Source organism: Athene noctua, chromosome 11, assembly GCF_965140245.1.
Source record: "Athene noctua chromosome 11, bAthNoc1.hap1.1, whole genome shotgun sequence".
Lineage (NCBI taxonomy): Eukaryota > Metazoa > Chordata > Aves > Strigiformes > Strigidae > Athene > Athene noctua.
Genome location: NC_134047.1, coordinates 968,120 through 1,037,326, shown reverse-complemented (window position 1 = coordinate 1,037,326; position 69,207 = coordinate 968,120). Strand labels below are relative to the sequence as shown.

The 69,207-nt window shown below is 51.5% G+C and overlaps 3 protein-coding genes and 1 pseudogene across 3 annotated transcripts; 2 read left to right on the top strand and 2 right to left on the bottom strand.

Moving 5' to 3' along the window:
- Window positions 1-15,201: 15,201 nt before the first annotated feature.
- LOC141964748 (E3 ubiquitin-protein ligase RBBP6-like) lies at window positions 15,202-24,444 on the top strand. Its single transcript, XM_074915452.1, has 7 exons — window positions 15,202-15,367; window positions 18,272-18,371; window positions 18,969-19,005; window positions 20,089-20,133; window positions 21,839-21,927; window positions 22,046-22,142; window positions 24,397-24,444. The coding sequence occupies exons 1-7, from the start codon at window positions 15,202-15,204 to the stop codon at window positions 24,442-24,444; spliced, it is 582 nt and encodes a 193-aa protein (XP_074771553.1).
- Window positions 24,445-32,597: 8,153 nt separating this feature from the next.
- LOC141964747 (T-cell activation Rho GTPase-activating protein-like) lies at window positions 32,598-34,678 on the bottom strand. The gene is made up of 7 exons (XM_074915451.1): window positions 34,616-34,678; window positions 34,013-34,099; window positions 33,654-33,815; window positions 33,460-33,569; window positions 33,109-33,304; window positions 32,768-32,885; window positions 32,598-32,602 (listed from the first exon to the last, which is right to left on the bottom strand). The coding sequence occupies exons 1-7, from the start codon at window positions 34,676-34,678 to the stop codon at window positions 32,598-32,600; spliced, it is 741 nt and encodes a 246-aa protein (XP_074771552.1).
- A 1,418-nt stretch (window positions 34,679-36,096) lies between these two features.
- LOC141964746 (RNA polymerase-associated protein CTR9 homolog) lies at window positions 36,097-48,637 on the bottom strand (annotated as a pseudogene).
- Window positions 48,638-58,418: 9,781 nt separating this feature from the next.
- LOC141964744 (T-cell activation Rho GTPase-activating protein-like) lies at window positions 58,419-62,169 on the top strand. The gene is made up of 7 exons (XM_074915447.1): window positions 58,419-58,660; window positions 60,640-60,754; window positions 60,952-61,113; window positions 61,198-61,307; window positions 61,463-61,658; window positions 61,882-61,999; window positions 62,165-62,169. Exons 1-7 carry the CDS (start codon window positions 58,419-58,421, stop codon window positions 62,167-62,169), a joined length of 948 nt encoding a protein of 315 aa, XP_074771548.1.
- The last annotated feature ends 7,038 nt before the right edge of the window (window positions 62,170-69,207 follow it).

Sequence of the window (69,207 nt, the reverse complement as noted above, 5' to 3'; positions counted from 1 at the left end):
CTGCGGGATCTCGCACTGTGTCTGCTGGGGACACAAACAAGAAAGGCTCATCCGGCTTTCAGGCAGGACAAGTCTAACCACAGGCAGTCAACCACAAACGGCAAGTTCAACACTGTCCCGATCTGATATCGGGGAGGGTTCTTAAACAATCCTGAGAGCGAGATTAAGACACAAACGAGGTCAGACACTGCATAACCTTATAAACTTTATTTTCTATGACAACTAATAAGAGCGATAGGACAGAGAGGAAAAGAAAGGAAAAGGTCGGAATCCCTAAGCAAGAACACGGTAGAAGCGCAACTAATTACCACCACCACGACCAGGGATCCGGCGATGTTCTTTCGGCCTGATGACGCTCCACATTCCTGGTTCTGAGTTGGTTCCCCTCTCCAAAGGAGTACACAGTCTGTCCTTTTTATAGTCCCCGTCCCTACAGTTTGTCTGCCCATTTCCACAGGGCTCGTTGTTGTAGGTGCCACCCTGTGGTCCTCTGTGCGCGCATGCCCGGGTGTCCATGGTGGTTGTGCTGGCGAGGGGCCAATCTGTCTCGCTGTGGTTTCCCCTCCACCCGGCTCACGTGTAGGCGCAGCTCGATGGGGGACTGCTGAGACTGCTGATGTTCTCATCTAGGGCGGATGTGGTTTTCGTCAGGGACTATGTGTCTCCTTCAAGATGTACTTCTTCATGCTGAGTCAGGAAGTGGTCGTCGTGGAGACAGCGATGTTGAGACATACTAAAAGTCCAAAAAGTTCCTTACAAAAACCCCTAAGGCAGGGGCGCCAGCCCAGCGCGTTCTGCTGGGGAGCAAAGACTCCTCTGAGGAGATGTCCCAGGCACCAGGCACCTGCCTGCCATTCCCTTCCTAAGAAACCCTTCAGCCACCATCACGTATGTCCCACTTCCACAAAGAGATGCTGTCAGGGTCTCCAGAGAGGGAAGCAGATGCTGGCAAAGCGTTTTTCTGCAAAACGGGAATTTGGCATTAAATCCTGACGGTAAGGACTTTTTGAGTCCCAGCTGGGAATGGCCTAACAGGCCCATGTGGGTCTAGGACTCAAAAGATGGTGCAAGTCCACCACAGAGAATGGGATTTTGCCATCTACATGCCAGTACAGGCTTCCAGAAGGTAACTGCTGCCTTCATGACACTTTTCAGCAAAAACATTCATTTTGTTTGGTGTCTCCAAGCTTAGACCAAGCGAATATGGCCAGTGGGTTCCTCTCTCTGCAAGAGACATCTGTTCAGAAGATGAAAAGCCAGGAAAACAATCCCCCGTCTCCGCAGAAGGAGGCTGGTGCTGTGTGAGGAGCCAGGGCATTGACCCTCCTGCTCCGAGGGGGAGCCGCTGCCCGCAGCTGGGCCACCCGCCACCCCGAGCTGCACTGCAGGGACTTCACCTCGAGGAACTGCTCTGGCTTCCACAGTTATTAACCTCAACTACTGCTGCCGTGCTTGTCAGAAACCATGACACAGCTACTGAACAAACTGACCTGAGTCAGCAGGTGACATTTTGATGGGGCTTTGGAGCACAACAATAATTAATTGGTCTCTTCCAAGGCCACCAAACCCTTAAGCACATGTACCGTTTTCCTTGGGTGATAGCCACAGGAGGGAGAGGCCACAGTCTCTCCAAATCACCTCGTACCTTTGCTGAAAAATCCGCAGGACACCTTCAGCCCTGGCCATCTGGCCTCAGTGAGACCTCTGCTCACCTTGCCCCACGGACGCACCGCTCACATTCACCTGGCTTTTGTCTCAAAAGCTTCACACTAGTTCCCTTACTCTTTGTCTCACCTGACAGTTGCACCTTTGTCTAACCTCACTGTTTGGCTGCTCTGACACTCACAACCTGCAGCTCTGAAGCCAGACAACAACAAGGGGAAGGCCTGAGGCCACAGCCCCACTCCCAGCACAATGCTGTCAGCGCAGGGGCCTGAGATGCACAGAGGATTCGGGTTCAAGGCACTGACCTGCACCCAACGGCTCCCCCCGGCCAAACCCTGCACCCAGAATTACCACTCTGCCCACGCCGAGTGCCAGGAAACACTTTCAGGGCTTCCAGCTGTTTGCGGTGCTCAATTCCACATCGTTATTCTTATAAAATCAAAAGGCCGGGGCTGGGAAACGAGTGCAGCCACCTAGTTTATCCTGTTCACACACAAGGGGTGACCCCAACTGCACCGCAGCCCCTGTGTCCCCCCTGCCACCAACCGCCCGCACCACGTGGGAGGGACAGGCCCCTGCCCCCCTCCTGCTCCCCAGAGCCCACCTGGACCTGCCCTGGGCCCTCCGGACCCCCTCGAGCCCATCCTCAAGCCCCCCAGAGTTCCCCCCGGCCTCCCCCGCCCCACTCACTGTGGCAGCGGGCAGCTCAGGTAGAAGGGCCGGCGGTCCGGGCGCGGCGAGGGGCAGCTGTGCCGAGGAGCCTGTCTGGTCTGGGGCTGGCTTCGGTCGCGCCTGGGAGCTGCTGGTGGTACTGGTCGCCATGTCCCGATGCTGCTCACCGTGTCCCGATGCTGCTCGCTGCTGCCTCCTCCTCCTCACAGTCTCCTCCTCGCTACTCGCCAACTGCCCGCTGCTCACTGCCTCCTCACTAGTCACCGCCTTCTCCTCAAATGACCGTTGCTGCCCTGCTGCAACCCCTGCTGGTCGCATCCCGGCCGTTACTAGGACACAGCGAGGGTGGGGCGTTGCTCGGCCAATGGCGGCAGTGCTGCCTGCCCTTCTTCCTGTCGGTGCTGACTGAAGAATCGCGGTGATGAAGGAGGCAGCCTGCTGAGGGCCTGACCAGACCAGCCCTAACAAAGTCCGGCTCTCTAATACTGAGAGAGCTGTAAACTTCACTCACAGTAAAAGCTGTGGAGAAAGTCACAAATCATCTCCCATTCTGCAAGTCAAATTCTGTTTCAGATTCAAATTCAAAAGACTGTTTTCTCACTACTGCTGATTTAACTGGACACTGCTTCAAAATAACACCTAAAATTCTTAACTTTTCACCCCAGTAAGCTCTTGGGGCCACAAGAGAAGCACTGTGCTGAGAAGGCACTATGAGCATACGGCAATATTTACATACTGACATTTTGTCTTCCCTTAGATAAAGTCACTTTGTAATTTGAAACCTTAGTGGAAGGATTTTTGCTTTCATCCTGATCAGACATTTAAGTGCCAGCCCCTGCTACAGCTGCAGCAGAAGTAGTCAAGCTGTTTCAGCACCAAATTAAACTTTCACTTTCCACTTGGCTGTTATTTTTTCCCCTTCCTCTTAATTTTTATATTTAAACAAACAGTCGAAGTTTTTGCTTACTTGGGGAAAAACAGTGCTATCCTTCCCCTGTTTTGATAAGCTACTGATCTGAAGGGCAGAAGGCCGAGACCCCCAGCAAAGATATTTAGAAGAGTGGGAAGAATTTGAGAGTCATAAATTGGGTGTTCTCTGGCTGGTCAAAACTGAGGAGGGGGAAGACGAACTACAGGGAGCTCAAGGGAAGCACAAGAGGTCATCTGGGAGCCAACAGCGTGATGGGGGCATGAGACAGCGCTGCACTGCCGTGTGTCAGGCACAGCGTTTTCAGGAGCTGCAGAGGGGAGTTAATGCCACTGATAAGAGCACAGCTCGTCTGACGTGGTGGCCCTGCTGGTCCTTCACGTCCCAGAAAGATGAACTGTCCCTGGGAGAACTGGCGAGGAGAGCTGCGGGGATTGCTGGGACGTGGCAGATGGACATGCGGGCTGACGTCAGGAGTGCGGGATTGGCTCGGGCCAGGAAAGCAAGTGGGAGAAGAGTGGGGTGAGTCCTGTAAATGCAGAAGAGGGAAATAACACTGAGGGAGAACAGTTAGTAAGGCTAGAAGGAGTGGGCACCTGAAAAAATGTGTGCTGCCTGGCCCCGAGTAACTTTAACTGCATACTGGAAGAAAACTCTTTAATGCTTAGAAGATTTGGGTTCTGCAGCAACCTTCCAAGGGAAATAAAGCAAGGTGATACAAGGAAATGATCGCCTGCTTTGCAACTTATTTACTTAGAGCAATTTATCATGATTTCTGAATATTGCTTAATAATCCTGCTTGCCCTGACTGCTCTGTGAAAGCTTACCAAGGGCTACGGTGTTCAGCCCTGGGGGACACCACTCGTGACTGGCTGCCAACTGGATTTAACTCCCTTCACCACCACTCTTTGGGCCCGGCCAGCCAGCCAGTTTTTGACTCAGCAAAGCGTGTGCCCATCCAAGCCTCGAGCAGCCAGTTTCGCCAGGAGAATGCTGTGGGAAACGGTGTCAAAGGCCTTTCTAAAGCCAAGGTAAACTACATCCACAGCCTTTCTCTCATCCAGTAAACAGGTCGCCCTGTCGCAGAAGGAGATCAGGTTTGTCAAGCAGGACCTGCCTTTCATAAACCCATGCTGACTGGGCCTGAGCATCTGGGTGTCCCGCATGTGTTGTGTGATGGCACTCAGGATGAGCTGCTCCATCAGCTTCCTGGGCATCGACGTTGATTTCCCGGATCACCCTTCCGACCCTTCTTATAGATGGGCATCCTCTTCAAGTGGCCCAAATGCTTTCCTATACTTTCCACTTCCTTTTCATGAGGTTAATATTGTGCAACAAATTCTAGATTGCACTAATTGAGAGACACAACTTCTGCTTTTATCACATAAAGCAAGATAATAGATTAAAGAAAAAGTCCACCTACCAACCCAAAATGGCTCACAGTCTTAATAACTCAAATTTTCTGGTAGTCAACTCCCAAGATCAAGAAGTTTACAGACTCCTACAAAGGTTTCATTCAGGGGGAACAGGAGAACTTGAATTTCATCATATCCTATCACACTGCTTCAAATGAGGTATGGACAGAGAAGACTGCAAAGATAATTGGCAGGAAATCCTATTTCAGAGGGAATTGTTCCTTCCACAATGGAGTGAGAGACATATAGCATTCTTATTACATTAAAAATAAATGTGGAAATAAATGCAAAATATGAAAATCATCTTTGGCAGATCTAGAATGAGGTCTAGGACACGGCATTTCCAGCACTTTTGTTGTCTGCATTCTTCAGCAAAGACACTCTCTGCATGAAGACATTGCACTGAACCAAGAACTACATATTTTACGACAATAAAACTAAGTATGCATGTAAAAAACCCTTCTAAAAATGTGGGTTGCAAAAGTACAAAACCTCCGGAACAGGAACAGCACTTGGCTGCCATGAACACCATGAGGCTAGACCCAAATTCTAAACAGACTACCTATTTCTCTCCCTTCCTACCCAAAATGTAACATGAGTTGGCCTTAGTTGAACAAACTTGCTTTTCACACCAACACAAGTAATTTAGAAAAACAAAAAGAAAACTTTCAGGAAACACATCCCGACCAATCTCACCATATCCACCTACACATCCTTGCACTCAGATTCCTCAGTATTGCAACTGCTTTTTCAAAGGGTGCAGCTGCCCACAAATCATGTCAGTTCTTCCCAACTGGCTTTGTCCACAACCTCAGCTCTAACGTCTGTAAGAAGATCCTTTACTTTATTGTCTTGAACATGTTATCACCAACTGAAACCATTTCTGGGCTGGAGTTCCAGCTGCAAGGATGATTCAGAAACTTGGATGTGTGCCTCAGAGACAATTATATGCTCTAACTGAAAGTTAGTTTTGGAGCTAACTGGGATATCTGTGCTGATTAAAATAAAGAAATACCAAATTTCATGCAGGATCATGATCAATATGAGATGTGCAGGGATAATGTGAAGGAAGCCACTGCAGAAAGCAGGCAGGGGAAGCTCAGGGACTGGTGTTTAAGAGATGGGGGATGTAAAAGGAATAATCTTTAGAAAACTCTTTTCTCTTAGGATATTATTAATAGCAGGAAGAATTAATAAATAGATATTGTTTTATACAGCACAGGTGCTCTAAGAACAGTACTGAAGATAAATCATTGTGATGACCGAAGACTGCATCAGGGAGCAGCGATGTCAGAAGAGGAACCGGAGCGGAACAAGAACTAGTCGGAACTCTGGAATATAACAGACTTTTGAAATTGAGGATAAATTGGTATTGTATTGCATGTTATGAAGAATCATATAAATTATAAGATGCTTTTTGTCAGCTGTTGCCACTCACTGTGATGATGGCCCAACTCTGAATTGTTAATAAAGCAGCCTAGAGATACCCACAGTCTGGTGAAATCCTTTAACAGGAGACACGCAGCGACCCCACGCCAACCCCAACCATGACCATCTCCCTTCCCACTCACACGAGACCTTTCTGTGACATCTTTCAGACTTCCCACATGTGCTTTCTCAAAAATTCTTGCCCATCTCCTATTTTCTCCAGCAAGACTCAAAGCTTAGCACACTGGAAAAGCTTGACAGCTTGGGACTTGGCTCTGTCAATTGACACACACTCTGTAACATCAAAACAATTATTATTTACATAGTCTTTAAGATTTTTGAATAATTTTTTCTAGTAGACAAAACAGCAAACAAAATATCCTGGCCCACAGTCCCAGGGCAGCAGCGCTACCACATTAGACAGCAACACTTCCCAGCCAGAGGTGCAAAACAAAAAATAGCAAACAGGAGATTCTACACCAAGTTCTATAAAACAAACTGGGGGTACAAATAACCTGTGTTAAAAATAACAACACACAAAACTAAACCTCCCCCAAGAAAATTATACTGAAATTGCTACATTTTATTCCAGCATTGGTTAAAAGCCAAAGAGCAAACATAAGAGGAGAATACACTTATAACTAGAGAGACGGGAAACTTCAGCACAGAATTCTCTGCTGAAGATTCCCAGATAAGCTGCAAAAATGCAGACGGAAAGCTTTCATGACATTCATACCCTCGGTTCTGGGAACCACCGTGAGGCTCTTCAGGCTGAGGAAAGCCAAAGTACAATTCACAGAGGCACTTAATAATCTTGAGAAAACAATTACACATGCTAAGGATACGTTATGGCTGGCACAAGAGCAGAGAACAGAGCAAACGGAGATGAACAGGTTCACTAAATAAATGTCAATCTCTACTACAGTTACTAGTGTGCATGTGTGTTGAAAGCCTGAAGCCTACTCAAAAGACTACTCAAAAAGTCTAAGTTGTCTAAAAGACTACTCAAGCTGTTAAAATAACCTGAGAGGCATACAGGCAGGTGTCACGAGGCACAATACAGATAGCAACTTGCTGAGAACCAGATACCAATAAATAAAAGTACAAATCTTAACATGCAAAACAAATATAAGCGTGGCTTGTTAACTGTTTTGAAACTGCATACCAACTACAGCCAAAACATGTAGGAGCATTGCTTCTCTGAATCTTCCACAAGGAACACAGAAAACCAGATGGGAGTATCTGTATATAAGTACTCTAGAAATTCTTTTCAAATTCAAATTTCAATTTCAAATTCAGGTCAAACGGACTTACGAGCTTGGCTTCCTTAGGTAACTAAGCTAAGAGAGCGTGGGATACTGCACAGGTATCCTCCAGTACATTTAGCTGAATTTGTATGAGGCACTCAGGAGCTGAAGTTTCTGCCTCAGTGGTAACAATATTACATTCCTACAGGTTTCATAGAAATAGGCAGTCATATGAGGGAGAGAAACCAGGCATTCCAGCCTGCTGGAGCACAGCCCCAGAAAGTTCACAGGAACGAGCCACATTATGAAGGCTCTACCACAGGAAAAAGTTTCAGTTAGATCTTTAATGTTATGACAGAGTGGAAAACATAAAACTCAAATGTATAAGGAGACAGGTTTCAGTGCTGCTGAACTACAAACCAAAATAGTTTATGAACTTATTTTTCATTTAAAAAAAAGAACACACATACACGTTTGCATCTTCTTGCTCATACCCTGTTATTCTGGCGACAAAAACAACCACCTTCTTTAAAAGGAAGAGTGCTGATTTGGGGGTGAGGAGTATTAGAGGAGAAACCACATTAATTTCATTACTTTATGCATACTGGTAGGGATTCCTTCTCAAATTTGGCACTTAGCACTCCAAGTTGCCCTTTAAAGCTTGGCCAGAAATTCTCTCCAGCCTGCAAGTTTCCTAATTTCATTGTAGGACACACTGCTGCATTTGGATGCACCACCTCCAGAAAGACAGACAATGCCAAGTGTGTCAGTTTTACCTCAATTCACTTTGCTCCCTGTCAGTCAGATTTCACCTAAATCAAAGTAAATATATAATTAAAACTAAACTGCAGGTCAGTTCCAAGTTTGGAAAAAACAAAGCTGTATGAAATTAAAAGCAATGTTAATACAGTTGAAGAACTGGAGTTCAGGGGTTGCAGCAGCAGCAGCTAAATTTCTGACCATACCTTCTCCCCTGAACAAAACCCCAGGTCAAAGCCCAGGTATTTCACCCTCCCCGGGACTCCTGCTGCAGGCAATCCCCACCCAGGCCCTCTCTCCTCCTTCTCCTTTTCCCTTCAGGTCTGACTTGGCTTCCCGCTTCTTGCTCTGTGCAAGCGTTGCTCACTCACCCACAGGCCTTACACCTTCCTACAGCAGTAATGCTTCAGTCAAAATGGAATTGCACCTGTACAGAGTTGGGCTTCTTCCATCAGACTTTTCTCTCCTGTTCTGTTGCTGCCTGCAGCAGCCTTTCAGTCAGTCTGGACTTTTAATCCCCTCCCCAAACCTCAGCAGAGATACTAATACCACCTTAAATGTGACACAAGGTACCAGATACACCCAGAGTCAGTTACACTTGTGAGCTTTAGGCAGTCCCTAACGTGGCAAAGAAACCAAAGACGACATTCTTGCATACTTTATTCACACAGGTGAAAACTGATAAAACAGCCCCAACCCATAGGCCCTCTCTTCACCCGAATAATGTTAATTTTGAGCCTTGCTTTTAGGAAGTTGTGCTTAAAGGTAGCAGGTTAATAGGCACCTATTAGCCCTCCAATAGGTCTGACAGGTTAAAAACTGACAGCAAAACCACAGCTGACATACACCACGCCCCAGACTCACCTCTCTGACAGCCATCGTGGGTCCAGCAGCGTTCACTGAAAATGCCATTTATCACAGTAGGTGCACGGTTGCTCTTCCCTCTCACGGCTCCTGGACACACATCTCCACACTCTTCTTTGTCATCCTTGTTGGCCACGATGTAATTATCTTCTACAGAATCTAAAATCCTTGACCAGCCCATCGTGGACAAGTCACATAATTCATTGTTCTTCTCAATCCGCACAGAGCCTCGAGTAACGTCCATCAGGTTACAGAGGCCGATCTCCTGCAGGTGAACCATCTCAAGAATGACCAGCGCCGAGTTAAAAAACAGAGGAGTTCCTCGACTCACAGTGAGGTTGGGAAAAGTCCCTTTAAACTCGTCAGGCCACGCACACAAAAAAGAAGACTGAAGGGGTATTTCCTAATTTTTTTCTGCCATCTTGGGTTGCTGGATGTTACCTCTATCACAACAGCCGTTGTAACACCAGATCTTAGACATCGTTTGCTGTTTACAGAAGTAAGAGATGTCTGCAACAGAGTCTGTTTTCTTTAGATATTGCCAGCGGCACATCTACTCATCTCAGATTGTGCCATTAATGCCAGTGGATTAGAGGCAGTAGTTTAGAATGGCTGCAGGGAGGGGAAGATAGGACAAGAACAATGGCTAGGAAATGGTACTGCTGCGGCAGAGAGCGGAAAAACCTGGACGTACACACCTGCACGAGTACAGCCCACACTCTCGCCCAGACTTTGCTGACAGCAGTCATTTACTACACTGGTAGTAAAAGAATGCCCTAAGCATTCTTTTCAGAATAGGTGTTTAGGCTTTTTTGATATTATTTTCTCAAGGTTGCGAATCTCCCTGCCTTGACTATCCAGACAGCTTATTTAGTAGAACCAGAAACACAAAGACCGGCAAAGTGAACAATTACATGAAACATAAATTAGAAGGTAAACTGAACAACATGAATCCAGGCCCCAGCAAAAGGAAAAGATGGAAAGCAAAAGCTTTGAATAGGGAAATATATTTCTAATCTCTCAGCACAGGTAAGAAATCAAGAAAGAAATTCAGGGGGCCATGCCTGTACAGCACAACCAAAGCCCCGGGGATAACCCTTTTCAACCCAAACTTCACAGAAATATACGGCTGGACCTTGAAGTTCAAGGGAGAAGCCTGTGGAAAGGCAAACCTGCTTGGCAACACAACACTGCAAAACAGCCTGTCCTGTTCAGGGGTATGTTTTATTAATTATTTTTTTAAGACTGCGTCCACTTTAGGGATTCTCTTTTGGCTACAGCTGAGACAGCCCAGCCCTGCCCCTCTCCCCGCTAAGAATTTAAAGCACAGGATCGTTGCTCTGTTTGTCACTCTATGTAAAGCTCACCAACTATAAAAATATCATGCCACAGCTCCAAGAAATCACCCAGCAATAATCAGGCCATACAAAATTGATGTGGACACAGATGTTTAATAGTGACAATTGTCTGGCTCCTCATGGTTTTACACAGACCACTGCTGTCTGGGATAAAAATAAGTTTTATGCAAATGCCTTCATGATTATTCAAAACTCTGCTCCACTGCAATTAAAAAAAATAAATCTGGCAACACTAATACAGGATCTGAAGCAATGTTATTGCCCAGTGGGATTTTCTGTCACTAGATCCAAGCCGTTTCATAAATTGCTTTCTGGAAGAAGAAGCTAATGCACACAGTGCCTCGAAGAGCAACTTTTTCAAAGTGGGAAAGGAAATCTGATGACCAATTACCAGCAACCTCTTTGCCCCATGAAAAGCTGCAGCCAGACTGGAAGTAAGCCAGAAAGCTGTCTTGATGCACATCCCAACCATGGGCTAAAAGAACTGGGAAGCAACAGATTCAGTTTAAGTACTCTAAATAGCTAATTGTCAATAATTAAGACAGGTATTTCCAAGGAACCAAGTGTGTGACAGGGCAGGCCAGTGGTTTCTTCATGAAAGCAGAAACAACAGAAGGGCAAATAAAACTCAATCACTGAAATTTGATGTACAGGACACCGGTACAGCTAAAGCTACCTGATAAATGCAAAATCCAACATCTTGCTTCTTATTTACTGCTTGCTGAGCACACAGGCCACATACAGCAAGCTAAGGTGGTCCCACGGCCCAACGGCCGTGTCCCAGGATAAACTACTACCTGGAGTAATCGGACTGTGCACAGCTGACCTGAAGGAAAAGTCAAAAAATACAGCTCAGCTCTACAGACTAAGAATTACTTCCGAGAGTAAAAGCTCTAGGCTGTTATTGTGGCTTAAGGCCACAAAATGCATCTATACACTAAGCATAATTACCCGAGTCTTTCATCATTTTCACTAGAATTAGGTAAATCACTAGAAACTGGCCACAAGCTGGCCGCCAGACAACCCCTTAATCCACAGAGCTCCCCTGCTCCAAGAGCGCAGCTAAAAGGAGGCAAGTGAAGCTTGGGAGTAAACAGCAAAGCATCTTGAAGGGTTAAATCATCATATAAATCTACCAGAGCTGGAAGCACACAGCCACAATCCATCAGCTGTCTGCATCTTAGAAATATTTCTGTATTTTTCACCAGCTCTCAAACAGAATGCATTATTTGTCATTAGTGCTGCCAGCGCAGACCAAACAGGAGGTTCTATGCGTCCTGGCAAATCGGGATGTGACCCGAGTTGTTCAAACTCTGCTGCTTTCAAAGCTGAGCAACAGCAACGTAATAAACTGGCACCTTGTCTGCTGGGCTTCAGGGGTTCCAGTACTGGGGGCTCCTGCACAAGGCCTCTTCATGGAAGGCAATGGCAGAGGCCAGCCTCAGCCTGGAATAGAAACTGAGGAGAAATTTAAAGCAAATTAGGGTGGGGTTTGTGTTTGTGGTGTTGGTTTTTTTTTGTTTTTTTTTTTTTTCCTGAAATAAACAATAGAACAAAAGGCTAATAGAATTCTAAATGTACAAAGATTAAAAGGGTTTATACAGATTTTTCCACAGTGAGAGAAAATTGCACTTGAGAATTATTTTTCATGTTTGACTTTAGTTTGGCTTTTAAGTGATGAATACCACCATGGTATCGGAGCTTTTTTTAACCACCTCAGGGATCAAGGAGAAGAGTAAAGAGTTAAGAACATTTGAAAGAAAATCTGCTTTTGTTGCAGTGTCCTCATGCGTTCTCATGCTGAGTTCCACTCGGCAGTTTGTAACTTCTGTTCATGCAGAAGCTGCTTAAGCCACCCCATAAGTTATTGTTACCAAGACAGCAAGAAGCAGTTCCAAGCAAAGCAATAAGTGGTTTTCTGTTGGAGAACGGCTTGCAGAGAGCAAGGCCATGGGTCTCTGCAGGAGCTGGTCACAGCCACCTGAGGTAAACAGAGGAAAAAACCCAGGGTACAGTTATGCTAACAACAGCCTGTTATGTTAATAAAGAGAGAAACTGAGGTACACAATGGCCTTGATGGTAAAAACAACCTTGGGAAAGGAGGCAGGCCAGAAGAGGGAAGATGTTGTGACGTATCTGAAATGCCACAGGGGGCTGGGATATTATAATGTAGCCTTTTACATGTATCCAATAGATTTGTGAGTAGTATGCATGATTATTGTAGAGTGCTTATATAAGGGGTGATTTCTTTCAATAAAGTTGAAGCTTGCTCTGTCATTCACATTGAATCGGCTGCCTGCTTCCTCCGCCCGCAGCAGTTTTCCACAACTTCTCTTGATAGTATTGCTTCTGCAGGGGCAGGGGAATTAATCAACAATTCAGTATGAAGGCTATGCAGGTGTGATCCCAGAAGAGGGAGACCAAAGTTGAGCAGTCAATTAGAATGCAGACAACCTGGTCACAAAAAATACATAAATCAGCTTTCAGGAAAACCCAGATCTCAAATCGATTCTCCAGTAGGAGGCCCAAACCTATTGCTGGTCAAACTACTGGCAAAATCGTTACTAAACATAAATGCCGCAATTTCAGCAGAAACAGGCCCCATGTCCAGCAGCACAGCATCATTCTGCCAGAGAGGAAACACTCCTCCATCCCTAGTTACCAAGTGACTCAAAGTAACTTAAAAAAAACCACCATTACAGACATGTTTCATCAGAGCCCCAAGAAAAAAAGTTGCAAGGCTTGCTTTTTATAAACAAACCAACAAAAAAATCCCAAGATGCCAAAGCCTCTTGAACAAACTCGTTTGGTAACAACCTTAAAGTACTGAATGAAGAAACTGGATCCGATGTCAAAGGTTGGTTTTCAAGACAGAGTCTAACCAGGGGAACTTAAGCCCTGTTTCTAGTAAAGCATGTGGATACCAAACCTTAACGACTCCCTGCTTCAGAGCTCTGGCCATCACGGAAGACCAGAATAAGGCAGCACTGCACAGAAAGATCACAAACCATTTAAGCTGTTAGTCAACCCCGCATTTTTATAGTGTTCACTGCCTACTTGAATAGCAAATTATTTAAGACAAATTACACTCACTTCGGTCAAGTCAAAAGCTTTGCAATTCTGTGTAAGGCTCACTTTCAGAAGTGGTGTTGGGGAACTGGAAACAGGGCTTTGGGGTGTGTCTGGGGATAAGTGCTGAGAGAGGAAAACATCCTGTCAAGTGGCAGGTTAGTAGAAGCTGTAGGACAGCTTCTAGCCACTGGAGCGAGAGTTTAATGAGCACTCAACAATCCAATGGTGACATATCAACTTTTAAACTCCGGTTTTCCCCCTCAGCCCTTTAGGTCTGAGCAGTGAGGCACAGGGAGACATGGACCCCCAAGTGAGCCTGTCGATAAACCTCCACCCCTGCGGTCACACCTCACTCCGCTGCCTCCCCTCTCTCAGCGCTCCAGGCCGCGCTGCCGCGCTGCGGGCAAACCTCTCCCGGGGCCGCTGCCTTTCGTGCCGAAGGCCCCTGGAACCCCCCAGCCCGGCCTCGGCAGCCGGGTTCGCTGTTCCCTCCCGCTCTCCTCCTTACTCCAAGGCAGAAGCCGAGTCCCGGCGGGTCAGGAGGCGCCGGCGGGTCCCTCCTCAGGCGACCCGGGGGGAGCTGCCGCCCGTGCCGGTACCGCGCCAGCTCCCACCGCGGCCGCCCCCCCCCCGGCCACAAAGGCCCGAAGCGCGGCGGGGCCGCCCCGCGCCGCCCGCCCCGGCCCCTCCCGCCGCGGGGCCGCCGCCGCCCGGGCCCCGCCGCCCGCCTCGGCCGCGCCCCCGGCCCCGACTCACCGGCCCCGCGCCTCCGGCCGCCCCGGGCCGCCGGCGCCACGGCCACGGGCAGCGCCGCCGCCGCTCCCGGGCCCGGCCCGCGCCGCTGGACCGGCCCCGGCTTCGCATCGGCGGTGACAGACCCGGAGAAAGGCGCCGCGGCGGCCCCTTTAGAGCGACCGGCCCCGACCGGCCCCGGCCCCGGCGGGAAACAAGGGGCTGCCCCGTCAGCGGGGAGCGGGGCGGCGGCAGAGGGGACGTGGGGCCTGGCTCGGCACCCTGAGACGTCCCCTCCCGTCCCCGCCCGGCAGCTCCGGCAGCCGAGGCCACAGGGCAAAGCCCGCTGCCTCTGCCCCAGGCTGCCTTGCCCTGGGGGCTGCTGGCAGGAGGGGACAGCGGGTGGTGACAGCCTGGGGGGGACAGGAGGTCGGGCCGTGACGGGCGCGGGGCTGTTGGGAGGGACCCCACAGGCCCAGGGGCTGGCGGGAGGGAGCTGATGCTGCGTGGTGAAGGCCTGGACAGTGACAGGGGGGACACCACGGGCCATGGCGGTGGCAGAACTCCAGGCAGAGGAGAGCGCCGGGGGTGGCAGGAGGGACACCGGGCAGGCACAGCCCCGGGCAGTGACAGAACACCGGCCTTGTGTCACCATGGGCCGGGTCATAATGCTGCGGGGTGGGCGTGGCAGTGCCGTGGCCGTCTGTGGCGACTCGTTGCCGTGGCAGTGGTGGTGGCAGGTCGCAGTCTGTGCTGCTGGTGGCCAGGAAGCCCCTCGGTGGAGCGCTGGGGCAGCAGCACCCGAGTTGCCACAGCGAGCCTGGGAGCGCTGCCCGCGAGAGAGGGAGCGGAGGCTGAGCCGGGGCCGCGGGGCCTCTCCCATCGCCCATCTGCTGGCCCGGGCTGCCAGGAGGAGCAGGGTGGGCGCTGCCGCTGCAGACCAGCTCCATCGCTGAGGGTCCCGGGCCGGAGGCGTTGCAGGGCCGGGGGCCAGGGGCTGGCAAATACCACCTGCCGCGCACGGCAGACGCTGTCAGGAGCAGGCGTCGCCGGGCCCAGCCATGCCGTGCGTCCATTACCAGTTCTCCTCCCAGCTGCGCCGCGACACGGTCACCTTCAGCGGCCTCCACATCTCCCTCGGCAACCTCAAACGCGAGATCATGGGCCGCCAGAAGCTGAAGGCGGCCAACTGTGATCTGCGGGTCACCAACGCCGAGACTGGAGAAGGTGCGTGGGGGCGGCGGGCGCGGGGCCTCGGGCACTGCCCGGCTGGCGGCGGCCGCGGCCTGCGGGACCACACGCTGCTCTCTGGGGCTTGTCCCCACGTGCCGTGAGTCAGCCCGGGGCCTGTCCCTCCAGCGTACGGGGAACCGGCGCCAGCAGTTTGGTGGGGTGGGAAGGGACAGTGCCATTTGGCCACCGTTGGTGGCTGTGGCGTGTGTGGGGACCTCACGGAGCCGTTCCGATCTGTTTGTGAGACAGGGAGCTGGGCGTAGAAGACTTCCTGCTCGATGTGCAATGGGTAGTGCTTGCCAAAGCCCCCCCTGTAGCCACTTACTGGCCATCACTGGCAGTAAAACAAGCTTTGTGCTAGAAGGGAGTAGGAATCAACGATGGGGTTGGCTCCAGCTTTGTTGAACATTTCTGTTGGAGCTCTGCTTGGACAACTGTCAAAAGTAGCCCTGTTGAGCGTCATGTCACTGCTCAGCCTGCAGATGTGGAGTCGTGGCCAGGCGGAGTGACACTGCTTCGCAGCTCCTGGTACCTGCCAAGGCTCTGCTAGGGGATGCTGCTGCCTGCGGGGAACAGGTTCCTGCTGGCAGATGCCAGTTTTGTCTGAGAGCTGTTAGGCTAAGCTGGCAGCTGTTAAAGAGAGCAAACAGAAATTTCCAAGGACTTCAGGAATAATGCTCCGGTTTTAGTCCTTTCCTATTTAGTCCTTTCCTATTTAAAAACAAAAAAGTTAACTTTTAAGTTGACATTGTTTGACTTCACCAGATTTCACCATTGACACCAATTTCATCACCAAAATGAACTCAATGAGTTGAGGTGAAGGAAAATCAAATGTATGAAAGCCAACAGGTGCCAGGTCCCTGCACAGAACTACCTCGGCAGCGTACTCCACTGTTTGTAAACCCTCTTCCACAAATTCTCTGCCTCGGTGACCAAGCTAGTGGGAGGATACTTCAAGTCCCCCACACAGATACGTGCCATGATACGTGCCCTGTGCAAATAAAGCCTTTCCCTCACCAGGTTATTGTCACTCTTCAGTTTTCAGCTGATCCATTTAAATGTGTACTGATTGACTCGTAAGGGGAATTCATTTTTCTATCAGTCTGCTGTTAGATGGCTGGAGGTCTCCTCCCTGTGCACTTCACCAGTGGATGGAAAACAAGCATGCATCTCTCTCTATATATATCTCTGCATGCAAGGACAGTGTGTTCAGAAGGCAGATGTCAATCTGTCAATGAATGGTCAAAGAATTGCCACAAAATACAAAAAGAGGACCCCCTCCCCTTTTTGCCTCATACACCTGTTGTGCATGTTCCAGCTGACCTCTGCAGGCTTGCAGAACTGGCGAATAAGCGCACTGGTTGCTGTCCTCATACACACAGCCTCCCTCGCAGAGAGGTGCTGCCACCTGCAATCTTCTGCAGACCCAGCACAACCCTCAGCGGGGCACAGGCCTAGCAAACTCCAGCCTTTTTGTGAGGCCACTGTTGCTTATCCTGTGCCTCTGAAATCTCAGTCCAGTGGTCTGTGATCTGGACCAGAAAGAACACTCTGTATGACTCCGCTCAGCAGGTGGAAACAGCTGCTTTGGGCTTCCAGAGCTGCCGCTGGCATCACGTCCCCGTTGCTTGTCAGCCTCAGTGGTGTTTGAGCTCCTCCGACATCAGAAAGTCCCGGCGCAGGCCTGTCTTGACAGGTGGCTGCGTGATGGTGAGATTCCCCATTTGAGCAGAGCTCTAGGCGTTGGTTTCTGGGTATGAAAAAGCTGTAAAAGCTTCGGGTTCTGTCATTAGTAGTACTTTCACAGCAACTTTGGCTTTCGGGCCATCGTTCTGATTTGGCCTCCAGAGGTGAGGGCTTTTAGTAGTTAGGACTGGAAGCAGATGACAGGGAATGGCTGCTGATGGCGCTTTAAAACATTGAGTCCTATCTAGCTTGTGTAAGTACAATATATAAACCCTTCTCATGGAGACGTCTTTACGTTTGAAGCTTACTCATGGAGAGATCTTTACATTTGAGGCCTACTCAGTCCGAGTGTCTCAGGTAGCTCCTCCTCTTCAAAAGAGGAACACGGTGTAAGCCATGGCAAAGCATGGAGACCCTCAGGCACACAGTGGTTTCAAAAGGCTTTTCAGAAGACTTGTCTTTGTAATTGATTTCATCTGAGTCTCTCTGCTCTGCAAAAAGTGAATTGAAAGAATTCACGTCCCTTTGGCTTATTCAAACTAGATGACTAGCTTAAGAGAGGAGAGACCCCTTTAGTTGGAGCCCGTTCTGCCCTGCCTGTGAAAGCAAGCTCAAAACCCCCTCCGGTTTCTGTGATCCAAACTCTAGCCCTGCCAGTCCCATTTCCATGTGAGGGTACAGCGCTGAGCAGCTGTCAGTGTGGCTGTCGATGGATGAAGCTCCGAGGAGCAGAGAGATGGCGGCTCCTTCTGTGTTCTGTCAGTCCCCAGCACTCGCGGCACGGGGGAATTGTTTTTAGTGAACAGCTCGGAAAGCAACGGGGCAGAGTTTTCGTGCTTTAGCCAAGTGCCTGCTTTGTTGCAGGGCAAGCTGGTCAGACTTTAGAATCTGGTTTATGCGGGTGAGACTTTGCTGTGGTTTGTTTCTCTCCACAGATCTCTTGGGTTTGTAGCCCAGCAGAAGCAAAAGCAACTTAGGGCAGGTCAGGAAAGAACCTCATGCACGAGCACACTCTCCTTCAGGGACCTCTGAGACCATTTTGCTGCTGGCATCCAAACTGTTTGAAAAGAGTGGAAAAGGTTTTGCTGCTGGTGTTTGATATAAACTTTTGCTTTCCTGTCTGTGAAGGGATTCTCTCAAGTGCTATGTAATTACATCTTAATATTCTTACAAACTGACTCATGTTTTCTTCTGTATTGGTGTTGTTTTCAGAATACACAGATGCCAATGCTCTGATTCCTAAGAACTCCTCGGTAGTTGTTAGAAGAGTCCCTGTTAGAGGAGTTAAAACTACCAGCAAATCACCAGTTATGTAAGTACCCGTAAAGCACTGCAGTCTCTGTCAGGGGTTGCAGTCTCTTAGCCTTTTCTATGGAGATTAGTTTAGAGAGGCACTCGGCTTGCATCGATCTTCTTTCTCTTGCTTTTATAGGAAAGACAGATACGCATGTTCCCATCTCAGAAGAGTCTGTTTGTCAGTGTTTGACTGTGTCTTGCATTTGGGGGAGGCGGGGTGGGGTATGGCAGGTATTCTTATGCCTCCAATCTGGCTTTTTTGCATACTGGCTCTAGAGGAAAGGGCAACAGTCGCTAATGTGATGGTTGATTGTTTAAGAGCACAAAGCTGTAGCACAGACTTCATCGTTTTGATACTTACACAGCAGAGACAAAATGTCTGAGGACTTCCTCTGGCACTGTTGTGTTCTAGAGCTGTAAGTCTTACAGTAATTGTTGACAAACTAGAAATGGGATTTGGGATTAGATTTATGCGTACAAATACATTTCCACATTGACCAGACTATCAGAACATAATGTCTTGAAGTTTAGGTTTTAGAATCTGCTTTCACTGCTTTTGGCTGGGTGCAAGTGCTTTGTTCTAAGTTCTCATCCCCTTTATTTCTTCTTCTAGAACTCGAACGGAGCCAGCGAGTGGAACATCCAGAGCAGTATGTACAAACACAATCTCACACTTTTTTCCTACACATTGCACTTAATTCTAAACAATGTAGCCTCCTATTAATCTCCCAAACTTGAAGTTAATCTGTTTTGCAGTGAGACATAGTGTATGTTGTAGAGACCCTGTGTTTGATTCACAGCACAGTGAACACTGAGTAATGCCATCATTTGCACAGTTCTAATGTGAATATTGGTATTTGTGCCTAGTGAGGCATTGTGTTTCATACTGAATATGCTGGAATATTTCCTGGATGACTTTGTGTTGTACAGATAATGTAGGATAGTTTCTAGATCATATAGGTTCAATTGCACAATTCAATTGATGCTGTGTTCTACACCTCTCTGTCTAGAGCTGGTGTGTTTGTATAGGCTGTCGTGTGCTCTTTGTTTCTTGCAATTAAAATTGTTTGGAGGGTATTTTTTGCCATTTTCGCATTGTATCACTTAGCTTTTGTTTTTAAGTACTTTCTTTGCCTAACAGTTTTGGAAGATGTTGTCAAAACGCACTGAGAAACCGTTGTTGTGCCACTTGGTACTTTTTCTTACTTTTGACTTGGTGGTTCCAAGAAGTCCCAAAATCAACCTATCCCCTAGGTTTTGAGGACAGTTCTGTGCAGCTAAGATTCCTTCCCGTGTCCTGAAATACTTGAGTATTTGTTCCTAAAGCTGTATGACTGAAGTGATGTTGTTTGGCCCCCTCTGAGTACATGAAGGTCTCTATCAGATTGCTGTGAGTTTAAATGTTGTTGGTACCCAAAGTGGTATTCCAAAGTTCTGCATTTGATCTTTCCACTTTATCCGATGAAATGGTTTAGTTTCATCGTTTGTCTGCAAATGCAAATATCTAAACCCCAGCAGACTGAGTTTAGCTGCTTCTCATGAACCACGTAGGCCCTCTGAAGCGGTCATAGCTTTGGACTTTGTTTTGAACCAGTACAATTACATTCAGTTGGAAATGACTCTTTCCATGACACACGGAGGCTATAGTGCAGACTTTCAGACTGCAGTAGAGGTTAACTTCTGCTATGTTTTGATTGTACAACTTGAATATGTGTTTAATTTTTTGTGAACAGATTGAGGACTCTTCTGCAGCCATTCCTCTGGCCCAGCTCATTAAGGTATGTGTATATTCTTGTATTCTTGTCAAAGGCTTAAACACACCACCCACCCACCCCCCCCCCCCCCAACAAAAAATCCCACTTGCTTCATATTTTTAAATCTTGTACGGTGATGTATAACTGGATAACTGTTATAATGGGAATAAAACTTAATTTTTAATCATTTACAGTATTGGTTTTAACTTTAAGATGTGTATATATTTCCATAGTGTCCCGTAAAGAGTAGTTCCCAGTTTGGGAAGATAGCAGGGGAGTCCCTCAACGTAATGTTGCACTATTGCTCATCTTCAAGACACAAAGCAGCAGCACTTCAGGAGCTGTTTACTGTTTCTCAGACCTCTTGTTAATTTTGTGTTGGAGACTGACATAATTTTCAAGAAGAGTTTAACCGACTGCAAGTTATGGACATTTCAGGGGGAGCTTGCACCAGCCAAAATAGAAACGTTTCTGTAGCACGGACAATTGCGTGGCCACTGTTGGTTTCTAGTCACTGCAGTTATAGATCCACTCTCGGAAAGCTGCACAGTTTCATAACTTGTAGTCTGTGGAGAGCAGACAACACAACCTAATTTGTTTGAACGCAGACTGTGTAAATTGTGTAAATGTGCCTCATTGTTTGCGGGAATATACCAATGTGTGAGTGCAGTGTGTTAGCAGAGGTGACCTTCTGAAGCTGTTGTAATGCCAGGGTTTGCTATGGAACTGCTTGTGTTTTCTTCTCAACAACGTGTGACTTTGTCTGGGAAAGCACTAGTGGCTGCACTTTGTGAAAAGGCGAAGTGCGAGCCAATTCAATTACTCGTCTTAAAGAATAGAGGAGGCGGGGCCTAATGCAGAGGAGCTAGTTCTTTCTTCTGAAAATAAAGGCTGGCGTTCCTTTCCAAGAGAGAGAGATCTCTTCCCACTCTCTTCTTCCCTCTCCCACTGCAGAATTAAATTGTGTACATTTGGGGAAAAAACCCCAACGGTTACTTTGGAAAGTAGTCACCAGAAGAAACTGGTCTCCATTGGTGCTGTCCCTAAACACGTCCTTGGTTCTGTAAACTCATGTGAAGTTTGACTCTACAATGTGAGAAACTGGCCAAGTGCAGGGGACATGCAGTTTGGGCTGCCTACAGCGCATGATGGACAAATTTCTACGAAAAGAATCTTTTGTCTTGCTGAGGAGTTATAAAAATCTTGATTCCTCTTAATGCTTCTGTGTCTGAAGCTGAATTTCAGCAATAAAAGCAACTTGCCCAACTCTTAAGTTGTATGTCCTTTTAACGCTGCAAAATATAAACACTGATACTTGCACACATCTCTCTCAATTGAATGTACAGTGGAGATTTTCTCCTTCAAATGCTCTGGAGCTCAAGAATCCGTTTAAAACTAGTAGATAATGTAATTCTTTCTACACATAGCTTCAGTCCACTTGGAAGACATTTGGGCTGGTTACACAAGTCTTTCTGTAAGGTACAAACAGAGCCTCAGGATTTGAGTGCCCCAAAATGCTCCTTCCAAGCAGGTTCACAGGCCCAGAGACACCGTGTGATGGCGTAAGGGCTCCCCAGAACATCTCTGGGACAGCTCTGGCTCACACAAGCAGTCGCTTTTGTGCAACCGCCGCTCCTGCCGGGCTGCCTTTTACAGGGTTGGGTGAGTCTTTGTCTGGGGAGTTAAATGTGCTTCTAATGTGCGTGTCCCATAATTACCTGTTAAACAGACCGGCAGTCTGGCTGAAGCCAACGCTTCCGAAGAAGATAAAATACGAGCCATGATGACGCAGTCTTGCTGTCAGTACGATCCAGTCAAGTAAGTGTTGGCAAAGTCCCGTCTGTTCTGTGAAGACTGTGGAGACATTGCAGAGATGGTTGTTGGAACAAGAGAGATGCATGCATACCATTTTCTTTTTCTCCCCAAACCCTTTTAGTTACGTGAAGAAACCCCTGGCTATCCCTCCACCATCCTATGTTTGCTTTCGCTGCGGAAAACCTGGCCACTATATAAAGAACTGTCCAACAAATGGGGTAAGATTGTGGGGGGCTTCTGGTGACACTTGGTTTTTAATTGTTTTACCTTGGCAGTTACACAGCAATTACATGGACCCCCTATGAGGAATTGTTTCTCTTGGGCTGAAATACAGAGGTTGTATGGCAGTGGTGCAAAGCCCTTCAAAATTCCAGGGAAAGCTGGAGATTTCAATGGGAAATTTTCTTTCTTCGAGGTCACAGACATTACATATTACACAGATCTTTCTCTGTGAATTTTAATGCATATTTTTATATATTTCAATGTTACTGCAAGGTGTTTTTTTTGTCTTAACTCTTTTTAATGACAGTTTGCATTTTTTAGTATTTTGTAGGAAAAAATGACATTTCTCTTGGCCCCAACTATTGAATATTTGCGTGTTAGAATTACACAAGTCTCTGGTTGAGTATTCATGCCATTTAAGGTTACTCACTGAACGCACGGGCATCAGCTCTGAATTCAACCTTCGTGTGTAGATGGGGAATATCAGTTTCCCCAGTGGCCGATCCAGAGCCCTGCATTCAGCTCTCCCTCTGAACTGCCCTTTGGAGGAGGAGGGGGTTTGTGCCTCTCCTCTGAGGGGACGGTGAGCTGAGGGATATTTCACCCTTCAGGACCCTGAAGTTAAGCCAAAGAATATCAACTGAGTTCAGAACACTGCTCGGGCCTTTGGAGCATGCTGGCTGTATTCATTTGGGAAAAAGAGTATTTCAGTCGAGCAGCCCTTAGGCGAGCTAAAAGGAGAGGATTAAAGCTTTTGCTGCTTAAAATAGTGGTTGAAATGCCATTTTAAGTGTGGGTCTTGAGATATGTCTGCATTTCTTTTCTTAACAGGACAGTACTTTTCAGTCTGTTCGCAGACTTCGAAAGAGCACGGGAATTCCCAGGAGTTTCATGGTGGAGGTGGAAGATCCCAATATGAAGGGTGCGATGCTGACACCGACTGGAAGATATGCCATCCCAATTATTAATGCGTGAGTATGGAATTAGCTGGTCTGACCAAAAAGTGAAGGAGAGAAGCCAAGTGTCCATGTCTGAGTGGCAGCGCCACCAAGCTGGCCAGCATCTGTAATTATGGGGGAAGAAGCACTGTTGTTGTATCTTCACCTTAAAATCTGTGATGATTTCTAATATTAAAATGGGGCAGTCCTGCTGTTCACGCCCCTGAACGCTGGGTAAGATTTTGGTGTGCTAAGAACCCCTATTTCTGCAAAACATCTCCGTCGTGTTTACGGTGGCATCATTCTTTTTGAAAGCTCCTTCTGCTCCTGTTTTACCTTTGTAAGGCTTCTTGCAGAATTTAACAAACAGCTGTTGGACTGAGATCCCCTCCCCCTCTGCCGTTTGCCCAATCCCATGTGTGAAGCAGAGGGATGTTTTCCTGTTGCTGTAAGCTAAGAAAACACTGGTGTGTGCTGACAAGAGTGGCTGTTTTAAAATGCACTTGGGAGCACCTCTGTTTTTCTGTCATGCATCTCCTTTTGCAGAAGCTGTAACATAGATTTCCTGCATTTATAAAACATGATTAGGCGGAGACTGACTTTATCCTGAGCCTGCGATTCACATTCACCCTCTGGTGAAAGGAGACGTGGGATTCATTTCACCCGGTCTCTAGCTGTCAGAAAATGATTTCTCTAGTCTGAGCTAATTTCTTAGTTGATCCAATGAAGGGAAGAGTTCTGCAGAAGGAAAATTGTTCTCCCCTCCCTTTTCTAGTGCTCTGGCTATAGAAAAGTATTTTAAACTAAATGCCTGCATTTTTGAAGGCTAATTTGGAGTGAGAATGCCACCTACTGTCTTCACTGGATAAAATGAAAAGCTTGGGAAAGTTCTCCTTTACCCATCTGTAACTTTTTGTCTTTTTCCTTCCCCACCCCCCTCCAGGGAAGCGTATGCCAGAGGAAAGAAGGAGAAGCATCCCTTTTTACCTGAGGAGCCGTCCTCTTCCTCCCTCTCCTCCTCCTTAGACAATCGTGTTCCAGAAGAGCTGTTATGTTTCATTTGTAAAGAAATCATGGTGGATGCAGTTATTATTCCCTGCTGTGGAAACAGTTTCTGTGACGAGTGTAAGTGTTACTCCCATGTTTGTCAATTCAAAACATCACACCTGATCTTCTGGAAGCAGAAAGACTGTAACATTCCTTTCTTACCAGCTCTGTTTACTACTTAAGTATACCCCAAATAGGAAAGGACTCTTCTTGTAGTCAGGAAAAATCTAAGGCAGAAGGCATTTTTCCCTTTCTATGCATCTAGTTAAACCCTCTTTACATGCGGAAGGGTGAGCACAAGAAGAGTGCGTAATGGTGCAGCTGATTGCGGTATTCGCTATCAAATGCATTTAGTTTGTGCACAGTCCTTTGTCTCATACAAAACTCTAGAGCCAGCGCTGGTGACTTGCTGTGGTCTGCAGCAAATGGCTCGTTAGGCATTTAATCCACATTCTTCTCCAGGGGAGAGCTGGTTAAAACTCTCAGAACTTGAACCTACTCATGGGTTTTGGAGATGTGTCTTATTCATTAACCTTGAGGTTGGTGACTTCTCACTCTGCTGGACAGTGGAGAACAGACTAGTCAAAACATCAAGACACGGCCTACTCTACATCTTCCAATGTTACAGTAGTGAAATATCAAAGCTGGGCAGCTGTTTCCTGCATACTCGAAATTTTTTACACTGCTGAACATTTCATGCTCTCAGTTCTCAACTTCGTGCTCTCAATTCAGCACCATATTCACCCATTAACCATCTACAGGCTTTTAGAACTGAATAGAACCCCCAAAATTTCCTTAGTTTAGCTAAAACCTGTTGTGATGATTCTGATTATACCCAGGTGTTAGAACAGCATTGCTGGACTCTGAGGAACATACGTGCCCATCGTGTCATCAGGCAGATGTTTCTCCTGATACTTTAGTTGCCAACAAGTTCCTACGCCAGGTAATGCAGTGACTTTTAGAAAAACTCTAAGAAAAGTCTGGTCAGTCAATTAGCCGAAAGGGAAGAAAATATTAATTTACATCTCCTTAAACAAGGCTAAATGGAATAAGGCTAAATTTACTTTGCAAATACATTACCTGCTGTTACAGATGCTGACAACTCTTGAGAGACAATCTGGCAAACTCAGCTCACACTTGTGTTTAACAGGATTGACTCGGTTTCAAATTGAGTGTTAACACTGGAGAGCTTTACGGACAGATAGTCTGAGTTACCAATCCTTAGCCCCAGTGAGTAGTGGGATGTGTTCATATATCACAGAAGGGTTTGGCTTGGAAGGGACCTTAAAGCCCATCCAGTCCCACCCCCCTGCCCCGGGCAGGGACACCGTCCACTAGCCCAGGCTGCCCAAAGCCCCGTCCAACCTGGCCTTGAACCCTTCCAGGGAGGGGGCAGCCACAGCTGCTCTGGGCAACCTGTGCCAGGGCCTCACCCCCCTCACAGGGAAGAATTTCTCCCTTAGATCTAATCGGAATATATCTGTATGTTGGTTTGTTTTAGGAAGGACAGTATCTATGGGAATACACCAGTGATTTTACTCTGTGGAGACTTCTGTTCATGAAGCTGCTGAAGGTTCATGTTACCTCTTTGTAAATGTTTTTCTGCCTCTAGGCTGTGAACAACTTCAGAAATGGCACTGGTTATGCACAGATTATCCAGAGGCAGCAGCAGCAGCCACCAGCACCTCCACCAGCACCCGTGGCTCCTGCTGCGCTGGTGGCTGCCATGGAACGTACTCGACCTTCCCCGCTGTCGGTCCGTGGTTTGTGGGAAGAGAAGGTAGGTTTTCTCTCACCATATGCAGTGATTCTTGTGTTTGGGTAGAGCTTATTTTCCAACTGTTTGCACCAATTCACAAGGGCTATCAGGATCCTGGACTGGGACAGAGAGCATCACCAAGTCTTCTGGGCCCCCAGGGACGATCAGTACCCACAACTGGTAAGTAACCGTAACTTACAAATTGCTCTTAAAAAATTATCTTCAGGTAAACTGAAAGGGATTTTTTTTCTCTCCCCATGCCTGAAGGTCATCCAGTGAGAGCCGGCAAAATTCGCTCGGCAAGTGGCAGGCCAGACTGGGAAGTGTAAGTAGGCTACAGAAATTCAATATACTGCTGCTTGTAACCTGTTAAACGAGGCCATAACACAGAACGGACACAACAGCTGATTTATAAGGGAATAAGAAGGCACAGATCGTTGTTTCTTTAGAAGCTCAAATCGAGGATGATCACGCAGTGAACGTACCCAGAGGACGCAGGGCCCAGCACTACCAGCACCAACACCGCTCTCTGTGCCGGTGCCTCCACCTCCCTTGTATCCTCCACCCCCCCCGCACGTCCTCTTCCCCCGGGGGTACCGCCACAACCTCAGTTCCCACCTGGGCGGCTCCGTCTGCTGGGTGCACTCTCCCTCCTCCAGGATATCCCCCAGCTCCTGCAGACACGTCACCAGCTTGAGGACCAGCAGCAGTTCCAATGGCTCATTCACACGCCATCCCCATGGCACAAGCTCCTCCTTTGGAGAATCGTAGAGTCACCGAGTTTGGAAAAAACCATTAAGATCATCGAGTCCAACCGATAACCCAACCCTGCCAAGTCCACCACTAAACCATGTCCCTCAGCGCCACATCTACCCGTGGATGGTAGCTTGGGCAGCCTGTTCCAATGCCTGACAACCCTTCCGGTGGAGAAATGTTCCCCAGTAGCTTATCTAAACCTCCCCTGGTGCAACTGGAGGCCGCTGCTTCTCCTGTCGCTTGTGACTTGGGAAAAGACACCAACGCCCACCTTGCCACAACCTCCTTTCGGGTAGCTGTGGAGGGCGATGAGGCCTCCCCGCAGCCTCCTCCTCTCCAGGCTAAACGCCCCCAGTTCCCTCAGCCGCTCCGCACAGGACTTGTTCTCTAGACCCTTCACCACCTTCCTTGCTCTGCTCTGGACGCGCTCCGGCCCCTCAGGGTCTGTCTGGAGGCGAGGGGCCCAAAACTGAACACGGTATTCGAGGAGCGGCCTCACCAGAGCCGAGACAGGGGCACCGTCGCTCCCCTGGTCCTGCTGCCATTTCTGACACAAGCAGGGTGCCTTTGGCCTCCCTTATCTCGGGAGGAGTTTGACAGAGAAGAACGAGACGTAAAGAGGAGTGGGGGTTTGGCTCAGTGAAGTTGGGCTGGTTTTCACGTCTGTGTTTCGATGGGCTGTCGGACGGCAGTTACACTCGAGTGCATCTGACATCAGCAGAAATGACAGAGTGTTTTCTCCAACAGACGTTCTGGGTGCAGGCGGTAAACATGCAAAACCAAAAGAAGGCAAATGTCATCCTAAAACTTTCCCTAAGACTTGTAGGAAGAATTCTACACTGGTTTTGCTTAAATAGCATGTCCACCTTTGCATCTGCAAGCAGTATGCATTTTCTCATTCTGGCTATGTTTTGTTTCTTTTGTCTTTCTGTAATAAAGGTCAAGCTGTAATTGCGATAACGGTCAAATTTATTTTAACAGGGAAAAGAAAAAGTCCAGACTACATGAGTTCACAGCTGGTTCAGGAAGGGATGGAATATAAAGAAGAGTCCGAAGGAGCGTTCGTTTTCCAGGTAACTGCTTTACCTGTCCGTAACGGAGGAGCAGGCTGGCTAGAGGGATCTCCGCTGCCCCTCTCCAGGTGGATGGGGTGATTCCAGGGATTAGCAGGGAGAGGGTTCCGTATGCAGGTTGCGAGCTCAGCTACGGCAGAGATGACAGTTGACCGAGAGTTACAGTTTGGCAGCAGTGGCTGAGGAGCAGGTGTCTCTTTCACTAAAGCTTCTCTGCAGCGACACCCTTCAGCTCCTGACAGCCCTGAGGAGGCCAGAACCTGAAGAGGTCCAGTGCCGGGATTTTCTGCGTCTCCCTGTTCTGGGTGTAACCGTTACCTCAAAGCACCTGGGAGGAGAGATGGGAGAGAAATTGCCTTCATCTCCTCTTTGGTTTCTCTCCTGTGGGTACACGGGGAGGTGTTAACCTGGACTGCACACTGGTGGCTTTCCGAGGGATTCCTGGGCATTGATGGATTTTCTTAGGAACTCAAAGTTCAGACTTGTTTGTGAGGAAATCTTAAATGGGTGAAGGACTTTGAGAGGAGGAATGATGCTAACGAACATATGCGGGATAATGTGAAATGGTTCTTTAAAACATCGTGAAAGAGAAATTTGTGAAGGAAAAACTCGGGGTAGCTGATGTTTCCCGTCCCCAGAATTCCCTTGGGCAGGACTCTGAAGAGCTCTCCCCTACTAGTGCCGTCAGCATCTCTCGTGGAGTAACGGCGTTGAGTCCTATCACTAGAGGCTGACTTCAGATGCTTTTAGAAATTATTTTTCCTGCAGTGCAGCCACTACCCTTGGCTAGAGCCAGAGGTATGTGAAAATTTTGCTAGGACCTCTGGGCTAGAAGTGTGGGTTAAATGCTCCTGTGTGTCAGATCGCAGTACCCGTGTTTGGCATCCTGTACAAATTGCCCAACAAGTAGTGACATGGTGGCACATGGGATAGAAGCCCGTGGAAATAGAGGTTCCCTTCCTCTGTGTGTTTGCACTAACAAAGCAGCGGCTGTTCTGCCTTCTCAGCAGAAACTTTCACACCTTGGCAAGTTCTTCAGTTTGCAGTGGTAGTGTGTCAGCAGCTGAAAGAAGCTTTGGCATAAATAAGCACATGGAGAGTCAAAAAGCAAAAGAAAGTGGGAGGAAATAAATGGGGAGAGTGACTGCTTAGAATTAACTTTATTTTGTTGTGTGCTGTGTTTTCTATTAAGGTCCAAGTCTGCACCTAGAAGTTCACCCACCTAGTGTGAGGGAAGATCACGTCCTTCCTGCCCCTGCTCCTGACTTTCTGTTGGATTCTGACCCGGCTGAGCTTATCATTATTTTATTTTTAGTAATACAATTTAGTAACATGATTATTGTATGTAAAAATTATTAAGACATGATTTCAAACAATAAAAAACATAGGACAGAAAGAGACCTGGCTTGGTGTGTCGTTAATTGGGTGTGTTGGATATTACAAGCTGTGTCAGGTCCCTGGAAATGAACTGGGTTGGTCAATAGAGCAGACAGCTCACTTCTGTGTTTTCTGTCCTGTATTGTGTGAATCAGAAAGCTCAAGAAATTAAAGATAAGAAAAACTCAGGAAAGGTACAAAGAGGCAATGGTTACTAAAGACATACACCTAAGAAAATACGCCACAGGTTAGTTGCAGGAGTGTTTGTCCAGGAAACAGCAGCAGGTTGCTGACAAACTCGGGGTGCAGCGAGTAGATTCCCTCTCCATGGTTTAAGGCTTCTCAGTCCTTGGAATGAGACCTGAGAGGGCTCTGTGGGTTTTCTCCTCCTCCAGCTCCAAAGCGAGCTCTTTACCACCCAAAGTGGGCTCTTCATCCCGTCATCGTAACGTCGCTGCCACACAGCTTTGAAGAAGGAAGGATTGGGGGGGACAGTGAATGAAGGTGATTTTTTGGGGAGGGGGGGGCGTGTGGGGGGGTGGCAGGCAGAGGGTTGGTGCTGAGGAGAAGAGCTGCTTTTCTCTATCAGTCTTGCCCCCTTGGAACCACCAACCCCCCCAGAGCCCCCCAAAATCCATGGGGATGCCCAAAAACCCCTTGAGGCCACCCAAAATAGTGGGGAACACCTCAAGTTCCCCTAGGATACCCCTCAACCGCTTGGGACCCCTAAGCCCCTCTGGGACCAACAAAACCTCCCCAGCAACCCCCCAAAATTGGGAGGACCCCTCCTTAGCCCCCCCAAGACCCTCAGTTCCCCACTTGGAACTCCCCCAATGTCCCCTGCAGGGCTCTGGGGAAGGTCCCGGTTATGTCACCCCTTTTCCTGCACCCCCGGTTCCCCCACTGGCACACCCAAACCCCTCCTCCACATCCCTACTGTCCCCTGCAGGAGCTTGGGGGGTCCCAGCACTGTCACCCCCCCACACCCCCCAGTTTCCCCCCACACTGTGTCCCTGCTGTCCCCACACCCCCTGCAGGTGGTGGTGGGGGTGCAGGGACAAGGGTGTGGCATTGGTGGGATCCCCCTCAAACTCTCGAGGACACCTGGGAAGGGAGAAGTGCATCCCAAGCCCCCCGCAACCACTCCCCTCAGGTTTGGGGAGCCTGTGGTCACCCGTGTCCCCTCCCCCACCCCCCAGGAAGGGAACCACACCGGGCTGACAAGGAAAGTCACCAACGGCCTCCACTGGTACATCAACGGCATTGTCCAGGATGGGGGACACACGGACACCCCGGGGGGGCCATGGGGGCACCCCACACACCGCTCAGGGTCTCCTTACGTCCCCAAATTGTCACCCTGGGCATGGGAGGGGACACGGGGACACCAAGGTGGCTCTTGGGGACATCCCCATCCATGAGCTGTCCCCTACGTTGATGCCCCATGACGCTGAGGGACCCCAAGGTGGCTCTTAGTGATGCCCCTGTCCTCAGGGTGTCCCCCACATTGACACCCCATGACTTTGAAGGGACACAAGAGACCCCAAGCTGGCTCTTGGGGACGTCCCCATCCCTGGGCTGCACCCCACTTTGATGCCCCACAACTGGGAGGGGACCAGGGTGGCCGCAGGGTGTCTGTGGTGACGTCTCCATCCCTGGAGTGTCCCCAGCGTTGACGCCTGTCACCTTACAGGGTAATCTGGCAGAAAATAAACCCCCTTGCGTCTCAGTTTATCCTCAGGTGTCAGAGGGGCTGGGGGCGGCTACGTTTAGATTCTGAGTGATACCAACTTGTCACTGCTCTCGTCACCTGCTCCATCCAGCCTCCACCCTCCCGTGTGACTCTGGGCTTGGGTTTCCCTCCTCAAGCACCTCGACTCAGCCCTGACACCCCCTGGAAAGGGTGTTGGGACAAGGGACGATCCCAAACTCCCCCCTGAGGATTCACCTCAGAACAACCGCTCCCCGCTTCAGAATATCCTGTGGCAGACTCAGTCACAAGAGAGAAAATATCTTTTTATTTCATACGGCAAGTGCGGGGCCCCGGAGGCACAGCGGTCCGGGCAGTGACCACGAGTCGGCACCTGCAAGGGCAGAGTCAGAAAGCTCTGGTGAGTCCCTGGCGGCAGGAAGGGGCAGGGCTGTGCTGCCTCTCTGGGAACACCCTGTGTGAGGGATTGCTGACGCCCCGAGCAGAGCTGCTGCTGGCGCTGCCTGCGGGGCGGCTCTGGCGCCTCGTCCCCCGGGCAGTGCCCCTCGAGCCCCGAGCGCGCGCAGAGACGCGCAGGGCCCCTGTGCCACCCGCAGGGCTCGGCCGGGAGCCCCCGGGCCCCGCCAGGGAGTTATGGCCAGAGCCCGCGCAGCGCCGGGGCCCCTCGCCAGCGCCTGGGGCTGACGGAGAGCAGTGTGGGGAGGGGGGAAAGATGGGCAGCAGAGCCCGGCACGCACCTGGGCTGCCCGACCTCTGCCCCTGCCGGCGGCTCTGTGCTGGTCCGTCCCCACAAGAACCTTCCCTCCTCCTCCTCTTCTTTTCCGGGCAGCCGTCGCTCTCCTCTCCCCAGGCCGCTCTTCTCTTCCGGCTCCTCTTCTCCTGGTCCTGGGCAGAGCCTGAAAATCTTTCCACCCCACAGTGGGATTAGATAGAGAAAGCCACAGCCCGCGGGAGTCAGTGCTGATTTTAACCAAAGCCAGCTCATTTTACCTTCGTTCCTCGGAAAGCCTGGCCAGTAGTTCTGGGCGCCCCAGGGACTCTGCCGTGCTCTCGGGGGTGGATGGAGGCAAAGCTGGCCGTGCCTAAACCAGAAATGTCACAGTTGGCATGTGGCAAGGAGTGACCTGGGGCGGTAAGGGACTCTTGCTAAATTGGTCCCTCAGCTCTCCCGAGGAGATGCCTGGGGCTGGTTTGCATCAGCCACAGTTCACACAGTCCCCCTGCTGACCCACAAACAGCCCTGAGGAAGCTCTGACAAAATAGGGCCTGAGCAAACCCCCCTGAAGTTGACAACTCCTCTTCTCTACCTTTCTGTGGGCCTTTAGCTGATCAAACACCTGCCGAGTGCACTTGAGACACCACCGTGCCGATTTCCCTTGCTATGTATCATCCCCAGGGGCGGAGGAATAACCCAAACCCACACCAGCTCTACTGCCAGGCCGAGGCACAGCAGCGACTTGGCCTCATCAGAAACTCCCCTCCTACCCCAGACACGCTGTCACCGTGTTGGGGGAGCTGACGTACCTCTCCCCTTTCACTGTCCACCACTGTATCTCCCCCAGCTCCTGTGAGGACACCGAGCAGAGAGGGGGGTGCATGCAGCAAAGCTTCTGCCCGACGCTCGGTGTCCACTTTGCCTGCAGGGACACTTTGCTCTTCCAAATGCAGATCTAGAAAGCAAAAGCAGGTGCAACATGGTGACTTCTTGGAAGCAAACAGAGCTAAAGCAACACCCACCCAAAGCCCTACACTTCTGTGGTCAGCCCTCCGATGGCCTGTCTGCAGGCTTCAGCTCATGCTGCAGAGGAAAACGTTCATCTTTGGAGAGCAGTGGCCAAAGAGAGGCCACAGGACAAGCGGGGCTCAGAGGACAACACTCGATGCCTGTTCCTGTCAGAAGGAACACAGAGGTTTCTGGTGCCCCAAGCCCCAGCCGGTGCCAACCCCCAGTCCCCCCTCTCACCTCTGAAACTCTCCAGGGGGGCTGCCAGCTCCTGGTCTGCTGGGCTGGAAAGGCTGCCCGCTTCCTCCTCAAAGAGCTCCCTGCAGTTCTCCACCAGAAACTCCACCAGCACGTTCACCTGCACGCATCAAACCGTCGGTCTCCACCCCGCTGCCTGACAAGGGGCCAAGCACCTTTGCCACCCCTGCCCCCTGCTCCTGCCCAGAGGCTGTGGCTGTGGGGCTGCTCCTCCAGGCAGCCACCCTGACAGCATTTGCTGGCGGGAGGAGGCCGGCAGAGCCCTCTGCGCAGCCAAGCGCTGGTGGGCTGGGAAGGCTTCCCTGGTGGGTGGGGACGCGCACCTTGTGTGTCACCTCCAGCACGGCCTCCAGCGGGAGCTGGTCCGCGTTGGCTGGGCTCAGCAGGTTCGGCCCAACGCAGACGGCCAGGTTGCTGCAGCCCATCCTGCTGGTGGCTGCGTGGTGGCCGATGTGCCGGAGGAGGGACAGCAGCCTCTTCAGGAGGAGGAGGTTGGCTGCGGGCAACTTCTCGGCCACCCTGGGGGAAGGGGAACACGGCGCTACTAAAGCAGATGCTGCCCACAGCGTCCCCCAGAGTCGCCCGAGGCTGGTGGGAGCCAGCGCAGCTTTCCAGGTGCTCTGGGCCAGCGGTCAGGGCTCCTGCTCAACAGGCAGGCTGCTGCCCACACTCACGCTCTCAGCTCCCAGATCTTCTCCTCCCTGCTGGCCTTCTGCATCGCCGCCATCCAGTCCTCGTAGAGCTCGGTCACGAGGAGCTTGCAGGGGATGCTCCGGAGAAATTCCTGCAAGGCCCAGGCCTCCAGGTGAGCCTTTGAACACTGGGGGCCAGCCGGGAGCTCCTCCAGCCGCAGGGCAGAAGCGCTCACCTTCAGGATGGCGGCCAGCAGCAGCGCGGGCTGGCTTCCCATGTCGACGTCTGCGCCGTGGTCCAGGGCCTCCCGCAGCTCTCGAAGCGCTGTCCCGCTGGCGGCTCTGCGGAATATCCCCTCCGTCGATGGTCCCTCCTGCTGCAGCACGGCCAGCAGCTCCTGTGGGAGAGGCAGGAGGACAGTTGTGTGGCCGAGGAGCTGCCTTCCAGCAGCGCAGGCTAGAGCACTGCCCAGAGCTGGCTCCGTGCTGGGGGTGAAGAGCCCAGTGCCCCATCCCCAGAGCTCCCGGGGACACCTGCTGGCCCTCCGGAGCCTGCAGAGGGAGGGCTGGGGACCCTCTGGCCAGGCTGGCTGACCTGGATGGGCTGGGGCAGCGTGCCATCCTCCCCGCAGAGGGCTGCCAGGGGCTGCCCAAAGAGCGCCCTGCTGCAGCCGGAGCCCGCCTGCCGTGGCGTCGGGGCAGTGGCCGGGCTCCGCCACAGAGCAAAGGGCCAGGGCAGCCCCCTCCTCCTCCTCCTGCTGCTGCTGGTTCCTCCTGCTGCAAAGGAAAAGAGAGCAAGAGCCTGTCAGAGGATGCTGCTGGGCCAGCGCTCCCAGAGCCTGCCCTGCCCTGCCCTGCCCTGCCTGCAGCACGGTGCTGAGCAGTGCGGCAGGACGGGCAGGGACCGGCAGCTGGAACCGCAGCTCCGGCTCAACAGCTCCGGCTCGGGGGCTCCTGAGAGCCGGCGTGTCCCCAGGACAGCCTGGCCCAGCCCTGGCTTTGTCCTCCTCCAGGCTGTGGGCAGCAGCAGAGGCCCCGTGTCCCCACAGAACCACATCCAGCGGCCACTGCCCGGTGCTGCCCTTTCTCCTCCAGCTGACGTCTTTCCTCAGGCTGCCCAACCTGCATGGGGACACTCAAGGCACAAGTGAGCACAGCCCAGCCACTTGCAGGAGGGGCCTTTCTTTCCCAAACTCACCTGGTGAGCGGCAAAGTCCTCCCTCACTGCTCGACGGGGCCATCGGAGGCCCTTTCCTGACATCAGCCTGCAAGAACCCGGCACCAGCAGCCTGAGCGTGGCAGAGCGGGGACCCTCTGATCTCCCCGGCCCTCTGCTCCTTGTGGCAGGTTTCCTCCCAGTGCCACCAGCCAGGATATGCCGGCATTTCTGGTGGCTCCTCAACCTTCCCCACTCCCGGAATTGCACCAAGGCACCCTCCCAAGCTCCCCCCACTAGCACGCCCATCCCTGCCCCCCGGCACAGCCTGAGGGCAAAGGCAGCCGTTCTCACCTCTGCCTGGCTCTCCACCAGCTTCTCCAGGCTCCTGGTGCTGAACGGCCTCCACTGGGCAAGAGAGAAGCAGAGGCAGAAGGTGAGCAGCCATGCCTGTGCTGCTGGGCTGCAGGAGCAGTGCTGGGGACAGTGCCCGTGCCAGAGAGACACTCACGGCATGGCGGCGGCTCCGCTCCTTCTCCAGGAGCTTGAGTGACGGGACGAGGGTCACTCGGGGCTTCTTGCTTCCGTCGGGTGTCCTGTGCACCGGGAAGGGACAGGGAGAGAGCTGGGTGAGCCCCAAGCCGCCTCTTCTCTCTCGTCAGGCAGCTCTCCCCGAGAGCCGCCCGCAGCCGCAGGGACACCTCTCCCCAGCTGGGAAGCTGTGTTCCCCATCTGGCTGTGCCTGCAGCACCCCCCAGCTTACCCCAGCAGTGTGTGCACCCACAGCTCCTTCAGCGCCCGGGAGCTGCAGCAAGAGGAGAAACGGCGTCAGGCCCCGCTGCCCCCCAGCCCGTGGGCAGAGGCGGGCGCCTGCACAGCCCTGCCCCGTGGGGAAGGACACAGGGGCAGGACGAAGCCCCGTGGGGCGGGACAGAGCCGCTGCCCAAGCCCTGGTCCCTCTGTGCTGCCAGAGCAGCTGCTTTGGCCCTTCCCTTCTGGGGACCAAAAGCGACCAGGGGATGCAGGACGTGGAAACGCCCCCCATCCCTCCCTGCCGGCGTGCTGCCCGCTCCCTGCCCAGGCTCTGCACGGAGGGCAGAGGCCCTTCACAGGAACCTCTCCTGCCCGGCCGGGGGACGTGGCACCGCGACTCACCCGAAAGTGGCAGTGCAGGAGCCCCTGGGCCAGAGGAAGAGGAGGGAGCTCCTCTCCTCGCGGCTGCCGACACCCTCCGCCTCTTCCTCCCACGCCGCCTCCTTCCCGTCGCTCAGCACCCACAGCTGGTCCAGGGCCAGGCGGAGCTGTGGGCGCAGGGTGGTGCCACCTCTGCAGAGAGCGGAGGCAGGCAGTGAGCTGGAGGTGGCCTCCTTGGGGTGCCCCCCCGGGCAGAGCCCTGCTCCCCCCCTGCCCTTGGGGCGGGCATTGGTGCATCCAGCACCCAGGTCCCGGGGCCTGGGGCCAGGGTGTGCCAGCCCTTGTGCCGGGGCCAGGCGTGGGGCGACGGCAGCTGGGCTCGGAGGGTCTCACCGCAGCTTGGTGACCACCAGTTCACCCTGGAGGAGGAGAAGGCGCCTCTCGCTCCTCTTGCAGCCCCGGGTCAGCTGCACGTCTGCGCTCAGCACCGGCTCTGCGTCGGCGAGAGCGTCCCTGCGGAGCAGAGCGCGGCGGGCGTCAGAAAGGCCGCTGCTGCGGGGCGTGGCCGTGCCCCCCCGTCCCCGAGCCGCGGGGGGAGCCCACCTGGAGCCGCAGCAGCCGTTGGCCTGGCCCATCCTGCCCGGGACAGGAGGACCCTCGCTGTGCACCGAGGACGCGGCCCAGCCGGGGACAGCGAGGACGGGAAGCGGGTTGCCGGAGCCCGGTCAGCGCCGCTCGGCCAGACCCTGCCTCCTCCCAGCGCCGCTCCGGGCCAGCACAGCTCCGTGCTGCCGGCGCTGGGGCCGGTGGCTCCAACGGACCAACGGCCAGACCCCGACGGACAGCTAACGAACAGTGGGCGGGGCTCTGGGGATGGGCCCGCCCACCAGAAGGCCACGCCCCCAGCACTGCCTGCCCTCGGCCAGCAGGAATCACCCAGCCGGGCACCACAGCCCCTGCGGGGAGTTCACCGCCCCCTGCCCTCCGCAGCCCTCTGCCGCCAGGGCCTTCCCAAACCTCGGACGCCGCAGAACAGAACGGCTCCGGGCAGCAGCACACGTGTGGGGGTGGCAGAGCCCCTCTGGTTCCAGCCGCGGGCACGCAGGGATGTGCGGCCACCTCAGGAGGGAGAGAGGCCACCGACCCTAGAGGTGAGTGTTGAGCTGGGGACATCACGATGTCCCCAAAAAATGGGGCGGGGACCCCCTGAGGTTTTGGGGACACGGGGGGACACTCGCAGCGTCTTTGGCCTGGCAGGAGCCCACGCAGGCCTCGGGGATCTCCCTGTAGCAGAGCTGCTGCTCCGCCCAGAGCTCGTGGGCACGGCGGGGTCCCCTCCAGCAAGGGCCCCTCCTTCTCCTGCCCTGGGGGCACCAAAAGGGGGGATAAGGTCACCAGGGGCACGGGGAGCCCGATAAATCTCGACACCCCAACTGTGCTACAGACCCCGCCCCCAGAGCTCCCTGAGTGCCCACAGACAAGGGAGTTTTGTGGTGAAATTGGTGGATTTGGGACAAAAATTTTTGGGATGAAGTTGGAAGATTTGGGGCATGGCAGGAATTTTGGAGAGAAACTGAGAGATTTGGGGAACATGGGGTTTGGGATGAAACTGAGGGATCTGGGCCATGGTGGAGTTTGGGGTGAAAAGGGGCAATTGCAGGTATGGCGGATTTGGGGTGAAATGGGGGAATTTGGGTTACAGGGGGGGAAAAAGGGATTTTGCATACAGGGATGTTTTGGGGTCAAACTGGGGGTTTGGGGATGAAACTGGCGGGGTTTGGGGGTGCTGGAGTAATTTATGGCGTCGAACTGGGGGATTCTCTGGATCCAAGAGGGGTTTTGGGGAGAATGTGGGAGATTTGGCAGTCAAACTAGAACATTTTGGGGTAAAACGGGGAATTTGGTGTCCAAGAAAGATTTTAGAGTGAAACTGGAAGGCTCTTGGGGTTGCTAGAACAGATTTTGGAGTCACACTATGCGGTTTTGACTTTCAAGATAGATTTTGGGGATGAAATGTAAGAGTTTTGAGGGTGCTGAGGCTGATTTGGGGGCAAAGTGGGAACACCGGTTCAAAGTGGGAAATTTGGGGCGCAAAAATGGTTTTGGGGGTCAGTGGAGAAATATTGGGGCAAAACTGTGGTTCTGGGGATTACACACAGATCTGGGGACCAAGGGCCATTTTGGGGTGAAAAGGGGGGGGGCGGTGGGATCCGGGGAACTCACCGTGCAGCACCCAGGTGAGGGTGGCCCCAGTGATGGTGGAGGCGCCGTCCCCCGCCCCCACGGCGTCCCAGCACTGGTACTGGAGGGGGTCGGGGCTGACGCTCTCGGGGTACCCCTGGGGCAGCAGCACCTGCCGGGGGGGAGACAGGTACCCCTGGGACCCCCAGGAATCCCAAATCCCCCCTGCAACCCACCCAAACTGCATTGCCACGGCCAGGTCCCTCCAAAACACCCTCAGCGCCCCCCCCTCCCCCCAACCTCATTAGTGTTTGTCCCCCCCCAGATCCTATTGGCCCCCACTTCTCCACTTTACCCCCCAAGATGCCAGATATCTCCCCGGGACCCTACCAGCCCACCCCCAGGACTCCACTGAGTGCCGTTAGCCTCCCCAATATATCCCCAGGACCCCAATATCCTCCACAAGATCCACCCAAGGACCCCAGTGACCGCCCTCTGGACAATTCTTGCACCCCATTACTGTCTCCAGGACCCCAATATCTCCCCCAGAAACTGCCCCCAGGAGCCCATTAGACACCGCCCCCCCGGACACTAATAACACCCTCAACTCCCCCATGACCCCAATTAACACCCCCTGAGCACCAAGACCCTCCTCCAGACCCCAATGCCTCCCCCAAGACACCCCCAGGACCCCAGTAAACCTCCCAAACCCCTCCAGAACATCCCCCTTCCCGCCCCACCCCGACTCCATTACGCTCCCTCTAGGACCCAAATACCCCTCCCCCAGGACCCCGATAACCCCCACAACTCCCACAGAACCCCAACAGCAAGCTCAGTGCTTCAGCAGCAACAGCCTGGGACGACTTCAGATAGGAATGGCTTCTGCATTCACATTCCTGAGTAGCTTGTTGGGCTACCAACACCAACACTCTGTAGCATGATGTCCCTTCAGTAAGCTGATGAGATTCAAAGATAAAGGAAAAAAACAAAACCACAAACAACTAAAAAACCCCCTTCAACCACCGTTTGTTTAAAACCATCCATCTGAAACCTGTCTTCAGCAACCCTGGAGGAAAAAACAACAAAACTAAGCAAATATGGCATTACTTATATATTTACTGTCATTTTGCCTTAAACCAAAGCATTTACTCCTGAATTACAATCTTCTCAAACTCAACAGATGAGTACATCTCACCAGTTTTGGCTGTGTGCAGCCCCTTTGAATACAACAGTAGAAATGCACATTCAGAGTTCTCCAAAATTAAAACATTCTCAAACCCCTCTAGAGCAGAACAAACCCCCTGCAAAATTCTAAAGAGACTTCTAAGATTTCATTTACTGCTCCTAGCAGTAAGTACATTGCTGATGCCCGCAGATTTATTCCTTGTCTGTCACAGCTTAATTGCTTGAATCCAGCATCAGGAAAGGAAGGAAAACTCATGTTTTACAAGACCTTCCAGAACACCCTCCTGGAACCTAGTTGTCTGACAGGCCCTCACGAATACAACAAACCTTCAAGTCGATGCGCAAGCTGTGATGATCAGTGTCTTGAAAACAGTTTCTTCAGTTAATTTGAAGAAAACGACTTCCTAACTTTCAAGGTTGCCAGTTTCTTCCCATACTCCATCAGAGACATTTTAAATTAAGAACTTTTGTGCTAGACTGAACTCAAGTTCTTGTGCATGTGGAGAAAATAATTCCTTGCTGAAGTTTTAGATTATGGAAAATATTTTCCAAAGTGATAGACTTCTGAAAAATAAAGGCTTTCAAGCAACTGTCTCAAAACAGTAACAGCAAGCTGCTAATGGAATTTCAGTTAGAATTTGTGTCTGAATCTTTAGTTTGCATTATGTAAAGCACTAGAATTGTGAAGTGCTTGCTTGTGGGAAAGGCTGGCTTCAGTTGCCAAAATTAATGAAAGGCAACATCTATCCTCAACATAACAGCAGAGCTAGGAGCGCATAAAGCAAGCACCAGATACGGGAGGAATACCTAGGAGCAGAATAAGTGGTTGAAGAAGAGGGTTACAGTTGGATCAGATTAATCACACTGTTCTCTGCCCAGATTTTTTTTTTTTCTTTTTCAAAGAGAACTGAAAGATCCCAAACACACCAAAACTCCTTCTGTTCTTAAGACATGAAGTAATTAGGATTTATTTGCCAATAGGATTGCGAAATTAGTTCTCAAGAACTACCAGTCATTAACTAGCCTTATATAATAATGATGTGCTTTTGAGCCTTATAGGCTGTTTTGAAAGAAATCATAAAAAACAAGTATTAAGTTAGTGGAATAATTTTTAATTTTTTTTTTTTTTTTTTTTTTTTTTTTTTAACTGTGCTTTTCCAGGAAGAAGCACATCTTCACCGTAGTAATACAAAACCCTTTGGGAAACATATTGGCCATGTGGCCAAACAAAACTGGCTCTTGAGCAAGTTTGAATACACAGTTTTGTCAGGCTCAGTCTTGTTTTCCTAGTAGAAACTCTAGAATTGCATACAGCGCTTCACAGGAGATGATGGTCTGTCTAACCAGATCTGTGATCTATACTGCAAATTTACCACAAGGGAACAACAAAATAGATTCTAATGATTAGAAACAAATCATCTTTACCTGTGGGCTAGCTCCAGCTCTTTCACAGCATTAAGCATCTCCTTCAGATTGCTTTTTACATCTTTCAGGACACAGGTAGCTAGTCTTCGTAGCACTGAAGCCGTATGATACGTAAGGACTGCATCCCCTGGCGCTACGTGCCTGGCCTGTAAATAAAAAGCAAGTTGTGAAGATGTGCCGCAGTGTGATACAGGGGTATGCTGAAGCGCCATACAGAGAGTGAGCACCATTATTTCAATCCAAGACTACTGAATTTAGAGACACAAACATGCATCAACTCACAGTAATTTCACTCTGTGATAGATGATGTTTTATGTTCGTACCTTTAACAAAGTTTGTTTGCATTCCTGTAATTTCCCACATTTGAAGAGTGCCCAGGCCAAATACAGTAAAACTTCAGCATTTTGATACTTACAGAACTTTCGGAGGCAGTGTTCATATTGAAATGAAAAAAAAAAAAAAAAAAAAGAGGAAAAAAAAATCAAAACAAGAGGTGATAATCGTTACTTATTTAACCTAACTCCAGTAAGCGTTTCTATTCCTAAAAAGCATTACTGCTAATATGCCCTTTGCTTTTTAAAGTGTGTCATGCTACATAGATGCCTCCTTTTCACTGATCAGAAAAGTCTTTCTGCTGGTCTGTAGCAAGTACCTGATTTTCCTGGAAACTGACAGCAGTCCAGGAGGCTCTCTAGGTCTTAAAATACAATAGAATCGTTACAATAGGTGGTACTTGCAAAGTAAGTCCAACAAGCACGACTTATTTTAAGTGCACTCAATTATTCTCCGCTATATGATATGAAATCTATTTTCTTTATTCATACAAGATATTTTATAAATTGAAGCATATTTAATGTAGTAATTCCATGTATCTGATGCAATTAATTAAAAAAAAATCCACACCTTTCAGATAACTCAGCAACATATTGGTTTTGTCCACCTAGCTGAATAACCTGGCATGCCAAGGGCTATCTAGTTGTTCTGGAGTGTAAAGGAAGACTCGTTACTAGAGGTTTTGTGGGTCTAGAATCAAAGCTTCAGTTACAAATCTTGTATCCTTTCCAGTAACAAGCACCTTTTGTTTGACATACTCTTTTCTCAAGGAATCATTCACCCTTTCTAAACCTCCAAAATAGTAAGAAATACAAAGTCATTTTTATTTCCAGCTCAGTACAGGAACTGCCCAAACTGTAATGCTTGGATCCACTACTCTTGGATCACACTGTTGTGAGCGCCCAATTTTCACTCATCTTTAGAGTCAAAGTTTTTGTATTTAGCTTATGTCTGCCTTGGGTGGGTATGCTTTGTGGTAGAGTACAGTAGAATAACTGTTGTGGCTGTAGTAAGCTAGACTATTCAGTTCATCTCCCTTTGAGTCCAGTGCCATGTGTCTCAGACTGTGGCTTGTGCTGCCTGCATAGCACAACCCAGGGAACAATACAACACCGCAGGAAATAAACACATTTCTGCTAACAGCTGTAGTGAAATATACAGGCAGATGAGTACAACGTTTTTCTGACAAATCAAAAGGTGAAAATGATACCCAGCTTCCCACTGTAATTCAAACACAACAGGATAAATGTGATTGTGTGACCAAAGCTTTTTAACAGGAGTTCACTGGCGGATAGGGACTACTGAGGTCTTGATCAGCCAAGAAAGGCCCCGTATCTCTTCCTTGTGACCATCACAAAAAGCTTCAAGATTCCTTTGAGATAAGTATTTCTGAGCCTCAGTGTGGACCCACTCTCAATGAATTTTGTTCTTAGCTTCTGTCCTGTTCAGCGTACGCTTTTGTTTCAGCTTACTTGTATGCCTTTCATCCACTAATTGAGGGAATTTGGTTAGAATAGGTTGACATTTGGAAGTTAGCTTGCTTGAGCAGGTTGAACTAGATGACCTCAACCAATTTCTTCAACATGAATTACCTTGTGATACTAACTTTGGTGAAAGAAATCATGGCACATCTTTTCAGACAGCTCCGATTATTACTTATGCAGTCATTTGCAAGAACAAAAACTGTTGCTATTAAAAAAATCTCAGCAACAAATTGCATTTACTTTCTTCAGTAACATCTGAATGTAAATCACATACAGTTAACTATGCTGACTGAAACCTCTCTCACTGAAAATTAATTCTGAGACCAAAATTCTAACCCAATGAAGTTTTAACTCTGCTAACTAAAAAAAAAAAAAAAAAAAAAAAAAAGGAAAAAAAGTGTACAAATGCTAGTTGCTTTGTTACCCCTTACCCACATTTGGCAGTTTGGTTTTAAATCGAGACTTGACAGCTAACAGCATGCTAGAAACAGACCTAACTTGTTAAAATATTATTCAGAAACTTTCACAGCTGCTATGACAGCAGCGAAACACCCAGAAGTCATCTAACCCAACATATTGTTTAGTTCAATTTAGAGATGTTACCATCTGCACAGCACTGATGTACTGTTTCTGTTCTACGTAGATATGTGCCAGATTCAGCCACACATCACTGATATTGGCTGTTGCCTCTCTCATTTGGGTAAAAACTTCACGAGCTTCATGGAAATATCCTTTATGTGCCAAGACAGCTCCTAAGGGGAGAGTAATATTTACAGTGTAAGCTTCCAGGTTCAAGTACCATGTACTCTTACCGAAGAAAACAAAATATTGCCGGAATGAAGTTCCCCATTAAAAACTAAGGGACATAGTTGCACACGAAAGACATTCCTTCCTGTGCTCCACTACATTGCATTCAGGCCCTGCAAAAACAATTCTATACTAAAGCATGAAACATAAGAATATCATCACCTCTGAAGGAAAATTAGAGTCTAATATTCACCTATGCCATCAGCAGCATACACATTCGTTGGATCACTTCTGAGTACTTGCTTGTAGATCGCTAATGCACGGTCTTCATGATGCTTCTCCCGCAGAATGAAGTACCTCAGTTGATCCCTCATGTCTATAATGGGGTATTAAAGATCTACCCAGAAGTTTGACGGACTACAAGATGCCAAATAGGCATCGGGAAAGGCTCTGAGTAGCTAAGAGCCTGCAAAAGTTAAATAAATAAAACCACACACAGGGCAGACAGACGCCCATTACCTTTTCTCTGTCCCTTGCCGGTTGATGTAGCGTCTGGAACCAGATGTTGCCAAGAGCCAGCATGGCGTAAGTATCATTTTGTGTGGAGGGCTGTTTCAATATCCTTTCAAATTTCTTCTGTGCTGGACCCCATTCTTGTTTAGCCAGATGAAGATTGCCCATCAGAGACCAAGCATCCGGATGGTCCTAAATAAAAATTCACTGTAATTTGCAAAAGTATCATTTTCCCTTGCAAGGTTACTTTTTCAAGTATAAAACACTATTTTTCTTAAATAGAATTCTATATTTTAAAAAAGAACAACAAAACACACAGACAGCAGATTACAGTAGTTTTTTCTTCTTCCCCTAGTTTATGTGAACAAAATCAAAATGTAACAAAAGGAAAACAAAATTTGAAGGTCGCATTTCAAGTGTTTTAACTGTAAACACTTAAAGGGTTACAAACCAGATTTATCCAAAGTACTTCTTTAAACCAATCAGAAGCCTCATAAAAATTCCCTTTATCCCTAGCCATAGCTCCCAAGCGCAAGTCGCCTAAAAACAGAAATGGAAAAGAAAATTAAAATCAGGAAACAGATTAAAGTTATCTCAAACAAATAAAATATTGGCCATGCATGAATTTCAAAAGCAATCTTTTTCTTGGTCTGCCAAGGACAGCAAACATCGAGACACCTTTCATACCCTATTCACCGTGAGACACACCCTGTGAAGAGGAATGTCCATCCACAGTGGTGATACAGAAATTGTAGATTTCTGACAGTTAAAGTAATGTGAATGTTTTTCATTAGTTTCATAAGTTAAAGACGATTGGGAAACCCCAAAGAAAAGAGGATACACCCGTTACATAACTCTCTCTTATCACTTCAAACAGCTCTCCCCTCTCCACGGTCTTTAGGAAGAGTATCAGTTAGCAGGCAACAACAGAAAACAAACTGGGGAAAGGCTGTAGATGAGGCTGGGGCATGCTGTGTGCTGCAGCTTGCTGAGCGAGGGCTACCACCCTGCCTTTGCAGCAAATACCACAGGTCCGCTACTTGAGGGCAAGAGGAAAAGCAGAGTGAGGAGGAAAACCAGGATGTGCCATAGAAGCTGTGCTAACACCCTCAACAGCTCTTCTTCCCTGGAGGAGGGCCAAGGTCCAAGATAAAATGATTCTCCCAGAGGGTCTCTACTTCCACCCACACAGGCAGGGTTGCAAAGCCTGGGTGTATCAAGTGGATGGCCTTGATTGCACCCGAGGGCTGAGGTACTAAGGCTTTGTTAGGGGTGGGGCGCAAGTAAGCAAAGGCATGCAAGTCTAGATAAGCTAATTTTGCTAGAGTTTTGGAGTACAGTATGATTTACCAAGAATTAGAAGGCTTAAAGCTGAATAGTAGACTATAAGGATGATGCAGGCCTTAAAAAAAGAAGAAGGTAGAGAAATAGCATGTAGGTAACCCCCAAAACTACTCTGAAAAGAAGCAAAGACAGATAGAAGGTGACCCGAAGACACTGTCAATGGGAAGAGTTTTGGTATTAAAAGGAGGACTGTGAAACTAAAGTACCAAACGTTTCTTACAATCAGCATAATTCGGATGTTCTCTTAAAATGTTTTAATGGAGTTTTTCCACTTCATGAAGTTCAGACATCACCTCATAGATTCTGGCAAGGTTATATAGTTGGCTGTTACAGCGATAGCGTTGTAATAATGCTCATCATGTTCAGCTTCTGCTTTTGCACAATCCAGCGATGCCAAAAAGTATGTCTAAAGTATAAAAAGAAAAAAAGGAATAAAGGACTCTAGAATATTCTTCAAGGAAAACTTCTAGGTGATCAAGAAACTCAGTTCAAACTTTGAGTAGTAACACACCTTTGCTTCTCCTCGGTTTCCCAGCCTGAAGTGCAGAGAACCCACATTATTCACAATCTCTGGTGGGACGTCAGCATGTACTTCCTCTCGCAGAATGCGTGCGGCTGTACCATAGGCTGAGAGTGCACCCTTTACACAGGGAGAGAACGTGGATAAAAGAAAGAAGAGAATGAGCTCTCTGTGCTCTTGTGAGAAGCACACACATAATTTGCCAGGTGTGTATTAATAACACCTGTATATCAGTCTGTTCTAGAATTTGGGCGAGCTCAACCCATGCCTCTACGTCTTCAGGACATGGTTCCGTGACTTTCTTTAGATGACCCTGAAAAACAGCAAAAAATAATTATGCCTCTTTGCAGACGCACAAACTGTTTAAAAAAATATGAAAACAATCAAAAGAAAGAGTGAAGGTATTAACCTTAACACTAGACAGATATACCTCACTGCAAAAGAAAACATCTTAAACACCTGCACAATTTTGTCACCAAAAAAATTGCATTAGTTTCCTTCCTTCATTAATGAATTTTTCTGTAGAACATAAACCTGCTTAAAGTGTTAGAGAAGCAGAAACTATTACAGCAACATGAGCGGCAAGAAAAATGATGTCTAACACCTTTTGTATTTAGTTACCCAACACTACATTAAAACACACTGTCATTTAAAAAAAAAAGCATAACATCGTCCTTCCAGAGAAGGTAAGACAAGTGCTTTATGAAACTCACTAGCTAATTTGCTGCCTTCAGGAAAACATTAGCTAACTTACCATCTTCAGAGAATTATAACATACATGTGAGGAATTCTGCCCTTTGCACAGTGCCAAATACAAAGGCGAGGCTGGGGCTCCTCGCAGTTCCGGGACTTGCTTTAGCCACAGCCCCGTAGGAGTCTCAGTTCTGTCGAGAAGTTGTGACTCTCCACAGCTCAGAGGATCTCTCATGGCAGCCGTATCTACAGCCAAGTAACCCTGAGTTTCATGTAGCTTCAGGTACAGTCTGATTTCGAGTCTGATTTCTAAGTTCTACTGTCGGATGTAAAAGCATGATGCTGGCAGAAGCAAAGCTCACCTTTGCAATATCCCGTTTCTCCTGGTCTTCTGAAGCCGCATAAAGACATCCAAGGATTTTCAGAGTCTCACAATTGTTTGGATAGGCTTTCAGAACTTTTTCAAAGCATTGTGACGCATTCTCTTTGTCCCCTCGATAAATGTACATTTGACCCAATCCAAAAAATGGAAGTACAAAAGAAGACGAGGCAAACTGACTGGCCTGGTAATAATACTGGAAAGCTTGATCATAATCTCCCTAATGAAAAAGAAGGATCAAAGAACAGGTAGTGTTTTCACACTTAGAACTCTCATAAAACAGATTTTTAAGTGTAATCTCAACTTGAAAATGGCCCTACCTGTACATGAAAAGACTTAGCCAGCTGATAACAACCCTCTGCCTGCATTGCTTCAACTTTTGTATTATGGCAAGCATGAAGAGCCAAGTTCTGTGCTTTAGCATAGTCCTGAAAAAAAGGAAGTTAAACGAAATTTGAAAGTCTTCACTTTACTTATGGTGCAGTGATTTATTATTTAAACAAGGATAGCTGGAAAAGACAAGAAAGATTTAGCCATAGCACTGACTAAATGAATAACAGATTTAGTTTTACTGGTTACTGTTCTTTATTTCATATTTTAAAGCATGGAAGAGAAAAAAAAAAAAAAAAACAAAACGCCAAACCATCAAACCAAAAACCTAAACCACACAAAACACCACAAAACAAAAACCATTCAGGACACAAATGTGTCCTTGACTTAAGAAGTAAGTGTATCTTTTATTTTCTTGAAAAAAAGCTTACACAAAATGTAAGTCAAAACCTTTACACTTTTCCACCTAGATTAGAAGTTCCATATTAGGCATAGTGGCCAGAGAGGAACAGGACAAGGGGAGAATGAACTAGAGGCCCTAACGTGCATCCAGAGGGACACCATGGCAAAGGCGCTGACAGAAGACTTTCCACATCAACTGCCTTTGCTTTCAGGCTGCCCCTTCCTCTTCCTCCCCCTTACTAGACCTAAGATTTAAAGAAAGGCTCCTAGGGACAACCTTGCTTTCTGATACAGCTGACTCATTCTCAAACCACGGGCAGGGGAGAAGTGTACTGATACAAGAAAATGATCACCTGCTATGCAACTTATTTACTTACAGCAATTCATAGCAACTTGTAATGATTTCTGAATATTGCTTAATAATCCTGCTTGCCCTGACTGTTTTGTGGAAACTTACCAAGAACTACAATGTTCAGCAAAAATAAGAGACATGTCCTTGGAAAGCAGATGGCTTCTAGCAAGTTTAGTCTTTGAAGTGGATAGATAGCCATGTACGGGCGGTAGAAACCAATATACTGGTGGTTTTGATAAGATAGAGAGGGTAAACCAGCAGGAACCACTCTTGTTCAAGAAACTGGCTAAGAGAATCTGCACATGCTCCATGGAAAACTACAAGGTGAGGAGGACTGTGAGCCTTCCTCCAACAGACCCCCAGAGACACCCACCAGGAGGCAATGGGCTGGTGCAAACAAAACATCGGCTGCTGACACCAGCCTCTAGAACTAACCCAGCCTCACTCATGCATATGGATGTTTGTGTTACGTAACCCAATGAATATGGATATCCACACTCTATCAGTTTCTGGTAAAATGTGCTGTTGGGGTGCAAGCTTTGTGGAGAAATCCCCTTGCACCCCAGTGCCAGAGTAAACGTACCTGCTGTATAACTCTATTCCAGTTGTAGAGTCTGTTTCTGCGAATCGGGTCAAACAGAAATTCTGGGGTAAACCTGGGGAATTTGGTGGTCAAACATTGATCTGGTGACCAAGGGCCATTTTGGGGTGAAAAGGGGGGGTTTGGCATCGGGGGAACTCACCGTGCAGCACCCAGGTGAGGGTGGCCCCAGTGATGGTGGAGGCGCCGTCCCCCACCCCCACGGCGTCCCAGCACTGGTACTGGAGGGGGTCGGGGCTGACGCTCTCGGGGTACCCCTGGGGCAGCAGCACCCACTGGGGAGGGGAAAGGTACCCCTGGGACCTGCAGGAATCCCAAATGCCCCCTGCAACCCACCCAAACTGCATCTGACACCACCAGGTTCCTCCAAAACACCTTCAGCCTCCCCCCCCCAACCTCATTAGTGCCCCCGCAGATCCTACTGGCCCCCCAGTTCTCCATTTTACCCTCTAAGACCTCAAATATCTCCCCGGGACCCTACCAGCCCACCCGCAGGACTCCCCTAAACCCCCATTACCCCTCCAGGAGACCCCAGGACCCCAATATCACCCCCACCAGATCCCCCCCAGGACTCCATAAGCCCCCACTGGACCCTTCTTGCACCCCATTACTGTCCCCAGGAACCAAATATCTCCCCCAGAAACTGCCCCCAGGTGTCCATTAGACACTGCCCCCCCACACACACTAATAACCCCCTCAGCTCCCCCATGACCCCAAGAACACCCCCAAGCACCAAGACACTGCCCCAAACCCCAATACCTTCCTCAAGACACACACCCAAGACCCCAATAGCTCTCCCAGAACCCCCTCCAGGATGTCCCCAATCCTCCCACCTCGGACACCAGTATCTCCATCAAGACACCACCGAGGACCCCAATAACCCTCCCAAACCCCTCCAGCTCCCCCCCGCCCCGACTCCATTACACTCCCTCTAGGACCCCAATAACCCCCCCAGGACCTCAATAACCCCCACAACTCCCACAGAACCCCAATAACACCCCCCCCAATAATCCCCCCGGGACCACAATTACCCCTCACGGCACAGGCAGGAGTGTGGGCAGGTGCTGGGGGGAACAAGGTGCTGGAGCCCCCCGGGGGTGCCCCTGGCCCCCACAGGGCCTACTTCCTGCCACACTCTGCCAGGGCTCTATGGTCTCCGGGGAGGCGGCCTAGGCAGGAGGCCTCCAGCTCTCGATGGTCTCCCCTGAGGGATATCCCACACACAGGTTGGTTCACCCAGCAAGTGGGAACTGCTCCTTTTCAAACACTCCCTTTGTTCTGGGTGGTGACTGAATTTCTCTCCTGCAAAGGGGGCACTGTCCCCAGCAGCCCCAGCACTCGTGGTGGTGGCTCCGGCCCAGCAGTGGGTGAGTGCAGGGACTGGGCCCATTTCCCTGCAGGGGGAGTGTGGGATCCGTGGGGAAGGGGAGAGATTTGGTCTAAAAACCCCAAACTTTTTCATGGTTCTGAGTTTCTTTAAAAAAAAAAAAAGATTTGTGGTCACAGCTGGGGCTGTCCAGACGTTCTGATGTGTGACTGTGCTCGTCCTTTTACCTTGAACTCAGTGGGGTTTTGCTGTCTGTCGGGGTCTGTTGTGTCTGCGGGGTTTATCTGTCAGGTTACCCCAGGGAAAGTGAATCTTAGCCCTTTATTTGTACTTCAGGTGTGAAAGAAGTGACACGTTTAATATTCTCTGCTCTCTGTGGTGATTTGGGCTGGGGGGGTTCAATCTGATGAAACGCCTCAGAGTGGTGCTTCAGAGGGTGCCGGTCACCAGAGCCAAGAGGTGCTGATCAGGAACAGGCATTAAGCCTGAGAGGTGCGGGGAGAGATGGGGGGGGTGAGCAGGGGGGTGTGCTGGAGCCCAGCCCCTCTGCAGAGCCCTGCTGCTCCTCTGGCTTTCTGGACAAAGGTCGGTTTCTGTGCAGAGCTTCTAATTTGCACCTTTCCCAAAAGACAAAGTCTCTTTTTTCCAAGTTGGAACGACCTGCTCTGCTTTCAGAAAGAATCTTTTGACATCTGCAGGCAGAGCAGAAATCTCACACAATTAAGGTACAAGAAATAATTGAAAAGTAATTAAAGGACAAGTTTCTGTGTGCTGGGAATCTGGGAGTGCTTCTGGTTGGGAAATCCGGCAGCAGCACTTACTCTGAGGCTTTAAACAGCCGGCAGAGCTCCGGCTGTGGGGGACACTGCTTCAGCCTCGCCCGTCAGCTGCTCCTTCATCTGCACCTCTCCCCCCTGCACCAGCTCTGCATAAAACAGTCTCTTCTCTCTGCATAACGCTGTGGCTGTGGATTGCTGTAAATGTGCTGTAACCGGTTGCCATCGTGTTTCTTTACAAGCTTGTCCTGCCTGATGTGCTGTCAGTCTGCAGATCGTCACCTCGTTCCTAGGTGAGTGCTGGGGCTTCTCCTGGGGTCTCCTGTGCATCCATTGCGTTTTTGCATCCTTGGTCTGGGCACAGTGCAGTGACAGGTGTTTGCATCTGGGGGAGGGAAACTCTTCCAAGGGCTGTCAGGGCTTGTGGTCCTTGGTGGAGCTGTTATGCACTTGGGGTAGTTTTACTTGTGTGGTGCTTCTCGTTCCCCTCCCAGGTTTTCCCATTCATGTTTGCTCTTTGGTTAATTTGTCTTTAGAGTATTTTGTAAATGTTCTCAATTCATAGCTGGAGTACATTTTTTTTGGTTTGGTTTTCAAATGGCTGGTGAAGGACATTTTCTTTTCTTTGAAAATCCATAAAGAGCTCTGGAGTTTTCCTTGGGAGCTCAGAAAATGGGGATCCCTTAGAGTAGAGAAGAGAATTTAATATGAGAAGCACTTCAGTGGTATGCTTCATGGGAGGATACAAGTACCTGCTATAATGTTTGTGGTTGCTTCTGCATTATTTAGCAATAACTACTTAAAAGTCTGCTTGCTTTGGCAAAGGAAGAAGAGATTGTTTCTGATTTCTGTGTCTGACTATAAAAGAACTAACCTGAACATACAGAAAACTGATGTGAAGAGACATTTTTTGTCATTATTGGGTCCAGTGTCTGAATGGTAGTTCTCCCAAGACGAAGTGAGAAGGAGGGGTGCTCCTGCATCCATTCCCCCTCTCTGGTCTGGGATGCTGGGTCCACATCCCTGCCGGTTGCCAGGTGCAAGGCAAAAGGTCTGTCTTCATTAAAATGACTTGTCTGATTTCAGAAACTGTCCACATAGAGTTCAGAGTTAAACTTTTCATGCTCTGTTTGCACAGAGTAGTAGAGAAGCAGTGGTTTGGTTTTTTTTCAGGGCTGTGCCTGTGAAAGAGGCTTTAGGAGATTCTTAATTCTTGACTCTCAGATGGGGCAATGAAGGGTTTGAGAAAGTCATGGCTATTTTTGATGTTCCCCAAAGCAGTTTGCTTTTATGGAGCTTCTAGCCAGAGGTTGAATATTCACAGTCTGATTTTGCATCAGCCTAGAAGTCTTTTTTTTTTTTTTTTCCCTGTATGATCTTTGTGCACAGGAGTTGTCTCTTCCATTGTCACAGTTCTCTCTGTAGGTAAATGCTGCACACGTTTGTACAGATGCTGGACAGACTAGAAGCTGTAGTGCCAGTACGCAACGGCAGCTCGGTGCTGGGATCCTGCTGTAGCTCTCCCAAGTAAGGAGATTTTTGTTTGTTGGTTACTGATGTGTTAGAGGAATTTCCCAGGTTTGGTATCTCATGGGAAACCCCAGGGGTCCTTCAGTGTGTCAGGTCTGGTTAAATGATGGTCCATATCAGAGTGGCTGCCTGAGTCTGGGGGTCTCAGTCCACTCTCACTGAAGTGCTTGGGGGCAATTAGCGCCCTGGGGGGGAGCAATGCAGTGCAGGCTGTGCTGGATCTGTGCAAGGGTCTACAGCTGCAGCAGAGCCAGGACGCTCAAGCCTTAGGTGTAAACCCTGAGTAAGAACAAAGGAGGGGAACAAGGGTCTTCAGAGGCTGTAGGCTTGATCAGATTTCTTCCCAGGGACCCTGGTGCTTTGTGGGCAGAAAGCTCTCCCTGGAACTCCTCTTCCTGAAAGGGCTGTTCTGCACCGTACCTCCTGCTGCCTTTTGGACTTTCTTTAAAGGACTATTGTTTTGTGGGTTTGGGTGGTTCCCTCCCTCTCTAGGATGTGACATGCTTCTGTTTTGGAGAAAAGCAAGTGTAAGAGTGGAAGCTGGGGCAGGACTACGTAAATAGGAGTGGTAGAATATTGTGGGCAAAAGTGGGTTCGGATTTTGATCTGCTTCAAAAATTTCATACCAGCCTTCAAATTCACTTGTTATTAATGTGAAGGTGAGAGTGAATGAAGGGGCAGAGGAGGCAAGGAACTGGAGGGAGTGAGGAAAGGCTCAGAGAATGTGCAACAACTTGTGCTGTGCAATCCATTCAGCAAGAGATCCTCTCCCCTGCTCCCACAGCTTTAATGTGCTGCTCCTCCAGTGCCAGAAGTGACTTGCCAGTGACACAGCTGTCACTCCGCATCCCTGACTTCGTAATTCACTTGGAGGCTAGGGCTGCAGCCTCTCTCTTAAGAATGTACGTTAGAGGTAGGAGTGCACAGGGGCAGCAGTGTGGGCAGTGAGCAGTGAGAACAGGCAATGTCTCAGTCCATGTGCAGGGAACTCGTTATTCCTGTCTTCTGATGGTGGGATGTGGTGGGCTTTAGCGTCTTGTGGAAGGTTGTTCTTGAGAGGGTGAGAAACAGGGAACCGCTCGTCTCTCCTCCGAAGGTGCGTCATTAGGGAGATACAGTTGGGTTCCCGGTGCATGGGAAAATCTGCTTTCATGCTAATTAGCTAGTATGTGTTAAAACTGAATAACGTGGGCTGGTCCCCATGAGGAGCTATTCCAGGCAATGTCCTGGCAGCCTATGATTTCATCGCCAAGGCTTTTCCTTGTTTTGCTTTTTGGTTCAGACTTCCCACCTTGTTTCCTGAAGTGTAAGACCCTCCCAAGGCCATGTTGCCATAACAGTGGTTTGAAGAACGCCTGGTGTTCTTGCAAGGGGTTGCAGAAATTGTTGATGCAATGCCACGCTTCCTTGTTCAGTGCTGGAGTCGAAGTGGAGAAAATGACTATTCCTGTCCTGGAGTGTTCCTGGGGAAACTTTTCAAAATGCCACATATGAAGTTTGAAAATTTTCATCATGGAAATTAATTTACAAAGAATCTGGTCCTCCTGAAATCAAAGCACTTTGTGTTATTGCTGTTTTGATGTCTTTCATCACTACAACGTTAAAGATATTTTTTGGTTTGTGGCACCCTTGCTGCCTCTCATGCTTCCCCCCTCCTGGTCCCAGGCTGTGCCTTCCTCCCTGTTACCACCTGCATGAGGGTCCCTGCAGCAATGTCCGACGGAAATGGCGGGCAGGTTTGTGTGTTGCAGCCCCCCTGGCCCACAGTGGTGCGTATGAGCCAAAACTCTCATTTGCATAAGGCAGTGGAGGTGATTTTGGAAAAACTTTCTGCTTTTTCATGAAACTTGATATGAAACTTTCCAAGCTGTTTCGGGAAAGGAAATCTGGTTTGGAGCTACTGTGTCAAGTATTTCCGATTGGTGAAAGTCTAATGATTTTCTCTCAAATTTAAAACTTCCTCATGAAAAGCTTAAGCTTTGCAGAAAAATCTCTGTCAGGAAGATTACAGGTTGGTAATCTGCTCCCATACTCTGCGTATACATGCTCGTAGCACAAAGTGGTTTGTTCTGTCATTCTGCATCCACTAGTTGGGCATTCTAATCTCATTTCAAGTGTAACTGCGCATGTGTTTAGAAGATATGGATAAGTGAGAGTATCACATTTGTGACAGCAAATAACCCTGTCCTGGCCCTATTGCTCAGGGGTGGGCCTGTTTGAGGAGAGGTGCAATTTGCAATGGTAGACACCCTACTTCAGAGCAGGAGTAGACACCCGGTGCATGTTGGAAATGGTGGCAGGCTTTGTTTACTTATTCATGTCTAAGCCCTGCACTGAGTTCCTGCTTTAGGGATGGCAATTTCAGTCGCAGCAATCAATGCAGGACAAGGTTCTTGTTCTGGAGGTGCAGCAGGGTCAGTAAGGGACCCAGGCGAGGAGTGTCTCTGGCTGTCATGGCTCTTGTTCCTCAGCTGATCGTACGCCCTTGGCAGATCTGGAGTTGTCGTTGCTGGAAATCCCTACCTATTCTGCTCAAATTTCCAGGAGCAGGCAGCCTGCCCCTGTCACAGTCCCAGGTGGAGCAGGTCTTTGGAGCCGAGCAGCAGTGCTGTAACTCTGCCTCTGCCTCCTGCCCAGCCTGTCTGGCTGTAGTCTGCTCTGGGACAGGAGCCTCAGTTCACATGTGGGGGTTGGACAGCTGGGTGCGGGCTTTCTGTCCTTGCTCTGGGTGAGACATGACATGTGGGAGGCTTCAGCCACTCTGTTTTGTCTTGGTGGCTGCATCCCTGTGAGGAAGCCTCATTGGAGAGCAAAGGTGTGCAGGTCCACGCATCTGGACCCCGCTCTCCTTGCCTGCCCTCTTGCGCTTGGAGGAAGGCTACTTTATTATAGTGAGAACTAAAATTCTGCTTTATCTTTAATCAATAAAAGTAGAACTCTGTAATTAGAGGATTTTGGAATATTTCGCATCCTTGAGATAAGGACATGGATCACCACATGAGAGGATATCTGCCGCTGTTCTGTGGATCTTGCAGCCTTAAAATATCCCTTTTATATCTTAATTTTCCCAGGTTATGTCCAGGTTGTGTGTGCGACGTGATGCAATCCTCTAATGGGCGGCTGGGTGCCGTTCGTGTGCTCTGTGTGCTGTTGGGCTGCGGGTCCCTCCCCGGGGCTCCTGCCGTGGGACGTTGCACCCGAGGCAGGTCTGTGGCTGCCGGCCCTGCAGCGGGGCCGTGTCCTGCCCTCGGCTGCAGCTCTGGTCCTGTGGAGAACTGCACCCCGTGTGCGGTGGGGATGGCATCACCTGCATCCTGCACGTCGACTGCATGGCCAGGGGACCAGAAACATCCGCTTCTGCAGTTTGTGCGCTGCTGTGGTGGTGGGGATGCACCGAGTCAGGCTGGAGAGGGCGTTGTGTTACTGGGGACCTGCTTCCCAGGAGCGCACTGCCTGCTGCGCTGCTTGTTCGTCCTTCAGCCCTGCTGAGCAGAAGGCCTAGAAGCTGGGGAGTTGATTCTTACCTTTTTGCACCATCACACAGAATTGTTCAGTTTGTGCTTCTGTCTGCTGGAAAGGAGTAAAGGCATCGCATAGGAAAAGCAGCAGCACCCTCCTGGCTGCAGGGTACACACCACGGTGGGGTTGTCTCTTTTCTCCAGAGCTTGCCAGTATGTGGCATTAGACAGAGCTTTAGTATGGGACAGCTTCCTGTGCTGAGGAGTGTCCTGGTTCAGCTAGGATGGGGTTAAGTTTCCCCAGCAGAGAGGGGGAAGGGATCTCCAGCCGGGTTATTCATACCATGCTGACGTCAGGTCCGGGCGTGGGAGCGCGGGAACTTTTTCCTTTGTGGCTTTGGTGTGGGGAGCATTGCGAGCGAGCTGTCTGTAACCATTGCGGTATTTCTCTGTATATCTTTTGTCTTGTTTACTGTTATTGCTGTTTATTGCTGTTATCATTGCTACTGTCGTTGTTCAGATTGCTTATTACGCTGTTGTATTAAATTTAGTTGTTTGTGGTTTTGTTTTTTTCCTTTATCTTTGAATCTCATCAGTTTACTGAAGGGACATCATGCTACAGAGTGTTGGTGTTGGTAGCCCAACAAGCTACTCAGGAATGGGAATGCAGAAACCATTCCTATCTGAAGTCGTCCCAGGCTGTTGCTGCTGAAGCACTGAGCTTGCTGTTGGGGTTCTGTGGGAGTTGTGGGGGTTATCGGGGTCCTGGGGGAGGGGTATTTGTGTCCTAGAGGGAGCGTAATGGAGTCGGGGTGGGGCGGGAAGGGGGATGTTCTGGAGGGGTTTGGGAGGTTTACTGGGGTCCTGGGGGTGTCTTGGGGGAGGCATTGGGGTCTGGAGGAGGGTCTTGGTGCTCAGGGGGTGTTAATTGGGGTCCTGGGGGAGTTGAGGGTGTTATTAGTGTCTGGGGGGGCAGTGTCTAATAGGCTCCTGGGGGCAGTTTCTGGGGGAGATATTGGGGCCCTGGAGACAGTAATGGGGTGCAAGAAGGGTCCAGAGGGGGGTCACTGGGGTCCTGGGGTGGATCTTGTGGAGGATATTGGGGTCCTGGGGACAGTAATGGGGTGCAAGAAGGGTCCAGAGGGGGGTCATTGGGGTCCTGGGGTGGATCTTGTGGAGGATATTTGGGTCCTGGGGATATATTGGGGAGGCTAACGGCACTCAGTGGAGTCCTGGGGGTGGGCTGGTAGGGTCCCGGGGAGATATCTGGCATCTTGGGGGGTAAAGTGGAGAAGTGGGGGCCAATAGGATCTGGGGGGGGACAAACACTAATGAGGTTGGGGGGAGGGGGGGGCGCTGAGGGTGTTTTGGAGGGACCTGGCCGTGGCAATGCAGTTTGGGTGGGTTGCAGGGGGGATTTGGGATTCCTGGGGGTCCCAGGGGCTTCAGCCCTGACCCCCTCCAGTACCAGTGCTGGGACGCCGTGGGGGCGGGGGACGGCGCCTCCACCATCACTGGGGCCACCCTCACCTGGGTGCTGCACGGTGAGTTCCCCAGATCCCACCTCCCCCCCCCTTTTCACCCCAAAATGGCCCTTGGTCCCCAGATCTGTGTGTAATCCCCAGAACCACAGTTTTGCCCCAATATTTCTCCACTGACCCCCAAAACCATTTTTGCGCCCCAAATTTCCACTTTGAACCGGTGTTCCCACTTTGCCCCCAAATCAGCCTCAGCACCCTCAAAACTCTTACATTTCATCCCCAAAATCTATCTTGAAAGTCAAAACCGCATAGTGTGACTCCAAAATCTGTTCTAGCAACCCCAAGAGCCTTCCAGTTTCACTCTAAAATCTTTCTTGGACACCAAATTCCCCGTTTTACCCCAAAATGTTCTAGTTTGACTGCCAAATCTCCCACATTCTCCCCAAAACCCCTCTTGGATCCAGAGAATCCCCCAGTTCGACGCCATAAATTACTCCAGCACCCCCAAACCCCGCCAGTTTCATCCCCAAACCCCCAGTTTGACCCCAAAACATCCCTGTATGCAAAATCCCTTTTTCCCCCCCTGTAACCCAAATTCCTCCATTTCACCCCAAATCCGCCATACCTGCAATTGCCCCTTTTCACCCCAAACTCCACCATGGCCCAGATCCCTCAGTTTCATCCCAAACCCCATGTTCCCCAAATCTCTCAGTTTCTCTCCAAAATTCCTGCCATGCCCCAAATCTTCCAACTTCATCCCAAAAATTTTTGTCCCAAATCCACCAATTTCACCACAAAACTCCCTTGTCTGTGGGCACTCAGGGAGCTCTGGGGGCGGGGTCTGTAGCACAGTTGGGGTGTCGAGATTTATCGGGCTCCCCGTGCCCCTGGTGACCTTATCCCCCCTTTCGGTGCCCCCAGGGCAGGAGAAGGAGGGGCCCTTGCTGGAGGGGACCCCGCCGTGCCCACGAGCTCTGGGCGGAGCAGCAGCTCTGCTACAGGGAGATCCCCGAGGCCTGCGTGGGCTCCTGCCAGGCCAAAGACGCTGCGAGTGTCCCCCCGTGTCCCCAAAACCTCAGGGGGTCCCCGCCCCATTTTTTGGGGACATCGTGATGTCCCCAGCTCAACACTCACCTCTAGGGTTGGTGGCCTCTCTCCCTCCTGAGGTGGCCGCACATCCCTGCGTGCCCGCGGCTGGAACCAGAGGGGCTCTGCCACCCCCACACGTGTGCTGCTGCCCGGAGCCGTTCTGTTCTGCGGCGTCCGAGGTTTGGGAAGGCCCTGGCGGCAGAGGGCTGCGGAGGGCAGGGGGCGGTGAACTCCCCGCAGGGGCTGTGGTGCCCGGCTGGGTGATTCCTGCTGGCCGAGGGCAGGCAGTGCTGGGGGCGTGGCCTTCTGGTGGGCGGGCCCATCCCCAGAGCCCCGCCCACTGTTCGTTAGCTGTCCGTCGGGGTCTGGCCGTTGGTCCGTTGGAGCCACCGGCCCCAGCGCCGGCAGCACGGAGCTGTGCTGGCCCGGAGCGGCGCTGGGAGGAGGCAGGGTCTGGCCGAGCGGCGCTGACCGGGCTCCGGCAACCCGCTTCCCGTCCTCGCTGTCCCCGGCTGGGCCGCGTCCTCGGTGCACAGCGAGGGTCCTCCTGTCCCGGGCAGGATGGGCCAGGCCAACGGCTGCTGCGGCTCCAGGTGGGCTCCCCTCGCGGCTCGGGGACGGGGGGGCACGGCCACGCCCCGCAGCAGCGGCCTTTCTGACGCCCGCGGCGCTCTTCTCCGCAGGGACGCTCTCGCCGACGCAGAGCCGGTGCTGAGCGCAGACGTGCAGCTGACCCGGGGCTGCAAGAGGAGCGAGAGGCGCCTTCTCCTCCTCCAGGGTGAACTGGTGGTCACCAAGCTGCGGTGAGACCCTCCGAGCCCAGCTGCCGTCGCCCCACGCCTGGCCCCGGCACAAGGGCTGGCACACCCTGGCCCCAGGCCCCGGGACCTGGGTGCTGGATGCACCAGTGCCCGCCCCAAGGGCAGGGGGGGGAGCAGGGCTCTGCCCGGGGGGGCACCCCAAGGAGGCCACCTCCAGCTCACTGCCTGCCTCCGCTCTCTGCAGAGGTGGCACCACCCTGCGCCCACAGCTCCGCCTGGCCCTGGACCAGCTGTGGGTGCTGAGCGACGGGAAGGAGGCGGCGTGGGAGGAAGAGGCGGAGGGTGTCGGCAGCCGCGAGGAGAGGAGCTCCCTCCTCTTCCTCTGGCCCAGGGGCTCCTGCACTGCCACTTTCGGGTGAGTCGCGGTGCCACGTCCCCCGGCCGGGCAGGAGAGGTTCCTGTGAAGGGCCTCTGCCCTCCGTGCAGAGCCTGGGCAGGGAGCGGGCAGCACGCCGGCAGGGAGGGATGGGGGGCGTTTCCACGTCCTGCATCCCCTGGTCGCTTTTGGTCCCCAGAAGGGAAGGGCCAAAGCAGCTGCTCTGGCAGCACAGAGGGACCAGGGCTTGGGCAGCGGCTCTGTCCCGCCCCACGGGGCTTCGTCCTGCCCCTGTGTCCTTCCCCACGGGGCAGGGCTGTGCAGGCGCCCGCCTCTGCCCACGGGCTGGGGGGCAGCGGGGCCTGACGCCGTTTCTCCTCTTGCTGCAGCTCCCGGGCGCTGAAGGAGCTGTGGGTGCACACACTGCTGGGGTAAGCTGGGGGGTGCTGCAGGCACAGCCAGATGGGGAACACAGCTTCCCAGCTGGGGAGAGGTGTCCCTGCGGCTGCGGGCGGCTCTCGGGGAGAGCTGCCTGACGAGAGAGAAGAGGCGGCTTGGGGCTCACCCAGCTCTCTCCCTGTCCCTTCCCGGTGCACAGGACACCCGACGGAAGCAAGAAGCCCCGAGTGACCCTCGTCCCGTCACTCAAGCTCCTGGAGAAGGAGCGGAGCCGCCGCCATGCCGTGAGTGTCTCTCTGGCACGGGCACTGTCCCCAGCACTGCTCCTGCAGCCCAGCAGCACAGGCATGGCTGCTCACCTTCTGCCTCTGCTTCTCTCTTGCCCAGTGGAGGCCGTTCAGCACCAGGAGCCTGGAGAAGCTGGTGGAGAGCCAGGCAGAGGTGAGAACGGCTGCCTTTGCCCTCAGGCTGTGCCGGGGGGCAGGGATGGGCGTGCTAGTGGGGGGAGCTTGGGAGGGTGCCTTGGTGCAATTCCGGGAGTGGGGAAGGTTTAGGAGCCACCAGAAATGCCGGCATATCCTGGCTGGTGGAACTGGGAGGAAACCTGCCACAAGGGGCAGAGGGCCGGGGAGATCAGAGGGTCCCCGCTCTGCCACGCTCAGGCTGCTGGTGCCGGGTTCTTGCAGGCTGATGTCAGGAAAGGGCCTCCGATGGCCCCGTCGAGCAGTGAGGGAGGACTTTGCCGCTCACCAGGTGAGTTTGGGAAAGAAAGGCCCCTCCTGCAAGTGGCTGGGCTGTGCTCACTTGTGCCTTGAGTGTCCCCATGCAGGTTGGGCAGCCTGAGGAAAGACGTCAGCTGGAGGAGAAAGGGCAGCACCGGGCAGTGGCCGCTGGATGTGGTTCTGTGGGGACACGGGGCCTCTGCTGCTGCCCACAGCCTGGAGGAGGACAAAGCCAGGGCTGGGCCAGGCTGTCCTGGGGACACGCCGGCTCTCAGGAGCCCCCGAGCCGGATATGTTGAGCAGGAGCTGCGGTCCCAGCTGCCGGTCCCTGCCCGTCCTGCCGCACTGCTCAGCACCGTGCTGCAGGCAGGGCAGGGCAGGGCAGGGCAGGGCAGGCTCTGGGAGCGCTGGCCCAGCAGCATCCTCTGACAGGCTCTTGCTCTCTTTTCCTTTGCAGCAGGAGGAACCAGCAGCAGCAGGAGGAGGAGGAGGGGGCTGCCCTGGCCCTTTGCTCTGTGGCGGAGCCCGGCCACTGCCCCGGCGCCAGGGCAGGCGGGCTCCGGCTGCAGCAGGGCGCTCTTTGGGCAGCCCCTGGCAGCCCTCTGCGGGGAGGATGGCACGCTGCCCCAGCCCATCCAGGTCAGCCAGCCTGGCCAGAGGGTCCCCAGCCCTCCCTCTGCAGGCTCCGGAGGGCCAGCAGGTGTCCCCGGGAGCTCTGAGGATGGGGCACTGGGCTCTTCACCCCCAGCACGGAGCCAGCTCTGGGCAGTGCTCTGGCCGCCGCTGCTGGAAGGCGGCTCCTCGGCCACACAACTGTCCTCCTGCCTCTCCCGCAGGAGCTGCTGGCCGTGCTGCAGCAGGAAGGACCATCGACGGAGGGGATATTCCGCAGAGCCGCCAGCAGGACAGCGCTTCGAGAGCTGCGGGAGGCCCTGGACCACGGCGCAGACGTCGACATGGGAAGCCAGCCCGCGCTGCTGCTGGCCGCCATCCTGAAGGTGAGCGCTTCTGCCCTGCGGCTGGAGGAGCTCCCGGCTGGCCCCCAGTGTTCAAAGGCTCACCTGGAGGCCTGGGCCTTGCAGGAATTTCTCCGGAGCATCCCCTGCAAGCTCCTCGTGACCGAGCTCTACGAGGACTGGATGGCGGCGATGCAGAAGGCCAGCAGGGAGGAGAAGATCTGGGAGCTGAGAGCGTGAGTGTGGGCAGCAGCCTGCCTGTTGAGCAGGAGCCCTGACCGCTGGCCCAGAGCACCTGGAAAGCTGCGCTGGCTCCCACCAGCCTCGGGCGAGTCTGGGGGACGCTGTGGGCAGCATCTGCTTTAGTAGCGCCGTGTTCCCTTTCCCCCAGGGTGGCCGAGAGGTTGCCCGCAGCCAACCTCCTCCTCCTGAAGAGGCTGCTGTTCCTCCTCCGGCACATCGGCCACCACGCAGCCACCAGCAGGATGGGCTGCAGCAACCTGGCCGTCTGCGTTGGGCCGAACCTGCTGAGCCCAGCCCACGCGGACCAGCTCCCGCTGGAGGCCGTGCTGGAGGTGACACACAAGGTGCGCGTCCCCACCCACCGGGGAAGCCTTCCCGGCCCACCAGCGCTTGGCTGCGCAGAGGGCTCTGGCGGCCTCCTCCCGCCAGCAAATGCTGTCGGGGTGGCTGCCTGGAGGAGCAGCCCCACAGCCACAGCCTCTGGGCAGGAGCAGGGGGCAGGGGTGGCAAAGGTGCTTGGCCCCTTGTCAGGCAGCGGGGTGGAGACCGACGGTTTGATGCGTGCAGGTGAACGTGCTGGTGGAGTTTCTGGTGGAGAACTGCAGGGAGCTCTTTGAGGAGGAAGCGGGCAGCCTTTCCAGCCCAGCAGACCAGGAGCTGGCAGCCCCCCTGGAGAGTTTCAGAGGTGAGAGGGGGGACTGGGGGTTGGCAGCGGCTGGGGCTTGGGGCACCAGAAACCTCTGTGTTCCTTCTGACAGGAACAGGCATCGAGTGTTGTCCTCTGAGCCCCGCTTGTCCTGTGGCCTCTCTTTGGCCACTGCTCTCCAAAGATGAACGTTTTCCTCTGCAGCATGAGCTGAAGCCTGCAGACAGGCCATCGGAGGGCTGACCACAGAAGTGTAGGGCTTTGGGTGGGTGTTGCTTTAGCTCTGTTTGCTTCCAAGAAGTCACCATGTTGCACCTGCGTTTGCTTTCTAGATCTGCGTTTGGAAGAGCAAAGTGTCCCTGCAGGCAAAGTGGACACCGAGCGTCGGGCAGAAGCTTTGCTGCATGCATCCCCCTCTCTGCTCGGTGTCCTCACAGGAGCTGGGGGAGATAGAGCGGTGGAGAGGGAAAGGGGAGAGGTACGTCAGCTCCCCCAACACGGTGACAGCATGTCTGGGGTAGGAGGGGAGTTTCCGATGAGGCCAAGTCGCTGCTGTGCCTCGGCCTGGCAGTAGAGCTGGTGTGGGTTTGGGTTATTCCTCCGCCCCTGGGGATGATACATAGCAAGGGAAATCGCCACGGTGGTGTCTCCAGTGCACTCGGAAGGTGTTTGATCAGCTAAAGGCCCACAGAAAGACAGAGAAGAGTAGTTGTCAACTTCAGGGGGGTTTGCTCAGGCCCTATTTTGTCAGAGCTTCCTCAGGGCTGTTTGTGGGTCAGCAGGGGGACTGTGTGAACTGTGGCTGATGCAAACCAGCCCCAGGCATCTCCTTGGGAGAGCTGAGGGACCAATTTAGCAAGAGTCCCTTACCGCCCCAGGTCACTCCTTGCCACATGCCAACTGTGACATTTCTGGTTTAGGCACGGCCAGCTTTGCCTCCATCCACCCCCGAGAGCACGGCAGAGTCCCTGGGGCGCCCAGAACTACTGGCCAGGCTTTCCGAGGAACGAAGGTAAAATGAGCTGGCTTTGGTTAAAATCAGCACTGACTCCCGCGGGCTGTGGCTTTCTCTATCTAATCCCACTGTGGGGTGGAAAGATTTTCAGGCTCTGCCCAGGACCAGGAGAAGAAGAGGAGCCGGAAGAGAAGAGCGGCCTGGGGAGAGGAGAGCGACGGCTGCCCGGAAAAGAAGAGGAGGAAGAGGGAAGGTTCTTGTGGGGACGGACCAGCACAGAGCCGCCGGCAGGGGCAGAGGTCGGGCAGCCCAGGTGCGTGCCGGGCTCTGCTGCCCATCTTTCCCCCCTCCCCACACTGCTCTCCGTCAGCCCCGGGCGCTGGCGAGGGGCAGCGAGGGGCCCCGGTGCTGCGCGGGCTCTGGCCATAACTCCCTGGCGGGGCCCGGGGGCTCCCGGCCGAGCCCTGCGGGTGGCACAGGGGCCCTGCGCGTCTCTGCGCGCGCTCGGGGCTCGAGGGGCACTGCCCGGGGGACGAGGCGCCAGAGCCGCCCCGCAGGCAGCGCCAGCAGCAGCTCTGCTCGGGGCGTCAGCAATCCCTCACACAGGGTGTTCCCAGAGAGGCAGCACAGCCCTGCCCCTTCCTGCCGCCAGGGACTCACCAGAGCTTTCTGACTCTGCCCTTGCAGGTGCCGACTCGTGGTCACTGCCCGGACCGCTGTGCCTCCGGGGCCCCGCACTTGCCGTATGAAATAAAAAGATATTTTCTCTCTTGTGACTGAGTCTGCCACAGGATATTCTGAAGCGGGGAGCGGTTGTTCTGAGGTGAATCCTCAGGGGGGAGTTTGGGATCGTCCCTTGTCCCAACACCCTTTCCAGGGGGTGTCAGGGCTGAGTCGAGGTGCTTGAGGAGGGAAACCCAAGCCCAGAGTCACACGGGAGGGTGGAGGCTGGATGGAGCAGGTGACGAGAGCAGTGACAAGTTGGTATCACTCAGAATCTAAACGTAGCCGCCCCCAGCCCCTCTGACACCTGAGGGTAAACTGAGACGCAAGGGGGTTTATTTTCTGCCAGATTACCCTGTAAGGTGACAGGCGTCAACGCTGGGGACACTCCAGGGATGGAGACGTCACCACAGACACCCTGCGGCCACCCTGGTCCCCTCCCAGTTGTGGGGCATCAAAGTGGGGTGCAGCCCAGGGATGGGGACGTCCCCAAGAGCCAGCTTGGGGTCTCTTGTGTCCCTTCAAAGTCATGGGGTGTCAATGTGGGGGACACCCTGAGGACAGGGGCATCACTAAGAGCCACCTTGGGGTCCCTCAGCGTCGTGGGGCATCAACGTAGGGGACAGCTCATGGATGGGGATGTCCCCAAGAGCCACCTTGGTGTCCCCGTGTCCCCTCCCATGCCCAGGGTGACAATTTGGGGACGTAAGGAGACCCTGAGAGGTGTGTGGGGTGCCCCCATGGCCCCCCCGGGGTGTCCCTGTGTCCCCCATCCTGGACAATGCCGTTGATGTACCAGTGGAGGCCGTTGGTGACTTTCCTTGTCAGCCCGGTGTGGTTCCCTTCCTGGGGGGTGGGGGAGGGGACACGGGTGACCACAGGCTCCCCAAACCTGAGGGGAGTGGTTGCGGGGGGCCTTGGGATGCACCTCTCCCTTCCCAGGTGTCCTCGAGAGTTTGAGGGGGATCCCACCAATGCCACACCCTTGTCCCTGCACCCCCACCACCACCTGCAGGGGGTGTGGGGACAGCAGGGACACAGTGTGGGGGGAAACTGGGGGGTGTGGGGGGGTGACAGTGCTGGGACCCCCCAAGCTCCTGCAGGGGACAGTAGGGATGTGGAGGAGGGGTTTGGGTGTGCCAGTGGGGGAACCGGGGGTGCAGGAAAAGGGGTGACATCACCGGGACCTTCCCCAGAGCCCTGCAGGGGACAGTGGGGGAGTTCCAAGTGGGGAACTGAGGGTCTTGGGGGGGCTAAGGAGGGGTCCTCCCAATTTTGGGGGGTTGCTGGGGAGGTTTTGTTGGTCCCAGAGGGGCTTAGGGGTCCCAAGCGGTTGAGGGGTATCCTAGGGGAACTTGAGGTTTTCCCCACTATTTTGGGTGGCCTCAAGGGGTTTTTGGGCATCCCCATGGATTTTGGGGGGCTCTGGGGGGGTTGGTGGTTCCAAGGGGGCAAGACTGCTAGAGAAAAGCAGCTCTTCTCCTCAGCACCAACCCTCTGCCTGCCACCCCCCCACACGCCCCCCCCTCCCCAAAAAATCACCTTCATTCACTGTCCCCCCCAATCCTTCCTTCTTCAAAGCTGTGTGGCAGCGACGTTACGATGACGGGATGAAGAGCCCACTTTGGGTGGTAAAGAGCTCGCTTTGGAGCTGGAGGAGGAGAAAACCCACAGAGCCCTCTCAGGTCTCATTCCAAGGACTGAGAAGCCTTAAACCATGGAGAGGGAATCTACTCGCTGCACCCCGAGTTTGTCAGCAACCTGCTGCTGTTTCCTGGACAAACACTCCTGCAACTAACCTGTGGCGTATTTTCTTAGGTGTATGTCTTTAGTAACCATTGCCTCTTTGTACCTTTCCTGAGTTTTTCTTATCTTTAATTTCTTGAGCTTTCTGATTCACACAATACAGGACAGAAAACACAGAAGTGAGCTGTCTGCTCTATTGACCAACCCAGTTCATTTCCAGGGACCTGACACAGCTTGTAATATCCAACACACCTAATTAACCACACACCAAGCCAGGTCTCTTTCTGTCCTATGTTTTTTATTGTTTGAAATCATGTCTTAATAATTTTTACATACAATAAACATATTACTAAATTGTATTACTAAAAATAAAATAATGATAAGCTCAGCCAGGTCAGAATCCAACAGAAAGTCAGGAGCAGGGGCAGGAAGGACGTGATCTTCCCTCACACTAGGTGGGTGAACTTCTAGGTGCAGACTTGGACCTTAATAGAAAACACAGCACACAACAAAATAAAGTTAATTCTAAGCAGTCACTCTCCCCATTTATTTCCTCCCACTTTCTTTTGCTTTTTGACTCTCCATGTGCTTATTTATGCCAAAGCTTCTTTCAGCTGCTGACACACTACCACTGCAAACTGAAGAACTTGCCAACGTGTGAAAGTTTCTGCTGAGAAGGCAGAACAGCCGCTGCTTTGTTAGTGCAAACACACAGAGGAAGGGAACCTCTATTTCCACGGGCTTCTATCCCATGTGCCACCATGTCACTACTTGTTGGGCAATTTGTACAGGATGCCAAACATGGGTACTGCGATCTGACACACAGGAGCATTTAACCCACACTTCCAGCCCAGAGGTCCTAGCAAAATTTTCACATACCTCTGGCTCTAGCCAAGGGTAGTGGCTGCACTGCAGGAAAAATAATTTCTAAAAGCATCTGAAGTCAGCCTCTAGTGATAGGACTCAACGCCGTTACTCCACGAGAGATGCTGACGGCACTACTAGGGGAGAGCTCTTCAGACTCCTGCCCAAGGGAATTCTGGGGACGGGAAACATCAGCTACCCCGAGTTTTTCCTTCACAAATTTCTCTTTCACAATGTTTTAAAGAACCATTTCACATTATCCCGCATATGTTCGTTAGCATCATTCCTCCTCTCAAAGTCCTTCACCCATTTAAGATTTCCTCACAAACAAGTCTGAACTTTGAGTTCCTAAGAAAATCCATCAATGCCCAGGAATCCCTCGGAAAGCCACCAGTGTGCAGTCCAGGTTAACACCTCCCCGTGTACCCACAGGAGAGAAACCAAAGAGGAGATGAAGGCAATTTCTCTCCCATCTCTCCTCCCAGGTGCTTTGAGGTAACGGTTACACCCAGAACAGGGAGACGCAGAAAATCCCGGCACTGGACCTCTTCAGGTTCTGGCCTCCTCAGGGCTGTCAGGAGCTGAAGGGTGTCGCTGCAGAGAAGCTTTAGTGAAAGAGACACCTGCTCCTCAGCCACTGCTGCCACACTGTAACTCTCGGTCCACTGTCATCTCTGCCGTAGCTGAGCTCGTAACCTGCATACGGAACCCTCTCCCTGCTAATCCCTGGAATCACCCCATCCACCTGGAGAGGGGCAGCGGAGATCCCTCTAGCCAGCCTGCTCCTCCGTTACGGACAGGTAAAGCAGTTACCTGGAAAACGAACGCTCCTTCGGACTCTTCTTTATATTCCATCCCTTCCTGAACCAGCTGTGAACTCATGTAGTCTGGACTTTTTCTTTTCCCTGTTAAAATAAATTTGACCGTTATCGCAATTACAGCTTGACCTTTATTACAGAAAGACAAAAGAAACAAAACATAGCCAGAATGAGAAAATGCATACTGCTTGCAGATGCAAAGGTGGACATGCTATTTAAGCAAAACCAGTGTAGAATTCTTCCTACAAGTCTTAGGGAAAGTTTTAGGATGACATTTGCCTTCTTTTGGTTTTGCATGTTTACCACCTGCACCCAGAACGTCTGTTGGAGAAAACACTCTGTCATTTCTGCTGATGTCAGATGCACTCGAGTGTAACTGCCGTCCGACAGCCCATCGAAACACAGACGTGAAAACCAGCCCAACTTCACTGAGCCAAACCCCCACTCCTCTTTAAGTCTCGTTCTTCTCTGTCAAACTCCTCCCGAGATAAGGGAGGCCAAAGGCACCCTGCTTGTGTCAGAAATGGCAGCGGGACCAGGGGAGCGACGGTGCCCCTGTCTCGGCTCTGGTGAGGCCGCTCCTCGAATACCGTGTTCAGTTTTGGGCCCCTCGCCTCCAGACAGACCCTGAGGGGCTGGAGCGCGTCCAGAGCAGAGCAAGGAAGGTGGTGAAGGGTCTAGAGAACAAGTCCTGTGCGGAGCGGCTGAGGGAACTGGGGGCGTTTAGCCTGGAGAGGAGGAGGCTGCGGGGAGGCCTCATCGCCCTCCACAGCTACCCGAAAGGAGGTTGTGGCAAGGTGGGCGTTGGTGTCTTTTCCCAAGTCACAAGCGACCGGAGAAGCAGCGGCCTCCAGTTGCACCAGGGGAGGTTTAGATCAGCTACTGGGGAACATTTCTCCACCGGAAGGGTTGTCAGGCATTGGAACAGGCTGCCCAAGCTACCATCCACGGGTAGATGTGGCGCTGAGGGACATGGTTTAGTGGTGGACTTGGCAGGGTTGGGTTATCGGTTGGACTCGATGATCTTAATGGGTTTTTTCCAAACTCGGTGACTCTACGATTCTCCAAAGGAGGAGCTTGTGCCATGGGGATGGCGTGTGAATGAGCCATTGGAACTGCTGCTGGTCCTCAAGCTGGTGACGTGTCTGCAGGAGCTGGGGGATATCCTGGAGGAGGGAGAGTGCACCCAGCAGACGGAGCCGCCCAGGTGGGAACTGAGGTTGTGGCGGTACCCCCGGGGGAAGAGGACGTGCGGGGGGGGTGGAGGATACAAGGGAGGTGGAGGCACCGGCACAGAGAGCGGTGTTGGTGCTGGTAGTGCTGGGCCCTGCGTCCTCTGGGTACGTTCACTGCGTGATCATCCTCGATTTGAGCTTCTAAAGAAACAACGATCTGTGCCTTCTTATTCCCTTATAAATCAGCTGTTGTGTCCGTTCTGTGTTATGGCCTCGTTTAACAGGTTACAAGCAGCAGTATATTGAATTTCTGTAGCCTACTTACACTTCCCAGTCTGGCCTGCCACTTGCCGAGCGAATTTTGCCGGCTCTCACTGGATGACCTTCAGGCATGGGGAGAGAAAAAAAATCCCTTTCAGTTTACCTGAAGATAATTTTTTAAGAGCAATTTGTAAGTTACGGTTACTTACCAGTTGTGGGTACTGATCGTCCCTGGGGGCCCAGAAGACTTGGTGATGCTCTCTGTCCCAGTCCAGGATCCTGATAGCCCTTGTGAATTGGTGCAAACAGTTGGAAAATAAGCTCTACCCAAACACAAGAATCACTGCATATGGTGAGAGAAAACCTACCTTCTCTTCCCACAAACCACGGACCGACAGCGGGGAAGGTCGAGTACGTTCCATGGCAGCCACCAGCGCAGCAGGAGCCACGGGTGCTGGTGGAGGTGCTGGTGGCTGCTGCTGCTGCCTCTGGATAATCTGTGCATAACCAGTGCCATTTCTGAAGTTGTTCACAGCCTAGAGGCAGAAAAACATTTACAAAGAGGTAACATGAACCTTCAGCAGCTTCATGAACAGAAGTCTCCACAGAGTAAAATTACTGGTGTATTCCCATAGATACTGTCCTTCCTAAAACAAACCAACATACAGATATATTCCGATTAGATCTAAGGGAGAAATTCTTCCC

Excerpts from the sequence above, each read along its gene's own strand:
- LOC141964748 (XM_074915452.1), top strand. The coding sequence starts at position 15,202 with ATGCCGTGCGTCCATTACCAGTTCTCCTCCCAGCTGCGCCGCGACACG. Across the intron at positions 19,006-20,088 it reads CGAGTGGAACATCCAGAGCA|ATTGAGGACTCTTCTGCAGC; the intron begins GTATGTACAAAC and ends TTTTGTGAACAG. Across the intron at positions 22,143-24,396 it reads AGAACTGTCCAACAAATGGG|TTAAACCCTCTTTACATGCG; the intron begins GTAAGATTGTGG and ends CTATGCATCTAG.
- LOC141964744 (XM_074915447.1), top strand. The coding sequence starts at position 58,419 with ATGGGCCAGGCCAACGGCTGCTGCGGCTCCAGGTGGGCTCCCCTCGCG. Across the intron at positions 58,661-60,639 it reads CTGGTGGTCACCAAGCTGCG|CCCGGCCACTGCCCCGGCGC; the intron begins GTGAGACCCTCC and ends TCTGTGGCGGAG. Across the intron at positions 61,114-61,197 it reads TGCTGGCCGCCATCCTGAAG|GAATTTCTCCGGAGCATCCC; the intron begins GTGAGCGCTTCT and ends TGGGCCTTGCAG.
- LOC141964747 (XM_074915451.1), bottom strand. The coding sequence starts at position 34,678 with ATGTCAGGAAAGGGCCTCCGATGGCCCCGTCGAGCAGTGAGGGAGGAC. Across the intron at positions 34,100-34,615 it reads AGGACTTTGCCGCTCACCAG|GCGGGCTCCGGCTGCAGCAG; the intron begins GTGAGTTTGGGA and ends ACGCCACGGCAG. Across the intron at positions 33,305-33,459 it reads AAGATCTGGGAGCTGAGAGC|GGTGGCCGAGAAGTTGCCCG; the intron begins GTGAGTGTGGGC and ends CCCTTCCCCCAG.